Consider the following 70870-nt stretch of genomic DNA (forward strand, 5'->3'; position numbering starts at 1 on the left):
TGAATGAGGCGCCCATTACTTTCAATGGACTTTGGCTCAGGCCCTAGGGAATTTTCACTGGGGCACATTAATCCCTGGGGTCACTCCGCTTGGTACAATGCAATTCCACCAAGAATGACTTTAGCCCACAAAGCAAAATGCTGAGCTGAGTTATGCTGGTGATCTCTGCAGCAGCTCTGTTGGGGGGTCAATGGTGCTATTCTGGAGCAAATGAGATCAGCATCTGAGCGGGGTGCTGAGAGCCATTGAACCAAGCTGTAAATCCTGTACATAATGGAATCCACTTCAAGTCACAGGGTGCTGCCGCACCCCCCAGCACTCCCAGTTCCAGCACCTATGGCCTCCGACCCACTGAGTTTAAGGGAGCCTAAGCTGGTAAAACAAACTTGCCGCTGGACCAGAAGAGAGGCGAATAGCTGGGAAAGCAGGTGACAGGCAGCTGTCAGTCAAAGTAGCCCCCCGACCCCGACCTAGACACCATGCTGACTCCACCTCTCTTTGGCACGCTGCTCCCTGTCTCAACCACTCATAACTTCCCTATCCCCAGGGCACACATGGCCGCCTCCCCCTCCCTACCCCGTTAGGTATGGCTCTGAGGTGTTGCTCAGCATTGACTAAATGAGAGACTTTTCCTTGGCTACTCCCCACCCCTCCCCCAAACTAGCGCGTGCCCAAATGAACCGTCGCACAAGGCTGCCGTTACTATAAGTGCTTCCCTGCGAGATCTTAGCCAGTGCTGGATTCGAACCAGAGTCAACAGAACGTCCTGAGCCCCACCTGACAGTCAGTGATATTCCCAGCCACTGCCTACATTCTACAGTCCTCCTGGGCTCTGCCTGTGAGGGAGTGACCACCTGGCAGCAATCAGCCAATGGGTCAGACCAACTAGCTCAGGGTCCTGTCTTCACCATTGGTCAGGAACAGATGTTTCCGAGATAGGTGCAAGGAGCTTCCCAGTGGATAGAATATTCTTGCCATAGGGGAAATGTCTTCCTATCCTGCCCCCGCCCACTGGACCAGTTGGAAGTGGGCTAATGCCTGAAGCCTGCAGGTTTTGATCCCTTCTAAAAATTTAATTTTTATCCCCTCTCCTGAAATTGTGGCTGTTGGCACATCTGACTGTCAGATTCTCTTTTAAACCCTACGCTGCTCTGTGCCTGGATGTCCTGTGGTAGTGAGTTCCACAAGTTATTCTGTGCTGTGTGTAAGGAATCAGTTATAATCGGGTTCAGTTTCACAGAGTGCCCCCTTGTCCTTGTGTTGTGAAAGGGTAAATAAGAGCAGCTGATTTCCTTTCTCCATCCCATTATTTTGTATGCCTTCCTCATGCCCTCTCTTACTCATCTCCACTCTAAAGAGACCCAGCATTTCAATCTTTCCTGAACCCACTCTTCTGGCCTTCAAACAACCCTCCAAACCTGCAAACCTCATCCACAAAAGCAAGACATCAACTCAAAGCAGCACCAGACTTTGCCAGAACAACAGATGTGAAACCTGCAGACATCTCTCCGCTGCTACAATGACCAGCACTCTCCCCACTGAACCTGCCTTTCAAGACACATGGGCCCTACATGTGCCTATCACAACATGTGATGTACATGACCCATTACAGCAAATGCCCCAACAATAACTATGTGAGTGAAACCAGACTGTCGAATGAACTCACACAGCAAAATGATGAGACCAAAACACCCCATCACCATGGGCGAACACTTCTCACAATACGATTGCTCTGTATCGTCTCTCTCACTCCCGCTCCTCAAAGGAAACCTTCATGATGCCTTCAAAAGACGAGCCTGGGAACTTAAACTGAGAACGTTGCTAGACACCAAAAAGCATGGTCCTGGTTTTATGGTGCGTTACAATTTGTAACCTACTAACCAGCCTTTGTCCTATGAGTGCGGAGGTGTTAATTTCCCACTTTACTGTAACTGGTCTCTGGCAACATGTGTTACCCCCTTATGCTTAACAACCTGTCCCAGCTTGCACTGAGCTGTGACCCCCTGAGTACCAGCCCCAGACCTGGAGAAGAGCTCTGTGGAGTTCAAAAGCTTGGCTCTTCCACCCCCATAAAGGCTATTCCCTCACCCAGCTTGTCGCTCTCATATTCTGGGACCAACACAGCCACAACATTGCAAACACCAGTATCAGCAGGCCTCGGGGTACCCAGAATAGGCGTGGAGAATATATCAGGTGGAGCGCACTCACCCTGGGTTCTCTGGGGGTTGACAGGAGAAGATGGTTTCTCATGCGCCCAGAAGATCCCGCATGAATGCAGCTCACCACAACAGAACTTCATCCCAAGAGGCATCTTTCCTCTAACCCAGCTCTCAAATCATTTAGACAGTTAAATAATCCTCGAGGGCAGAGGAAGAGAGGGGAGCAAAGATGGACCAAATCTAGCCCTGAGGGAAGCCCAAAGAAGTCACTGGAGTTGCACCAGGGATGATTTTTGTCCATTGTGTGGAAAGGAGAGAGAAAATCAATAGTGGGCAGCAGGAGCTGCAGAACAGGTTCCTTCAGTACAGAGCATGGAGATGGAGGTTGTCTGAGTCCTCAGTCTCCTAACAGGCCCAAGTGTGTGTGTGTGATATACATGCAGTCCTGGCACAGAAGATACAAACGTTACGGGTTTCCAAGACTCGACGATACTTTGGCTTCAAAATGTTATCTTCAGTCACAGGATCAGCCTTGTCCAATCCCATTGGCCCTGCAAATCAAACACCACTGACCTCTCCAGGATTTTTTTCTCCTGCATTCCTAGGGTCAGGCGTGTGCGCGGCCGTGGAGCTGATGGGGGCCCAAAGCAGAATTTACCTCCAACAGAATAAATGCAAACACCAAATGTGCAGCTCACCACCCTGTTCCAGCCACTCTGTGGGGACTCGTCCTACAGGCCAAACCCAGCCAAAACTCATACAGGCTGCAGAGCGTTTTGCCTCGGCATGGCCTCCAGGATTGGTCCCTTACGACTCAAACAACCTCGTCCATAGCCTTTATGGAGGAACTAGAAAGGCAAACCCTAGTAGGCAGTTATCTCCTAATGCCTCACCCTAGGACCATTCCCTTGCTCCCGCGATGGAAGGGACTTGGACTAGCATCCTGCCTGTTTCTCTCGTCACGCCTAGGCCCGGAAATTGCCACTCACACCTTCCTCCCTTAACCCGAGGGATCCCAGCGCTTCACAGCCCCCCAGCCACATGCCAGGCCTGTGGGGTAGGGAACAGCATGGGACAGCGCACGGCCTGGTCTACGCACAGCCGTGCGCTCCGGCTGGCGGGAGAGCAGGTGGCTGTGTTCACAGTGAGGCACGTGTGTCCCTGTGTTAACGGATTGAGCAGTCGCCATAGACTATCAGCCTGACTGACTGATTCCTGCCTCCTGTAGCTGGCCCCTCTCAGCTGCCACAGAACCTCTCACCGCCTGGCAATGTCCAAATGCAGCCGGTCCCGTCCTTAAAGAGCAACTGTGCCACTTTGCCAGGCTGAGGCTGGGCCGGCTGGTGCCCACTGCCTCCCATGCGCCAGCAGGCATCGGAACTCACTCGGAACGGCTGCAGCTTGCAATCATGAGCAGCCCAAGTCCATGGCACGGCACGCAAGGTGCAGAATGGGAGACAGACAGCAGATCCCAGAGCAGCGGTTCCCCAACCCTACGGTCTCCACCCTGGGAGCCAGCACTCTCAGCACATGTGTCTGAACTGCTGGTGACTGTCTCTCTCTCCGATGACAGACACAAAAGCCGTTTCCCGTCATCCCTCCTCTAAACACGCCGGACTAGGGGGACAGTGTGTTGCAGAAGAAACTAAGATACTGGGGTCGATCCCCTAGCGATCCCTTTCTCCTGACTCTGTAGGAGCTGAGTGGAACTGGCAGGGATCACGTAAGGGGATGCTTCCCCAGGCAGGAACCCTTGTCCAGCCCTGCCTGCAGCTAACGGGGCTCTGCGCAGCCTCCCTGAGTGGCCAGCAGGAGCGCCCTGGCCCAGCCAGTCCTCCACCACTTCCTGCAAGACCCTATGTGGGGCTAGGATCCTGGTGCGGGTACAGGGGTCAAAGCAGGGCCAACATGGGACCCACACTGGGGAGTCTAGTTGCCCTCGAGCGAGGGAGATCCTTGCCATCAGCCAGCAAGATGAGGGACAGGGGCTGGGGACCAGCAGTGCTGAGGTTGGGGCGCGGGCTCTGTGCTAAGGGTCGGCAAGGCTCTTGGCCCAGATGGGCCGTGCACAGATCTGCAGGCTTTGCCAATAGGCTGTGAACCGCAGGGAGGGCGGGTCACAGCCCGGGACTCAGTGTGGTCAGCTGATCGGCGTCACAACTGTTCTCCAGCCAGGGTGTAGAATTGTGCCCACTTCATACACTGTCCCATCTGCAGTGAAAACAATTTGCCTAGAAAATAAACCCCTTTCACACGCGTTGTCCGCCCCACCCCTTCCTCCCACCCCCATAACAAAGATTTGTCTTGTCTGGATTATACAAAATGCATAAAAGATGCAGATCATACGAAAGGGCTGAGAGCAGCTGCTCCAGAGTGAAAACAGGGCCAGGGACTAGAGGGGGCCAAATCCTAAGGGGTGCTGAGCGTCGGTGACGCCTGATTGCTGCAACCCCCCTCGGGATCTGGCCCACCGCCCTGTGCTCGTTCTCGAGACAGCTGACAAGACTTCAGCCTAGGTAGCTAGATGCACGGTGATAAATATGGCACAGCTGTAAGGTTATAATTGCCGTCACCAGCTGGGTGATCCATAGGCTCCCGGTACATGTAGAAAAAAAAAATCATACAAAATATAAGAAGCCTAATGCAGAGGTGTTACTGGAAACAAACAAAACTGGTTAAAAGAATCCCGTTTATCTGTCGTTCAGCTGCGGCGAGTTTGTCCCCTCCTCGTCTTCCTCCTTGTCGTCTTTCATGCCCTTCAGTCTCTGTCGGGCGAAGTCTTCAAACACAATGTCGTCGTCACTGGCAGAAGACACAAGGAGAAGGTTACAGTGGAACGGGTGGGAGGCAACGGCATCCCCTGGTGCCCGTGCTGGCACCTTGCTTCACCACTAGGGGCAGGTGGGCTGGTTCTGGCCTCACCTGATCATGCAGGTTGGGAAGGCTCGTTTGGTCTCTGCTGTTATTGGGTTCGCTGTGGGGAAAAAGGGACCGAGGGAGCGGCGAGCAGAAGCAGCCACTGAGAAATGAGTGCCAGAGGGAGCAGAGAGGGGGAGACGCAGTATATATAGGGCATCCTGTGGGACCAGCTGAGTTTAGGGGTATGGGGATCCTATCCTCACAACAGCAGAAACTCCCCTTGAGCTAAAGAAACATCTAGTCACAGTGATGTTTTGTAAGGGGTGGGGAGTGGGGATCAGATGTCAGTTACAGGGGCAAAGGGTTTGAAAGGCGCCTTCTGCCATGATCAGAACCTCAGAGGCCGTTGCTGCTCAGTACAGGCTCTGCGAGGGCCGGTCCTGCCAGGCACCAAGTGAGACATCACAGCTGGAAACAACCTCACGCCATCGTATCGTGCAAGGGACCAGGACCTGAGAGCGGGGTTGACATCAAAGCCACAAACAGAGGTCTAGTCACCTCTTGGTTCTCCCAGTGAGCCCGGAGTGATTTTTAGTGGGGGTGTTACCCTAGGCACAGCAGGAGGAGATATTGGCACCAGCCAACTAACCATAGTCTGAACCCGCAGTGTTTGAGTTTCAAATAACTCCCAAAGTTTGGAGTTGTTTGGGCCCAGGGTTTTGATCTCTGCTCCCAGATCACCCCCTAAACCCGTTTAATCCTCTGGGCTTTTTTCACCCTCATAACCAAGGGCTGAAGAGGAACGAAGGGTCTTTTCATCAGGAACTGTGTGGCACGTAGAGAGGGCCTGGGGGCGAAGGAATACGGGTGATGCAAGATGGCGCTTGCTATAAAAATAATCAGGGCTGAGTTGCTAGGCAGAGCGTTAGCTTTCCTCGTGTTAGGCAAATTAAGCCTGTTTAAAGGGGGTTGTTTTTGTGTTAACACACACAAATCGATGGAGCTAGCGGCCTCCGCTCTCTGCAGCCGCTGCGAGAGGATGTGTCCGAGACAGGCGGACGCAAACCACTGACCGACGCACATGGGTACAGAATCTAAACGGGGGATTTGTGCATCACACCCTAGCTCAGAAGGTGCACTGGACACCCAAGACCAGGGGACACCTGGATGATGCGGTGGGTCCTCCTTCCAGCTCTACTGTGTTGCTTAGTCTTAGGGAAGCATTAACATAGTAGGGGTTTATAGTGACATTGAGCACAGCGTACAAGATGTGGTTAAAAAGCCCATCAGCCTTTGGGGAATAAAGGTACTTCCAGTGAATTGTCGACTCAAAACCTTACTGCTGGAACCGGATCCCAAAATTCCAGCGGGGTCGGGGGGTCCAAGTACCGGAACAGGGGTGGATAGAAGCAAATCCCTACAGAGTGACGCAGACTCGGTATCATCAATACAGCTGCTTTGGCTTCCAAGCTACCAATTTGCTAGCTAGGGTGGAAGGGCCGTGGAATATGCAATAAGGCACAGGGAAGGCAGAAAGAACTAGGAAGCGTTTCCAGCAGACAGGTACCAGACACATTCTGATGAAGAGAGCCCTGAATTTCCATTCCGCATGGAGAATTTACCAGCTCACGACACAGCTGGGAAATGGCTTTGATCTAATCCCCAAATTAAACACATTTTCACTCTGAGGCGGGCAGCACAGTGGAATTCTGTTAAAAGGAGTGATGGGGGCAGCGAGCTCCCTGGATCACATTGTACGGAGAAGCCAGATTTCCACAGTGCCATGACTGGGTTTCTAACAGGCATCTTCGTACCAAGGCAGGTCAGCCAGATTATTACACACTCTATAATTCTCTCTAACATTCAGTACTGGAGATTTTGGGGGGGCCCTCAGAAAGGCGCGAGAGCCTTTCTCGACTTGGACAACATCACAGAAAACCATTTCCACTCTGACCCTGTCGGCCCAAATCCCCACTCATATTTCTAGGCAAGGGGTAAACGCGTTAGGATCCAGGGACTATGGAGTTTGGAAATCTGGCTGGCACTCAGGGTGCCCACCCACAGGCACCCATGGGTGGGATTTTCCAAAGCCTCTAAGTTTTAGGAGCTTTTCAAATCCCAGCAACCATATTTCAGCACCTCAATTAGCAGCCTGGTTTTCAGAGGTGCCCTATGATGCCCTGCAGCCCAAAATCTCAATCAACCACTGATCTGGGCCCCCCCCCCCAATTTCTAGGCCCAACTTGAAAACCCGAGGGCCTGGTTTTCAGCAGCACCAAGTGCCCATGGCTCCCACTGAAGGCAACAAGAGCTGCATGTGCCTCTCTGAGGAGCCAGGGGCTTGGTGGTGCCACGTCACATTACCCCAAAATTTGAGGCACCCAAAATCAGTGGCCACTTCTGAAAATTTGTCCGTTAGAGCCTGACTTGTGCCTGGGGTGCCTGCGACAGCAGGGGCTGGACTCCGTGAAGTCCATGAGAGCTGCTGTAGATGCTCAGCCCCTCTGAAAAATCAGGCCACCCTTAACATTAGGTGACTAAATATGGATTCGGCTTTAGGCACTCAAGGGTGGCCTATGATTTGATCCATAGAACTTAACGTCTCCCACCAGCGACACTCACTAAAACCAGATTCCACAGTGTGAAGTCCGGCTGTGACAACACAATGATATGGATGCAACAGAGCAAAATACAACTCAGAGACAGAGAAGGTGGTTTCTTACTGTGCTTTTCCTGTTGCAAAACACATGCAAGATGGTTATCATGCCAAAAAGAAAGAAAAGAAACCCCATGCATTAAAAGTTACGTGCACATGAGTTAATCATTGACTGTTACATGGAAATGATATTGACCGAATTACGTCTAGATGAGTTAGCTGGTTATTGAGTTACATGCAAATGAGTTGATCACTGATTGAGTTCATATGCAAATGATTCAACATTCCCATATAGGCCCTGGGATGATTTTAGCTTACTTTGTATCAAGCTCTATGAGATTTGTATCTATGGGAGCTTCATTCTCTGGAACTAAACACAGGGAATTATTGCACATGGTTAGTTACTTGACAAAATAATAAATAACCGTTACACAGCTTCTTTCATCCCACAGCACCACAAGCTCTGGGCACAATCCTGCCATCCTTGCTTGCACAAAACTCCTTTTGGAAATCAATGGGAATGGGATTTGGCCTCAAATGCACCAGACCAGGACTGAAATGCAGCCATCTCTGGGGTGGAGAGTGGCAATCAACCCATACATGGCCTGGGATAATACTTAGTCCTGCCATGAGTGCAGGGGACTGGACTAGCTGACTTCTCGAGGTCCCTTCCAGGCCTATGGATTCTGTGGCAGCACTGGGGAGAGGATACTTTAGCCATAACGCTGGAATCAACACCCCGACTCATGTAACGAGAACCACGGATCTTTACCACCCACATGGAGCAGCCAGCTAGTTCTTCTATGGCAAGCCACATGGAGGTCAATGTATCTGCCTCACAAGGATGAAGCATCTACTGCACCATTTACACAGGCAAAGGGGCATTTGCAACTGTGTGTCCGCACATGCAACGTGGTCTCTAGGCGAGTCCAGGATCTGCAGGACCAGCAGGAGCCCACACACTATGGGACTTTCAGCTGCTACTAATCTGACACCTCCCCCCCAACCCCCCGAGTATTCTGCTTGTTAGTGTTTACGCAGACTCCTTTTCGAACACAAGAGGTGTCTGAAACCTCAATTCCGGCACAGGCCAGTTCTGTATCTAACAAACCCACCCAACCAGCGACACCCCCGCCCACCAGGCTTGGTTCAGACCAGCAGAGCAAGTCCCGAAGCCAAGAGGGGACTAGAAGAGGGGTAAACTCACCATCCCGGTGCAAGGGCTCTTCCTTGGGCTTGGGGTGCATCAGTGTGAAAGGCAGCTCCACAGCAACATCACTGAAACAGACCCGGAGACCCGGATGAGAAGCGATGGATTAGGGCATTAGGGCGACCAGGCCTGCGGGGGCTTTGATAGCTGGCTCCAGAATGACACTGCAGCGATTTTAATTAAATACTCTCTCCTGCCCTGGGAAGAGCCAGATTCCTGCCCCCAACTGACCTTCTGCCACTGACGCCCACAGAGCAGGCTCCGGCCCTGAAGCATGCTGGATAGACTGAGCATTGCAGTGTGTCTACATGACACTGCTGCCTAGAGCCGGCTTTGAAAGCAGCTCTCTAGCGCCACCTGCTGGCGGATTTGAGTATTTTGGTGGCCCTAACAGATTGAAGTGTTTTTCCAATTGCAAAAGAAGCATGTCATCTGGAGTGGAGGCCAGATTCTGCTCCCTGTGACATCAGTATAAATCCTGTGCACATTGACCCTGGATTTATAGTCGCCATTTCGATTCTCCTCTCACACCCGTGTTTCACTAGGAGGGTGGTGAAGCACTGGAACGGGTTACCTAGGGAGGTGGTGGAATCTCCTTCCTTAGAGGTTTTTAAGGCCCGGCTTGACAAAGCCCTGGCTGGGATGATTTAGTTGGGGTTGGTCCTGCTTTGAGCAGGGGGTTGGACTAGATACCTGCGGAGGTCCCTTCCAACCCTGATATTCTATGATTCTAAGGCAGGTGGGACTCCATTGAAGTCAGTGGAGCACCTATCACTGTAGTAGCTACGCTCCGGGCGACACTAAGCCACATGCTGACACGTGGACACTGATGTCAATGGAGTCTCAAAGAGTAAAGTTGGAGCTAATGAGACCAGCATTATACCCCTGCAATGATAGTGTCTCCTCGCTACCCTTCCTCTAGCAGGCTCAGTCGCCTTGTCTGTTATAACAGCCTGAGAGCCCTACTCCTGGACTCGAATTGTCAGTCATCTCCCTAGAAGCATGTGGGGGCAGAAGGGGGAGAGACTCGGAAAGCTGAGCTCTGCATTTCTACTTAAGGAACTTCTGCATTTGGCTAGAGTCAGAGAAGCTCCCTGTAGCCAGTTTACTCTGAGATTAGCTGCAGGGCTGCTGCCCCTCTAGACCCTGTGAAAACAAGGATGGCTCAGTCAGTCTGGTTTTCAGTGCTGGTGCAAGGAGCTGGCCTTGCCACCTGACATCTGGCTTAGCCACAGCATAAATATGGGATCAGCAGAGCCTGGGCGGGTTTCCCCCACACTGCCCACCTCTACGAGTGAGAGGGGAGATCAGGCTCAAGGACCCATTCAATCCGTGGCCTCTCCACCAAAGGCTGCCAACAATGAGCCAAATGTGAGAACAGCTTTGTGGCTACCTGTCTCTGATGGAGTGGACTGAGGCCACCTGCTGCCTACCCCTGGCCAACGCACAGCTGTCAGGTGGTAGCAGCTCTTGACCACTGCTAAATCTGAATTGGCAGCCACAAGACGCCAGGTGCTTTCTCTGTTACCAACCCGAGCAGCCATCCATTCCCCATCATGAAATAACAGGAGAGAAGCCGGTTTCAATGGTGGAGAGGGAGATTGTCTGAGAAGGGGACATAATTCAAACCCTCCATCTCAGAAACACGTCCAGCGCGTAGTTAAACGCATGCGTTGCAGCTGGTCTACCTAGAGTGCCTCTCGCTGCAGCATTGAGCCTCTGAGCCACACTAAGCCATACCCTGAGGCATGAGCACAGTGATCACAGGCTACTGAGCGAGGTGGAAAAATCACATATACACTGACAAGCAGCGATCAGTCGTGGCACACGTCAGCCCAGGCAGTCGGTCTGCGCTCAGCCTGGGAACATATGTTTTTGGCAGCTTACCCAGCAGGAGGGAAACGCCGGATTTAGTTGTGATTTCTATCTCTCATTTAAAGGACGCTGGGTCCGGACATGCTGTAGATGGCACAAAGCTCCCCTCACTGCCCTACGTAGTGTGTGTGAGGCAGAGTTTAATAAGTGATAAAGCCATCACGCTGCGTGACATACACATTTCTGAATGGAAAGGCGCGATTCATGCCCTTGCATAGTCCCCATAATTAGCACCAGTTATTCTCCGCCTCAGTAAAGCCGATTCCTCCCAGCCAGCACAGGTACACAAGTCAGGGCATGCAGAACGTGCAATGTACCAGACCAGGCGGCGATTGACAGGGAGGCCAGGAAAGGAGGACAGAGAAAAGGATACAACAGGAAGGCTGCACAAAACTTTTAGTTCTGCGCTGCACTGACAAGCTCTGCAGTTTAGCCTTTGGATGTCTGGGACATTTGCAAAACGGACTCTAATTAGTTGCAAATTGAACAACCAGCTGGAAACCATCTTCCTCCAGCCTTAGGTAGAGAGACGAATTGGAAGCCATGGCTTGGGATGAAAGGGAATTCCAGCCCCGCCGGCTGACCAGCATTTGTTTATTCTCACTGAAAGATCGGTTTCCATTCTTGGTGGCTCAGCACCACTGAGCTGGCAGCACATCAGTTCCACTTGGCTCCCTCCCTCTTCTCCTTTCACCTCCCTTCCCTGGGCTCCAAACAGCTTTGTGGTTCGTCACTTGCTGAGACTGACTCTGTGGAAAGACTTTCATGCCACAGCAGCAGCAAATCTTTCTCGGTGGCCTATTGGCAGAGAACAATTTATTGGCTAAATCCTGCCCTGCTCACAGAGTCTCCACTGCCGCGGTAGCACTTTTGTGAAGATGCTACTACGCCCATGGGAGAGTTTCTCCCATCGGTCAGTCAGTCCATCTCCACAAGAGGCGGTGGGTATGTTGACAGAAGAAGCTCTCCCTTCGCCAGCGCTGTCTACGCGAGGGGGCAGGTCGCTGGACCTGCGTCGCTCAGGGCTGTGGGTTTTTCACCCCCCTGAGCGACGTCGTTTTACCGATGTACGTTTGTGGTGCAGACCTGGCCAGAGACGTACTGTTTTTAAATGAGAGAAACAAGGCAGGTGAGGTAATATTTTTTACTGGACCATCGCCTGTCGGTGAAAGAGACAAGCTTTTTACACAAAGCTCTGAGGCGCTCGGAAGCTGGTCTCTTTCACCAACAGAAGTTTGTCCAATAAAAGTAATTACTCACCCACCCTGTGTCTCTCATCTCCTGGGACTGACAGGGCTGCAGCACCACTGAAAACAACAATGGAGGAGAGATTTTAAATGACAGCAGAGACACTGAGGAACAAGACAGCAGCTCAGAGACCTGCTGGTTTGCCATACGAGCACATAGCGAGTGTCTCTGAGCTCTTCCCCTCACTCGCTCAGAGCCAACCTGCCCTGGGCCAGCAGGAGAGTGCTGGAGCCACCCCGGCTCGCCTCACTCTGCAACCCCTAGGCACGGCTGCTACTGGTGCAGAGCATCGAACATCACCTGGGTGACAAACACAATATGTCCCGACTGGTCAATTAAATTCTTACAACGATCCTGCAGTTATATGGCCAACGCCCTGAACCAACAGAGGGCAGCACCTTCCCAGTCTAGGGATTGATAAAGGCGGCAAATAAGGAATTGAATGAATGGTTTATCTGCAGAGTTTGTCATCTTCCTCCAGTTGGGAAGCCGGGAAGACATGCCGGGGTTTGGGTGGAGAAGGAATAGAAGGCAAAAGCAAAGACGAAGTGGGCGAATGAAAAGCTGGCGAGGGGTGACCAGGATGAGGAGAACCACGGAGGGGTCTGAAATATCCCGAATGAAAAAGCTGGGCGGCTGGCGTCCGCGTGGCACCGCCAGAGCGGGCAGAGCTGGAAAGCGTTACCTGGATGCAAGGTCTCCCAGCAGGCTGGCACAGGTCAAAGGAGACAAGAGGATTAGTCACCAGTTTCAAAAAAGAAAAAGCACAGCCAGCCCACGGGTCTGAACGCAGGCACAAGGCCCGAGATCAACTCCCGGCTCCACAGCCCCCGGCTTGATCGGATCACCCTGAGCTCCATGTGAACGTGGGTGTCTAGCCCAGGTCCTGCTGGGGTCCCACATTACACCACTCTCAAGCGGGCCTCTCTGTGACATGTGCCGCTTCCTGCCGTGTCTGTGGGAACTAGCAGAGCAGTTTATGGGGTGCTCCAGGGCCCGAGGGGGCTAGAGACAGGACATAACAACCAGCCTTCCCCACCAGGCAGCTGGCAGAATCATAGAAATGCAGGACTGGAAAGGACCTCGAGAGGTCACCTAGACCCGCCCCCTGCACCTGCCCATCAAAGGCTCCTGACCTGTGACTTGCCAGGACCCGCAAGCAGGATGTCAGCAGATAACGTCAGGGGAAGGCTGCACAACAGATAAGTGAGGCCTCCCCCCTACAAGCCGAGATACCTCACGCCTCTACCTGGGAAGGAGCCATCGCCCTGGGATCTCACCTGAGTTGGCCCCTCCCGGTCAGGTCCTCCCCACAGGTGGGAAGGGATGGATTTGGGACAGAGATGACGGATGTCCGTCTCCGACACTAGGGCTGCGAATCTGAGCATTCAGCCTGGCACGGAGACAGAGGCAGGGCACAGGCGATGCGCACAGCGCGGCATTAGAGCCCAGGCTGCCAAGGGCAGAGTTAGCCGGAAACGGGCTCAAACCTGAGTCTAGATCAGAGCCCGCAAGGAGGGGCAGGGCTCAAGTAAGTGGGATGGGGGGTCAGAGCAGAGCTGGGAGCTGGTTTAGTAAAAGGAGCAACAGACTAGTTCCAGATCAGAAGGCAAAGCTCCAGCCAAGGAGCCTGTCTCCCATTGGAGAAAACAGCAGCATGGGCCAACCCATCAGGAGCCCACACCCAGCTAGTGACTGAGACCAGCAAGTACCTAGCATCCCATCAGTCCCACTGGTGAGAGCTCCAGATCCAGGGGCTGCCAAGGAGGATGGGGGGTTGGAGTCAGGTCTCCTCCACTGGGCAGCTCCCTGGAGCCACGTCCCTCCCAGCACGCGTCCCCGGTGGCTGCTCTGTTGTGCCGTCCTGTAGTGGCTAAGCATCTCCCCCGGCTGTCGTTTGCTGAGCCCGCCTCTCTGCGGGCTCTAATCAGCACCAACAAGGCCACATCACAGCACTTCCCCACAGCTGCTAGTCTTGCGACTCCCCATACTGAGGGGAGAGGGTCCTTATAATCTCGCCCCCTTTCCCAGCAGGCCTTGCTCTTAGCCTATAGTTCTAAAGCTCCCTGGGAACTACAAGTCCCAGATTTCAGAGTAGCAGCCGTGTTAGTCTGTATCCGCAAAAAGAGCAGGAGTACTTGTGGCACCTTAGAGACTAACAAATTTATTTGAGCATCAGCTTTCGTGGGCTACAGCCCACTTCTTCGGATGCATAGAATGGAACATATATTGAGGAGATATATATACACACACATACAGAGAGCATGAACAGGTGGGAGTTGTCTTACCAACTCTGAGAGGCCAATTAAGTAAGAGAAAAAAAACGTTTGAAGTGATAATCAAGATAGCCCAGTACAGACAGGTTGATAAGAAGTGTGAGAGTACTTACATGGGGAGATAGATTCAATGTTTGTAATGGCTCAGCCATTCCCAGTCTTTATTCAAACCTAAATTGATTGTGTCTAATTTGCATATCAATTCGAGCTCAGCAGTTTCTCCTTGGAGTCTGTTTTTGAAGTTTTTCTGTTGTAAAATAGCCACTCGCAGGTCTGTCATTGAATGACCAGACAGGTTAAAGTGTTCTCCCACTGGTTTTTGAGTATTATGATTCCTGATGTCAGATTTGTGTCCATTAATTCTTTTGCGTAGAGACTGTCCGGTTTGGCCAATGTACATGGCAGAGGGGCATTGCTGGCACATGATGGCATATATCACATTGGTAGATGTGCAGGTGAACGAGCCCCTGATGATATGGCTGATGTGATTAGGTCCTATGATGATGTCATTTGAATAGATATGTGGACAGAGTTGGCATCGGGCTTTGTTGCAAGGATTAGTGGGTTAGTGTTTTTGTTCAGTGATGTGTGGTTGCTGGTGAGTATTTGCTTCAGGTTGGGGGGCTAAGGAAGCGTTGTTCTAAGTCAGCCATAAAAATGTTGGCATACTGTGGGGCCATGCGGGTACCCATAGCAGTGCCGCTGACTTGAAGGTATATATTGTCCCCAAATGTGAAATAGTTGTGGGCACGCCCTCCAGCACATGGCCACGCCCCCATGATCACACTCTTACTTAATTGGCCTCTCAGAGTTGGTAAGACAACTCCCACCTGTTCATGCTCTCTGTATGTATGTGTATATACTCAGATTCTTCACCACAACACAGCAGGCCTGTGCTGAGCCTCCAGCCTGCCTTTAAGGAGCCTGCACCAAACCCTCTTCCACTGACATATCTGAAAAAATCATTACAGTCCTCACCCCTTCCCCCTGGCCCTCCCACTCGGAGCGACTGACAGGAGCTTTCACCCGGTGGGCGAAGTGACTGGCTAACCGATGCCTCTCTGTAGGCTGGCTAGCAGAAAGTACTAAGACTGCATGAAGCTTTTGCCATGTGCCACTCCCTGCCAGCAAAGTTTGCTGGCAAAGCTAAGTCTTCTTGCCCGGTGGCAGGATGTTTTGGGGCTTTGCCAGTCTAGGCTGCAGAATGCTTAACTCAGCCATAAACAAAGTCTCCTGCCTCCAAAACCTTCTTCCCAGCTGCAGTCAGCGTCAAGGGGGTCATTGTCCCCTGACTCAATTCAAGGCTCAGCCAAACAGCAGCAGCAGAGCGCACACACCAAACTAAGGGAAGAGGAGTTGTTGACGAGAAATTGGGACTCTTAATTTCCATATCTGGCTCTGCCACTGATTCACTGCATGGCCCTGGGCAAGCTGCTCAGAGGAGTGTTGGGAGAATTAACCAGTGCTTGTAAAGTGCTTTGAGATCCGCAGAGGAAAGGCACTGAGGGTTTGAGCCAAAGCTCACCGAAGTCACTAGGAGCAAACACTGCCACCCATTCAGAATTCACCTGCACTAGAGCTGGACCTGCTCCAGCCAGGAGAGTGAGGTTTAGAGCAACACAAGCACAAATGAAGGGACCGTACACTCAGAGCATGTATTGGGCGGCCATACAAAGAGTTAACCAGCACATGCTGTTGGGCCAAAGCAAGAAGCCGATAGCCCAGCCCTGTGAACATTATCCCGATTCAGGGCCAGACAAAAGAAGATTCAACAAACCCTCAATGTAAAAAACACTGCAAAAGTTTCTTCCTTTGTGAGTGTTTGAAAGCTCCATGCAGCTTCTTTCTCAAACTTCGGGGGCGTGGCCATGTGCTGGGGGCTGTGGCCATGTGCACATTGCCATGTGCGGGAGGGTGTGGCCACAGGGGCGTGGCCATGTGATGGAGGGCATGGCCATGTGGCGTGGCCATGTGCTGGAGAGTGTGCTCATGGGGGCGTGGCCATGTGCTGGAGGGCGTGCCCATGGGGCGTGGCCATGTGCTGGAGAGTGTGGTCATGAGGGCGTGGCCATGTGCTGGAGGGCGTGGTCATGGGGCGTGGCCATGTACTGGAGGGCGTGGTCATGGGAGTGTGGCCATGTGCTGGAGGGCGTGGTCATGGGGCATGGCCATGTGCTGGAGGGCGTGGTCATGGGAGTGTGGCCATGTGCTGGAGGGCGTGGTCATGGGAGTGTGGCCATGTGCTGGAGGGCGTGGTCATGGGGCATGGCCATGTGCTGGAGGGCGTGGTCATGGGAGTGTGGCCATGTGCTGGAGGGCGTGGTCATTGGGCGTGGCCATGTGCTGGAGGGCGTGGTCATGGGAGTGTGGCCATGTGCTGGAGGGCGTGGTCTATGAGGGTAGAGATTTAAGTGACTGGATAAATTTGCATCGAGTCACCCTTGCCTTCGTTTGGGGCAGAGGAAAGGCTGGTTTGATTTTTCTTGGCTGTGATTGGCCGCAGAAGTAAGAAGATACTCACCCTCCCCGAGACACCACCAGCTTTACTTTCACTTTATACGAGACAATAATTCCCAGGATCTCCTTATTGGCTCCATCTCTTAGTCTAGAAGCAAGAACAGAGGAGGGATTTGTAAGGAAACGACTGCCAGGAATTTCTATTAGAACCGGGTGAAAATAGTAGCTCCCCTTCCCCGCAAAGTACCCCAAACACAGACTCACAATACCGGGCCGTCTCCCAACTCCCCGAACCTCACCACATTTTTGCAAAATGGCAGTTTCCCCAGGGAATCAGGCGACATTTTGAAATTTCACATATTTAAAAGGGAAAAGTGACTAACTGGGAAGGGATGTCAAATTTGGAAAATTACACCCTTTTCACCCGCAACAAATAGGTGAAGTGAAAATCAGCCAAACCGTTTTGGGACTGAAAATGGGCTCCTCGCTCTAAAAAGCCCAGAGGCTCTCTCAGGCTCTCCTCTGAGAACGGATGGAGAGAGACACGCACAAAGGAAAATCAATAGGAAGTGAAAGCCAGGGGGGTTAGGCACCTAAATACCTTTGTGAATCCCACCCAGAGTGACTAGCTAAGGACTTTGGCTGAAGTTTTCAAACCTGGGTGCGCAGGCTCCTCAATCCTAGAGTGGCATTTTGGGGGGTCTACCTTTAAGCAGCCAGGTATGAAAGTTTTGGCCATCATCTTTTTAGAATCCCAGAAATTAGCAATAGAAAGCGCTACCATTAGGTCTCCCGTGTCATCCCTTGAAAGGCAGGCAGTATAGTACTGCCCCCTACAGGGTATCCTACAGGGCCCTGGCCAGGGCACTTTTAAATGTCTCACTTCTACGACATCTGATCCTGGTACCAACACTGAGGTTCCAACCCCGATGCAGCAAAGCACTTGAGCACATGTTTAAGCCCACGGGTAGCCCCACTGAAGCCAACTGGTATTGACATCAACAAGGCTACTCATGTACTTAGAGTTAAGGCCAAGTGATCTGCAGGACTGGGGCCTCGGCTGGTGTTTGTAGCACAGGAATTCTTCACGACAGTCATTCTTTAGGTGGCCCATCCGCATTGCTGGGAGAAACAAACCACTCAGACATGCAGGGCAGGGAGGAAGGAGCTCTCACAGCGTGCTGGAAGCCAGATTGGTGTCTTCGTGTTTAAGCTTCCCGTCCAGGGCCAGGCCCCGCTTCTCCCGGTTGTTGGCGAGAAAGGGGGTCAGCGTGTAGACTTTGCAGAACGTCGAACTCGGAGCCACCACGTCACTGAGGACAACAACGTGGGAGAATGAAACTGATGTAACTTATGGGACCGAACCAACAGCCGCACCTCCCCATCGGGGCCCAGAGCTCCCATCTCTGTAGGAGAAAGGAAAACATCTGAAGCACAATGCAACGGCAAATCCCACTGGGGATCATGTGAATGCCTGACACCATCACAGTGGTTCCTGTTGTGGAGCTGGGAAGTGGCTTCCTCTCTGTGACACAGAGAAATCCTAATGCAAGAACTACCCGTGGGGCTCTGAACACGCCCACCTCACTCTTTGCGGGACAATCGCAAGATATGGTGTTCGCTGCAGATTCCTGACAACACCCGAAAGCCTAAATTCATCTATGACCCCCCATCTCTCAGGGGAACTCGGAGCAAGTTGCCAGCTAACCAAGAGAGTTCAGGCAGGAGCCATGTAACGCTCAGTGGTTTTGATTGCGTTTCACTCTGAGTTTTGAGATGTGATCAAAAGCCAGTCCGAACAAGGTTGCCATGGTCCCAAGCAGAGCAGAATCGCTCTGTTGTGTGCAGCACCGACGCTGCGTTACAACGTTTGCAGCTGTCCACGGTGATGAAGAGTCATCACATATTGATGCCACCTCATCTGGGGTGATGGAATATCACAACGCTGAGCCGTGTCATGACATGGCGATGCAACAGCACTATATGCATCCAGCGCTATTTAAAGGGACGTTCAAAAAATACCATTGTGGGGCCTCCCTGTTTGTTGTCTCAAGGACTCCAGATCACAAGTCAAGAGATATTTCTCCACCAAACTCAGCCTGGGCCCTACAAGTCAAGCTGGGGTCTTTATACACCCGCAACAATAAAGATCCTGGACTCAGAACATGGCCGACGGAGTGAAAAGCAGTAAAGCCATGGCAGATCAGCGGGCCCAAGTTCAGAGGGGGTTAGCGGAAAAGAAACGGTACCAACATTTCCTTTTAAACAAAACCAAAAACCAAAAGAACAGTGGATCCCTTTCCATCCCATCCCATCACTCCACTTACCCAGTCAAAGTTCTTCCTATGCCTCATAACAGGCCTTCCTCCCCAGCCCCACAGCTCTGACTCCCTACCTGGGAGGAAGCCAGAGGATTTATAGAGGGCTTCCTGACCCAGAACCCTTTGCGCTAAAGAGAAATCCCGCCTGTCTCTCTGGTTGATTGGCAGTTTGTCTAGCCAATCAGTTCTTTCCCTCCTGGTTCCAGAGGGGCTTCACCCCATCACATAAGCCTTATTTAAGTAAGTAAACTCAGCTGCTCTGACTCTGGCGCACACACGGGGGGCAGGGCTGTGAGTCAGAAGAGACCAGTTTTGCATAATCCTGGAGATCGGTTCTTTAATGGTCCTCGATCTTGTAGGAAGCAGACGAGAGCCATGAAAATCCGAGCTCTCCTGCTAAGCTTGGGCTCGGTGGGGAGCCCCAGCGCGGCGAGATGTGGTCTGGTCTCTGGAGACGAGCCACAGCCATGATACCACCAAAGGAAGCGAATGGGCATACTCACTCCACCTCTTCCACAGCCACGGGGCACTTGTACTGAGCAGTGTTGAATAGGCAGATGTCCGCGTACTGGCGCACTGGGGATGAGACAGACAGACAGGGAAGGCCAAGATTAGAGTGTGCTTCAGTGCAGCAGAGGTGAGAGCCCCTGCCAGCCTGTGCCGTGTTGTTAGGCAGTCAGGGACACGTGGTGGCACCACAGGCAGTGGCGGCTGGTCTCAGCACCACTTCTGGGGATAGTGAGACATAAGGGATCAACACCCTCCACCCTCACCCCCAACCCCATTCCTGGTACCGCAGCCCAGCAGTGATACGGGAGAATGGGGACAGGAATAGATACCTGGACATTTAGTCCATAGTATCTTATACAGAGTTTAAGGCCAGAAGGTACTTTTAGATCCTCTAGTCTGCCCTCCTGTCTATCACACGCCATTACACTTTACCCAGTTACCTCCCTACTGAGCCCGGTAACTTGTGTTTGAGCAAAGTTAAACTTGTGTTTGGCGAAGGCACGTCTCCCAGAAAGGCAGCCAGTCTGGATCTGAACACATCAAGAGATGGAGAATCCACCACGTCCCTTGGGAGCTGGTTTCAGTGGCTAATCACCTGCACCATTAAACATTTGAGTCTTATTTCTAATTTGAATGCGTCTGGATTCAGCCTCCAGCCACTGGTTCTTGGTCTGCCTTTGTCAGCTAGATCAGTGGTTCTCAAACTTTTTGTATTGGCGACCCCTGTCAGACAGCAAGCCTCTTAGGGCGACCCCCCCCCTTATACATTAAAAACAACAGTTTTTATATTTAACACTATTTTAAATGCTAAATTTATAATCCTATTGTTTAAAAAGAATTGACCTTTTCTCACCGCTTTGAAATTACGACTAAAACACATTTTTATCGAATTATCGTTATAAGCAGAAAAGTTCTCTCTTTAATAGTTACTGTTTAATACTGGGGGGGGAGGACACGTGAAGAAACTTTGTCAATATCACTTTTCGCAACAGACTTAGTGCCCCATTGCCCCCCTTCCTGGTGTGCTGCTGCTGGCAGCAGCGCTGCCTTCAGAGCTGGGCAGCAGCAGTGCAGAAGTAAGGGGGGCAATGGGGCACCAAGTCTGCTGTGGAAAGTTATCGTTGTATGTTTGTTAATATCACTTTTCACAGCAGACTTGCTAGCTAGCTGGGAGGCTGTGGAAAGTGATATTAACAAATATACAGAGATGACTTTTCACAGCAGGCTTATTAGCTAGCGGGTCTGCTGTGAAATGTGATCTTTGTATGTTTGTTAATATCGGCCCTCTCATGTTGCCTCAGTCTCATCTTTTTAGTCTCAAGACCACAAACCTGCACAACACAATACTACAGTCCTCAGAGTCCAATTTCTTTCATGTGGTGATAATCCAAACGTATATATTGTTGAGGAACAACGATCCCTGCATGAGATGTTTATAATACTTTTTGAAGTAAATGCACTACATTGCAAGGGAAAGGTGTGTGTAATTTTCTAAAACGCTTTCGATTTAAATTAGATATTTTATAGCAGTTGCTCTCTGTTTCGTGCATGTACTCCCGACCCCCATGTAATAACCTCAGGGGGTTCCGACCCACAGTTTGAGAACCCCTGAGCTAGATCAAAGAGCCCGTTCGCACCCATTATTTTCTCCCCATTAAAGTACTTATACCCTGTCATCAAGTCATCTCGCAACCTTCTTTTTGCTAAACCAAACGAACGGAGCTCTTTGTGTCTCATCTAAAGCATTTTCTCCAGCCCTCGGATCGCTTTGTGGCTCTGCACCCTCTCCGGTTTTTCAACACCCTTTTCAAATTTGGACACCAGATCTAGACACGATATTCCAGTCCTGGTCTCACTAACGCTGTATACAGAGGTAAAATCGCCTCCCTCCTCACTACGCCCTGGTTTATACATACAAGGATCGCATTAATCCTTGTTGCTCCAGCATCGCCCCGCCTCTTCCCACCCCACCTGTGCCCTGCCCCGTTCTGCCCCCTCCCCCTGCCTCTTCCTGCCCCCGCACCTCACCCTCCCTCCCAGCACCTCCTGCACACCATAGAACAGCTGATCACGGATAGGGTGACCAGACAGCAAGTGTGACAAATCGGGATGGGGGGGAGGGCGGGGAATAGGAGCTATATAAGAAAAAGACCCAAAAATCAGGACTGTCCCTATAAAATTGGGACATCTGGTCACCCTAATCATGGAGGGCGGGAGGCACTGGGAGGGAGGGAGGCACTGGGAGAGAGGGGGAGGAGCTGATCCACAGGGCCCACTGGTGGGTGGGAGGCGCTGGGGGGAGGGGTAGGAGCTGATCTGCAGGGCTACCAGTGGGTACTGAGCACCCGCTATTTTTTTCTGTGGGTGCTCAGACCCACGGCTGGCCCGGGTCAGTTGACTCAGGCTGTGGGGCTGTAACACTGAAGTGGAGATATTTGGGCTCGGGCTGGCGCTTGGGTTCTGAGACTCCATGTGGGGGGGGGGAGGGTCTCAGAACCTGGACTCCAGCCCGAGCATCGACACTGCAATTTTACAGCCCCCCAGCCCCAGCCCGAGCCAGCTGATCCGGGCACTGAGTGTGGCCATGCCCTGGGTGTTGCTCCTCAGTCCTTACTGGCGTTGGCCATTCCGCCCCATTTACGGGCCCGTGGGAACAAGAAGAGCACCCTGACCTCACTCATCAGCCACAGCTCTCAGGTGTCTTTCCCCTACACGCCCCTCCTCCATTGCTGAGCAGGGTGATGGGCTCATCTCCCGTTCTCAGAGCTCGCCTTTCCAGCCCCCTTTCCTTGCTAGCCTGCGGCTGCATCTTTCTGTAATCGTCTGGCTCAAGGGCCCCCTGGGAAAACACCTCTGTCAGCACCATATGGTCCAGCTGGCCCCTGGAGTGGGAGGAACGTCCTTTCCTGTGCTCTGGGAATGCAGCGCTGGTGGAAGGAGCTGGGGTGATAGTCCTGGGGACCAAAGTGTTCCATGTATCGGGAGAGATGGTCCCTTGGAATCCAGGCTGGGCCTCAGAGGGGTGAAGTGACTCAGCCCGGGGCCACCCAGGGTATCTGTGACACAGCTGGGAATAGAGGCGGTCTCGGCTCCCTGGCCCACCACTGCTCTCATCCCTGTGACGGTCACCCAGCCAGACTCTGCCCTTAGGCAGACAGCTAGATGCTCCCAGAGCATGCCAGGGGAGTCGGGTGGGAGCAGATCTCGGGGGGTGCAGGAAAAGAGCCAGCCAGGGGGCGAGGCAGGTTGGGAGAAGATGTCTGGGGATGGATAAGGGAGGAAGGGCTTCATCAGGGGTTGGATGGGGGAGGGGATGCTGGAAGTCGGGCAGTTGAGGGCGTGGGAAGGGGATTCAGCATGTGAGGGAGGGTCAGGGCAGCTGCTGGGGGTCAGGGAAGGCTGGGGAGAGGGTTTAAAGGGACTCCAATGGAAGGAGGGGGTGGCCCAGCTGCAACAGCCTGTGACGGTCCCCTCCTGCCACTGTGCACGGCCGATACAGGGATCGCGGGCGCCCCCTTTACCTGAGATTTTAATCTTCTTCACCGTCTTGTTTGTGTTGTTTGTCACATGGACGTTGACGTTGATTGGCTCGCCATGGTAGTAAATCTGCAGGAACAAGGGCCCCGGCCTGTGTCAGCAGGAGGCAGGTGCGAGGGGGCTTCCTGCCTGTGCAGGTCAGGGCACCCCCCCCAATCAGGGGATGGCTCGGGGGGGGGGTACCCTCACACCAATGTTTATTAACAACGCCCAGAAGGTCTCCCCCCCCGGTGAGAGCTGTGCGGGGATCAAACAGCCAGGATCTCTGCCAACCCTTTGCGGTGTCAGTTCACCAGGTCCCCAGCCCTGGGCTGCACTCGGCGCTGAGTTAAGTGGTGGGGCTGGAGGCCGTCCATGGCGTGGAACCCGTTTGCACCTGCTGTGAATTTGGGCACCAGGATATTTCCCGGGGATTTCCCTTGGGACCTGCTCCTCGCTCTACGGGCTCAGGGCAGCCATTAGGCACCGGCGTGAGGGCCCCATGCTGCCGAGAGACACAGCAGCCCCAGGGAGAAGTGGGGTGTGTCGTACCTCCTTGTCCAGGGACGCCTCCAGATGCAGTGGCTTGTCGGACATCAGGAACTGCCTGGTGGTCTCCGCCATGGGCTGGGGGCCCGGTCTCTCCGGCGCGTACTGCACTTTGCGGATCACCAGGCGCACAGAATTCCTGCCGGCACATGTGGAGGCAGAGGCTGAGCCCGAGCCGGTGGGGATCTGCCCCAGGGTGCCAGCAGGCTTCCCTGGCACCCCAAACTCAGACAGACCAATTAACCCTGCCATCCCCCCTCAGGGGTGGGGGGCGTTTTAACCACCTCTTCCTGTGACCCAGAGCCAGGGGTGGGATCAGAATGACGCGGGACCTGATCCAGTCCTGCCCTGGCACTAACAAATCAAAGGGGCCCCCCATCTCCCTCGCCTGCTCCCCTTTTTCCTGGTAGCGCTTCAGGGCTCCACGAGCCCCTTCCCAGCCCAGGCCGGCTCCTTGGATCCTGCCTTTAGCCAGCCGCAGGGAGAGAGGTGAAGTGACTTTTTAGAGGCAGCGCTAAGGACAGGACCCTGGCTCCCACACTCAGCTCTAACCACTAGGTGACTCAGTCACTTGACTTGTCTCAGGTCAAATCCCCGCGTCAGTCACGCTCCACTGTCACAACATGTCAGGACGCTTGCTCGGGGTGAATGAAATACAAGGTTCCCTGTCACCTCCTGACGGCACAGGCCCAGAAACACCAAGACGGTCCCATCGAAAAGGGCCAGCAGCAACTCCCCCGTTGTAGGCTCAGGTAAGCCAGGCTGGAGCCTCCGAGGGCTGCGTGCGAGTCACTCCGCCTTTGTCCACAAGATGGTGCACCTGGCTTGCTCACCCAGGGCCAAGCCTGTGTGGAGTCAGCGAATGCACCGTTTCCTTCCCGCTGTCAGGCACATTGTCAGGCTGCTGGAAGCCCCTAGGAGCCAGGTTCAGCGTTGGCTCTAGTGAGGCTCAGTTCATCCAGACTTCCCCTGGACCTGTCACAGCAGATAACCTTGACCCAACCTCACCGACAGCCAGTCATAGTGAGCCCCACACACAAAGTGTCATAGACCCACACATGCGGGGGGATGAAACAGTGGGGTGGGAGAGGAAGGGGCCTGTGTCTTTGCTCTTCACACATTAACAGCTGGCTTGGAAGGTTTTGATTTTTATATGTCGATTTCACTGTAAACACGCAAACGAACACAAAACGATTTCCAGGCGGCAATAATCAAAACCTACAGCTAGGCAAAGGAAGAAAAGGCCGCTGGAGACACGATTTGGGTTTTAATGTGCCTAAAGCTTGAACGTTTTGGAATCTCCACATCGCTTGGCGTTACATAACTATTGTCAGATCCCCCAGAATTTCCTGTTACTGTGAGAATTTAAATAGAGCAAAATCGGGAAAAATGCTTGGAAAGAAACACCAGTAATATCCATCCAAATGAGAAAAAATTAAAAATCGAATTCTGCCAAGCCTAATTAAGAGCATGAGGAAAGCACAGGGGCACCGCGGGCTTTCAGCTCAGCCTGTTAATGAACGTACAAACACCCAAACTAGCTACCTCGCCATTGGCTCTGGGGCCCACTAGAGGGCGCTCAAAATATTTAAAGGGTTAGTACCCAATTCCTACGCACTACAGTGGGGTTGGCCCCCACTACTACTGACACATGTGCCACAAGTGCTAACCCATCCCCCACCCCTCCCTGGGTAACCGGCTTCCTTGGTCTGGTCATTTACCCTCTTGGTACCTCAGTTTCCCCTATATAACAAGGAGGATAATACTGATCTGTCTGGCAGCGTAACCATGCCACAAGTGGGGACCAGAGCCTAGAACCTCCGGAGAGAGAGGCCTGGATAGTTACTACCTGAGCTTAATGACTCTGTGACACGGGGGGGCTGTGAACCCAGTCATGTTTCCGAGGGGGAAACAGCTTCCGTGCCGCTCAGTGGGTTGCCAGCGCTGAAGCTCACCTGCTGTTCTCCCTCAGCGCATCTGCTCCGTCCCCACCGTACCCCTAACAGGAGCTCTCTGACTAGCACTTCCACGACCCACCCCCAGCGGGACCCAAACGCTGTGCTCCCTGTCAGTGGGGGAAATCTCCGGCCTAGCGATCCACTGGGCGATCCAACAAGGGCTGCGAGGGGTTAGTACAGGGCCCTGCCCCCGCCTGCATGGAGACCTCGGAGGGGCTAGATGCTACCCCGGAGCAGGACACGCCCAGAGGCCCTCTGTGCTGTCTGCGGGCTGGGGAGCTGCACAAGCTGCAGTCAAAGGGCACTGCTCCTGCCTGTTGCTGGGCTGGGTGACAAGCTGCTCGAGGGGATGATGCTGTTCTGGGGAGAGGGCGAACGTTCCCAGTCCCTTCCCACTCGCGAGCACTGCAGACAAACGGGAACCAACCACCCCAGCGTGACAGACCAGGGGCTGGCGTAGGGGACGCTACCAGCCTAGCGCAGCTGGAGCTCATGCGGGCGGTTGGGATCCAGACCTCAGCTCCCGGAGAGGCAGGCCAGGCTGGAGTTGGAACTTGGCTCTTCGCCCCAGCTGGGGGAAACCGCTGGCCCCGTGAGCGAGTGGAAGGAAGCGAGCGGCAGGCTAGGGATCAGAACAAGGCGTGTGGAAGGCCCACAAAGGCCACCGATGGCTGTGGAGGATGGGGTGTATAGGGCAAGCCGCTGTTATTTCCAGCTAACACCGACCAGCTGCTGTGGAGCTGCCGTTACGGGACTGAGCAACAGCTCTGCTCCATGTGCAGCCTGCGGTGTCAGCATCCTCGACTCCGTCAGGGCAGCGGCACCGGCTTCCCCAAGAGCTGATCTCTGAGGCCTGTTCACAGCTGGCTGAACCGTTCCGTCCCCTGGCTCTGTGTTCTCTCCCCAGTGCCGCCGGGCGGCATCAATACAAACATCGGGCCCGTTTACCTCTTGTGGATTTTCTCCTCCAGGTTCTCTGCACAGAAAGCTTTCACCTCGTAGTCAACGCCACAGGCCTACAAAGCAGAACAAAGTGGGGTAGGAAGCTGGGAAATCATTTCTCCTGGCCCTTCCTTATCTCCCCAGCAGGGGTCTAACAGCTTTGACATGTCCAAACACGGTAAAGTGCCAGCTGGAGCGTGTGTGCACGCCACTCTGCACTCCTAGACCGGCTGCGTGCACCACTATCCTCTATTTGAAGGCCTCAGAAATGCTCAACTTTATCATAGCCCCCGTACTGCTAATGGAGATTCTCCTTTAGCTCATGTGGCAGGGGTCTGGGCCTTTCAAACAAAAGGATTTGAGTTCTAGTCCGAGTATTACCACCAAGTTCCAAGCGGCTAGCCTGGTTATGAATCCTAGGTATTACAACGTCTACATTTGAGCTGTGGTCTCGTAGCAATCGCTAAGACCAAGTAACCAATTCCCGTTTCCACATGCTCCTACCCTTCCACAAAGCTCCTCTTCTGGGCTGACATGTTCAGGATCTGGTCTCAGTGCAAAGGGTCATTTTTCGGGAGGGAAGAATGTGGGGGAGTTGGAGCAGAATCCCCGTAGCAGGTTTGGAATGGTGAGCGAGTGGAGAAAACCCGACTTTTCCCCTGGGCAGAAGTTTTCCACCTGCCCTGGAGGGTGGCAGGCAAGAAGCACCTGAAAATCAGGCTGGTGGAGGGTGAAAACTGGGGTACAGACAATGGGGCAAATGCTACCATGCTAAGTTTAATGGAGTTTATTACTATGGGAGCATTAATATTCATACAGAGACAGGACAAGCTTGGGTTGTAAGGGGCTGTTCTTGTAGAAATTGCCCTTCCTTGCTCAGCAGATCTGCCTATTGTGTGTGTCAGAGCCAGAGCTGCTGGCTTTAGTGACCACAAGTCTGGGCCCCCTTTAGCCTTTCAGAGCAAGCAGGGCTCTGGGTGAGGAAGCTGGAGTCTGTTTTTTTGGGGGCATCAACGGAATTGTTCACGGTGCTCCATTGACAGGGCCATTCTGCAAGTCCATGGAAAACCCAACGTGACCCCCTTGCTATTAAGGATGTCATTTGGCCTGTGGACCATTTATTTGGTTATGAAGCATAAGAAGGGAGGAACCCAGCTTGACTCTCAGCTCCCGGGGGAGCCGGCAGTACTGGGGATCTCTGTACTGCGTAGTGACTTCGACGTCATTCCACCAGCACAGCTGGGCCAGGGTGATAATCCCAGTACTGAGAATCCCGTAGCAGAAATCCTTTTGTTTGAAGCTGGTCTGGAAAGGACTGAGACACAATAAATAAGGAGCCCCCCACCTTGCCGTTGGCTTATAGTCCCTTTTCAGAGGAGAGCCACCTCTTTAAGGCCACCTCATCATCCCCTGGAAGCTGCATGGAATTCGCTCCAGGATCCTCAGACACCCGAAGAGCTCCGAGTAGCGCGAGACAGCGTCATCGGTCCGAGACGCTGCCACCCATTGCTGGGGCACTCAGAACGTCTGAGCCAGCCCAGGCCTTCTGGAGCGACCCCCGGGATTGGCGGAGTCTGGCTGAGCGATCGCCATGCCTCTGCGGAGCAGGGGAGAAGCTGGGAGCTACTGACCGACAGAGAGGACACAAACGAAGTTACCTTCCCCGTGTCCTCCGGTCCAGGCTGCAGCGTGACGGAGCACGGCAGGTTGGGAGGGATCTGAAACAGAAATGAAGGGCAGGATTGGATTGTAACCAGGGGTAGCCCACGGAAGAGCCCAAGTACCCACCTGCTGCACACACACTCGCTCTACTGCAGCATGGGACGCTAGTGACCTATCTTGGAAGGATGAAGGGCTCAGCCGGCCTCCTGTGGATTTGAACCCGCACTTCCAGGGTGTCTCAGCGTCCCAGGTTTGAGCAGGGTTGAATTTGGGGGCCCAAAGGGTGAGTTACACCAGGGGGGAATTTGGCCCCGGTGCTGAGTGGCCCAATCCTGCAAGGAGCTGAGGCCTCCGGCAGGATGTTGTGCGCTCCCGGCCCCTGGCCGAGGGCAGGTGCTTGGCATCTCGCTGGAGCTAGCCAGCCCCTTGGAGCACTGGAGTCAAAAGCAAGAGACAACCCGGCCTGCATCCATGTCCCGGCTACTGAGGGTTGCTGCAGCCGGCCCGGCAAGCCGGGGTCAGACGGCTCCTTAGAGAGCTCTGGCATCTCCTGAATGTCCCCCAGTCCCACACGCATACCCGTGGGCTGCTTTCTGCCCTGCTGCTCTCCCCAATGACCTGCATGGACTCTCCCTGCACCTCAGTGTGCAAACAGCTCTCTGGCTAAGCCGGGGTGATGGGCGAGCAGGGAGTGTGAGCCAGAGACCTCTTGGTGCCAGCTAGCGAAGGCTCAGGGGGCACAGAGAGTTTTACAGGGTTCTCTGGCTCAGACAGATGCAGGATAATTCACTAAAGGGTGGCTTGTGACGTCTCCCCCAAGGCCCAGAAAGCCACGGGTCACGGTAATCACTGTGAAATGTGCGTATTTAGAAGTTATGTGTCTCCAGTGAAAATTCTATTCTTAAGGCAGGAAACCAGGAAGTAACAGCCGCGTCTCTCTCTGTCTGGTCGCACGTGTATTGGGCAGTGCACGTCTCACAACGGACACCTGTTTACAGACTGCGCCAAGCGCTAGTGAACAGACTGTGAACTCTTCGAGGCGGGGAATTTACAGGGAGAACAACCAGCAGGAGGGGATCCTGTTCAGGAGTAAAGCCATTGGATGGCTGGGGTATTTCATTGAGGAGGGCTTGTCTCAGGAATGGGAGATCACAGCTGAAGAGCTGTGAAAGGCTGGAAGGACCTCAGGCGAGCATTGATCTAGTTAAGTCTAGGCTCTAGGAGGAGTGTTGTGATTTGATTGTATATGTAACAATGTGCTTCCAAGACTCCTACTGGCGGTTACTTGAGTCTCTATACTGGTAAATAAACTTTTCCTTGTTTTCACTATAAACTTATCTAAGAGCTGGGTGGTAGCGGAGCAGTGACCTGAGGAGGAACTGGTAAGCTGGGGTGTCCTGCTTCTTTGGAATCAGCATATCAGGGGCTGGATGAAGGACTCGGGGATTGGGATGCACCTGTCACTGCGTAGGCCTAGAGGGGAGGGCTTGGGTTGCCCGTGGGGCTGAGGAGCTGACCCCTGACAGGCACAGACAGGCTTCCTCATGCTAACGGCCGGTGGCAGCGACCCCGGGAAGCATCACAGTGAACATTCTGCATGAGACGGAGACCCTGGGGCCGCAGCTTCAAATCCCCGGTGCCCAGCTCTCGCTCGCCCCTAGGGGCTGTTAATGAAATGGCATCACAGCAACCGCAGTTAAACTGCACAGCCCCTTTAACGAGCGTGCTGGGCGATGCCAGCAGAAGGGCGACAGACGCAGGCGCGGCAGGCCCCTCTCCGTTTGCGATGGCTGTCCCGGGGAGGAGCTGTTCCTTGCTCCAGCTGAGATGTGTGGACAAGGCACTGTGACCTACAGCAGCAGTTCCAACAGTCAGCCACTAGGGGGCACAATTATCCACAATTTAACAACAGCAGGCCAGATCCCCCGTGGGCATCAGTCACAGTAGCTGTATGGAAGTAAATGGAGATTCTGGCCCAGTAGTTTCCCCTTCCATCCAAGGCTCTCACAACTCTAATTCTTAGATTATCCCCATGAGCAAGCTGTAGGATACATAGCAGTCTCATAGGCTCATAGACTTTAAGGCCAGATGGGACCATCATGATCATCTAGTCCAGCGGTTCTCGTACTCTGGGTCGGGACTCCTCATTTTAATGGGGTCACCAGGGCAGGCTTAGATTTGCTGGGGCCCAGGGCTTCAGCCCTGTGTGGCGGGGCTCAGGTTAAAGGCCCTTGGGCTTCAGCTTTGGCCCCCTCGCCCGGAGCGGCAGGGCTCGGAGGAGGCTCAGGCTTCCGTCCCCCCTCCTGGGGTCGTGGAGTCATTTTTGTTGTCAGAAGAGGATCACGGTGAAATAAAGTTTGAGAAACCCTGATCTAGTCTGATCTCCTGCACATCGCAGGCCACAGAACCCCACCCACCCACTCCTGCAATAGACCCCGAACCTCTGGCTGAGTCACTGACACCCTCAGGTCATGGTTTAAAGACTTTGAGTTACAGAGAATCCACCATTTATACTAGTTTAAACCTGCCCCATGCTGCGGAGGAAAGCGAAACCCCCTCCAATCTGACTCGGGGGGAAATTCTTTCCCAACCCCAATTATGGGGATCAGTTAGACCCTGAGCATGTGAGCGAGTCCCACCAGCCAGACTCCTGAGAGAGAATCTCACCCACCACTGAAATGCAGCCACCTCGGAGGGGGAACACAGCACATGTGTAACAGCTGAGTGAAGAATGCTGTATCCAATTAAAAGCACAGAGGGGAGAGGGGGGAATGTACACAGGCAGAACAGAATGACCTGAGTAGACGTTATCCAGGGTGTTGGATCCAAATCTCTTACAAAATGTGCCATGTGATATTTAATGAGCACGAATAGCAAGACCTCAGTGCCCGGGCTCATCTGATAGAACTTCCAAAGCATGGCGCCCCCTAGTGCCACACTAGGGCACTGGTCCTGCCATGACTCAGAGGGAAGAGCACCCCCTACTGACTCACCAGCACCACCCTGGATGTTCCTCACAGACCTGCCCTCCGAGTACTGATCTACCTCACGCCTGCTTAGCTGAGCGTAAATCAGGCCCTGGGCAACCAGAGACACCCCTGCATAAAGGCCACTTTTGAAACTGTCCCTAAGTGATCAAGGTCACCCAGGATATCGGTGCAGCACCAGGAGCAGAACCCAGGAGTCCTGCCTCCCATTCCAGCCCAGCGCACACACGGCACAGAACGAGCGGCTGCACCGACAGTCCCAACAAAGCTACTTCGCCAGGCCCCAGGGCCCTGCTGTCAGATCAGTGCACCGCGTTACAAAACCTCCCTGAACAAAGGTTTGCTGGCGAGAGGTGGCACCGCCTCCAGAGGAGACGATGGCGGCTGGATTGTCAGCCCTTCCCGGGACCTGCAGGTGCTAGTCTTCCCTTTCCATTTGATTTCAGTCTCCAAGAGGAAGTCACCACAACGTCCTCCTTCAAATCTCACCTCCGCCGCGATTCCTACAAAACTCTCAACCAGCAGCCATTCAGCTGGTGTGCTGTGCCTGACGATTATACTGAGCATAACGGTCTCTGTTCCCTGGCGCGCCCCGGTCTTTCTGTGGTCAGCTCTTCTCGCTGGTCTTATTATTACTGTTTGTCGTCTGCACGCGCCTGGGGGGCTAGTCAACGGGCCAGGACCCCCGTTGTGCCAGGCACTGCACAAACCCAGAACCAAAGGAAAGTCTCTGCCCAAAGAGCTTTCAGTCAGAGTGTGTGTGTGTGTACAGCACCCAGCACACTGAGGCCTCGATTGGGCCTCCAGGCGCTAGCATAATATAAATAATTATCTGGTGTCTCTCTTCACAAGGACAGCCTTTCGTGGGTGCAGGGACGAGTCCTGCAGGGGCTGCTAAGATGCCAGTAAGCGGGTGAGGGACAGAAAGAAGGGTGGCTCTTGGTTGGTTGGAACTTACACCTCTCTGCTCGGTTCCAGCTCATTTCTACCTCGTTTTATGTCCCGTTGGCACATCCTGCTGTGCTACGGCTCAGTCCACACCCCGCGTCTTTTCATGTCATGGTCTGTGTTGCGTTCTGGGCCACCTCTCGGTCCCCAGCCTGTCGCCTGCCTACAATCCCTCATGCCACCCCCTTCCGCCATGCAGCCCTCATGCCACAGGACACTGACGCATCCCAGGAGTCTTCGTTTGGGGCTGCTGATTACAAGTCCCTTGTATAAGAATGAAGCTGAGCCATCCCTGAAGAGATGCAGTGAAATGTGCTTCCCGCAGCCTCTCCCACGAGTCTGACAACAAACCCACTTCTCTAGATACAATTTCATGGGACTCGAAAGTCACAGTGGCTAAGGCTGAACCAAAACAAAATTACCAGTGGCAAAAGCTGAAAGAACTGACCTCCCCAACCAGGTCGAGGCAGCCTTCTCTCTGTAGCATGCACAGTCCTGAAATCACAGCGACTGCCTCACCCTAACCTCCTCCTGTCCTCAGTTCTTGCATGGCCCCATCACCCTCGTGTCTGAGCACCTGACAATCATTAATGTCTTTATCCTCACTCACTCCCCTGGGAGGCAGGGCAGGGCCGGTGTCCCCATTGTACAGATGGTAAACTGAGGCACAGAGAAGCTAAGGGACTGGCCCAAGGTCACACAGGAAGTCTGTGGCAGAGCAGGGACTTGAATCTAAGTCCAGCACTCTAACCACTGGGCTGTCCTTCCGATCCTTGCTCAGTAATTCCATAGCTTATTGGAGTAGAAACTGTCTTATATAGATACAGGGTAACATTTTCTAAGGGTCCTACGTGACTAAGGAGCACAAGTCCTGTTGACTGTCAATAGCATTTAGGCTCCTAAATCCCTTGGACACTTTTGAAACTGTTACCCAAAACGCCCAGCACAATGGGGACATTATTCCTACTGGGGCTCTGGGCCTCACTGTAACTAACTCATCCTCATGACAATTAGTCAATTTCTAGTCAGTTTCACTTACTGGTTTTCAGGCACTAGAGTACCCAATGGGAAACTGTCAGGTTTAAATGGGGGGTGAGAACCATTTTCACTGAAATGAAGAAACCATCAAAAACTTTCTGTTCAGATTAGGCTTTGCAACCCTCCCTACTTTTAAAAAGAAACACCCCCCCACACACAATTCAGGATCTAGTTTAAAGCGAGTGGCCCTTTAAATATCCCAAACCCAAGAGGTTATCAAATGTATAAACACATTTTTAATCTGTGGGATTCGGAGGAATTAAAGTTGCTTTACAAGGACATGGGAGTGTTTACAAATCTGGTGACCCCGGGGGCTTAGCTGACGCATGGGAAATATTGCTGCTTTGCTTTTCTGCTCTGCTGTGGTGGAGTCCAATGTGCCTGTGCTCGCTGGCTGGGCACAGCCTGCGATCTTAAACCACTCCCTCATTGTCCTCCTCAACACTCTGCCAGGAGGCCTACCACAGTCAGGCTGCTGGTGTGCAGAGACCACGGCTTGTCCTGCCGACCAATACGGTCTCATTGTTTCCTGACACTCCCCTGACAATCTGCCTGTCTCCCTCTCTTATCTTATACTTAGATTGTAAACTGCTTGGGGCAGGAATCAGCTTGTTCTCGGTTTGAACAGCGCCTGGCACAATGGGGTCCTGGTCCTGGGTGGCCAGTCACCGGGCCGCCCGGGGAGGCTAACCCCCGGGCCCTCCCCTTGTGCCCGAGACCCCTCCCCTCCCCTTCTACCCCCCCTTCTACCTCCCCCCCCCCCCCGCGCAGGAGCCCAAAGCACCCCCATCGTGGCTCCCTGGCCCCAGCGCTGGATGGCCGAGGGCGAGGCCCCAGCAGCCCCGGTGCGCCACAGCCTCAGCGCTCACAGCCCCGGGTGGCCCCCAGCCCCAGGGCTCCGGGTGTCTGGGCAATGCGGTCGCCGTGCCCCCGGCGGCCCCCAGTCCTGGTGTTCGGGCAGCCAGCCCCAGAGCACCGGGCAGGCAGCCGAGCCCAGCACCAGCCGTCCTGGCAGCCCCCAGTCCCTGCAGAAGGCAGGCTGGCCTGGGGGCGGGGCCACAGTAGGCAATTTGGGGAGGCACAGCCTCCCCTTGCCTACGGTACCCGCCGCCCATAGTGCTGATCCATGACTGGGTCTCCTTGGCACTACGGTAATACAAATAATAACTCACCCTTAGACCAAGCCCTTTCTCTAGCCAACTATAGATTTTTACGCAGTGTATATCACTGGTACTTAAGCACTGCTTTCTCGCCACTTCCACCGGCCAGTACAATCTGTGGCATGTAGTGCAGGGCAGCGGGGTCTGGGGCTTGCCCCGCTCCGGAGCTCCAGCCGGGGCACAGGGTCAAGGGCGGCACCACACGGCTCCTGGAAGCAGCGGCATGGCCCTGCTCAGGCTCCTACACACTCCAATGGCCCCCTCTGGCACTCCAAAAGAAGGGACATGCCGCTGCTTCTGAAAGCCGCTTGAGGTAAGCGCCGCCCGGAGCCGGCACCCCTGAGCCTCTCCCTGCGCCCCAAACCCTGCCCTAGCTCCGATCCCCCTTCCGCCCTCCAAACCCCTCAGTCCCAGCCCAGATCACCCTCCTGCACCCCTCATCCCCAGCCCCACCCCAGAGCCTGCACCCCCAACCGGGGCCTGCACCCTTCCCCCCCAATCCCCAGCCCTGATCCCCCTCCCGCCCTCCGAACTCCTCGGTCCCAGCCCAGAGCACCCTCCTGCACCCCTAACCCCTCATCCCCAGCCTCACCCCAGAGCCCGCACCCCCAGCCGGAACCCTCACCCCCCCACCCGACTCCCCCAACCCAGCCCGGAGCCCCCTCCCGCACCCTGAACGCCTCATTTCTGGCCCCGCCCCGGAGCCCGCACCCCCTCCCACACCCCAACCCCAATTTTGTGAGCGTTCATGGCCCGCCATACAATTTCTATTCCCAGATGTGGCCCTCGGGCCAAAAAGTTTGCCCACCCCTGATTTAGCGGCACTCAACAGCCTCCTTATCCCCTGGATCAGGGAGCAGAAGAGGTTGCTGGTTATATTAAAGTTTCCCTGATTGCCTCTCCTCTGTTGTGTCTGCAGGATGCTCGCACCAGGGCATGTTCTAGCGGCTCTAATGGGATGTCTGTCTGGTTACTGGAAGCTGTGAGATCTATTTGATTGTGGAATAGTTTCCCCATGGAAGAGGCAGAAACCTCACCAACGGAGTAATTCTGAGCTAAACTGAACATAGCACTGGAGAATATGCTTCAGGAAACACTCTTGGGCCAGACTAGATGTATTGAGCCAATGTGAGGCAGTACCCCACTGCTGCAGGGTATTTTTAAGGTCCCATCAGTGTCTGCAGAATTAAAAATGTTATGTTACAAACAGTTCCTAGCTCTAAGGGTTGCAAAGAAAGCTTTCCCTATGCGGCCCACTGCAGCGCTGCCTTCCTGAATCTGCAGAGAGCCTGCAACAGCAGCTCTGACGACTGGCACAAACTATAATGGGGCATTTGCTCTGATGCAAAATGAGCATAATATCAACACTGTTAACTATCTCACTGTATATGTGCAGCTCCTAGCACATTGCGTGTGATACTTGTGGTCCCATTTTTGTTTTCCAGCACTGCTGGTAAAGCAGAAATGTGCCGCTATTCTGGGATGGTGGGCGGAGCATCAGTTTGTGGGTGGGGCTTTAATAGAGCACGACGTTTATTTATTTATTTATTTTTGTCCCTAGTCTGATGCCTGGGACTTGCTCCAGTTGAACGCTGTTCAGTTTGGCCTATTCGCACATGGGCTGGTCAAAGGGTAGAGGGGAAAACAGAGTATATAAGCCCAGAAACAGAGAAGCATGAGAAATCTAGGAGATTTGCGGCCTTGCGTGGATTTATGCCTGATTGTCTTGTCAAATCCGCGAGTGAGAGCGCTTAAAGAACCGTTTCATTCTGGATGACTTGTGGGTGGGGTATTTAGCTGTAATCTGTAATTGCCCTGTGCACGGCCCTGGGCTCTGTGTAACGTTTATAACTGGGCAGTATTGCCGAAACACTGTTCTAGAGTGATTCTTTATCAAAAGACCTAAGTCAGAAAAAAGAACAGGAGAACTTGTGGCACCTTAGAGACTAACAAATTTATTAGCGCATAAGCTTTCGTGGGCTACAGGCTCTTCTGGGTGTGATTTCAACCTGACTCAAACCAGGAATGACCAGGGAGCTCCAGGAAAAGACAAAATCTGGGCCCCATTGTGCTAAATGCTGTATATACATGTCGTGAGAGATACGCCCTGCCCCAAAGAGCTGTCTAAATAGGCAAAGGATGGGAGGGGAAACCGAGGCACAGAGGGGCGATGTGACATGCTCGTGGTCACCCAGCAGGTCAGCGGTAGAGGCAGGAATAGAGACAGATCTTGTGACTCCCAGATCAGTACAGCAAAGTGCCTGCCCAGGATCAGGGGAGGTAGCGGATGCAACGGGAGCAGATGTTAGACCACTCCATTATAATTGGATATTTTTCTTTTCGTCGGTTACTTTTAATCAGTATGGGAGGTCGCAGGACAGGCCTCTTTGCTTCTCTACATTTTAGACAACATTTTCCAACCACCCAGCAAGCCGCTCCTTTTTGCATTCCAGACACCAGGGAGAGCTCATTTAGCTCAGAGCAATTACAACTCGGTGCAGAGGAACTGTTTGAACTTGCTGAGCTGATAATAACGATGGACATTTAGAGAGTGGCTCTCAGCCAAGCGCTCCACAAACTTAGATTAAAAATTCTGCATTATCAAGGGATCACTTCACACCATCATCAAAATGCAGGCACCTCCGGGGTGGAAAGCAACAGTCTTTAAACAGCAAGCAGCAACCTTGCCCAGCAGCTTGGGGCAAGAAGGGGAAATGAATCCTGTATCCAACTGAAACTATTGGGAGAATTTAAGGTCCAAAATGTAAATATAGATTCATAGAGTCCAAGGCCAGAAGGGACCATTGTGATCATCTAGTCTGACCTCCTGCAGACCCCAGGCCAGAGACCTGTATGGGCTCAATAGAAGCCGTTGTTCTTAGACTGCACGAGCAGCTCTTAATGGACAGGTTCAGGACCCATTGTTGCTGGATCAGGCCCTTTGATCGTAGGAGTTTGCACCTTCCCTGTATATGTGCAGCTCCTAGCACATTGCGGGTGATACTTGTGGTCCCATTTTTTTTTCCAGCACAGATGGCAAAGCGCCACCTACCATGTTGCCAGGACCATTTCGTGCCGTGATCTGGCATTTCTCATCCAAGTTCCGATCTGGTCCAGCCCTGCCTTGGCTTGGGACGAAGGCACCACCCAAGGGGCATGAGAGACGAAGGGGGACAAAGGAGAATGAAATGGGAAAAACTCCTACCTCAAAAGTGAAGGGGTAGGCATGCTCGCCGAGCTTCTTAATCAGCCGCTCCTGGAGTCGTGTCAGGGGTTTCTTCTCCTCAGGGACCGGGGGGAAGGCCTGGATGTTGGCCACAAACAGGTCCTTCCGAAAGGTCAATCCCAGCACGTCCAGATCCTCCCGTCCGTAGCGGAAGGCGCACGTCAGCGTGACAAAGACTGCGGGGGACAGAAGGTATCAAATGGGACAGATCAGCAACAACCCTCTCACCAGCGCTAGCATCAGTGACAGGCGACTGGCAGACAAGTTGCTCTGCCCAAGTGCCCACAGGCAACATGTGGCACAACTGGGATTGGAGCCTACATCTCCTGCCGCCTACTTGACTGGCCTACCCACAAGAGCGGGCCCATAAATGAGGATGGTTCTCCTGATTCCCACGGGTGTAACAGAGGAGGGTCAGGGCCACGGGCAGCTGCTAGCATGGCACGTTTGCATGGGTTTGATGAAAGATTTGGGTGCAGACGTGCTTTCATGTGTGTGTGGGGGTGGGGGGGATGAGGAGGGGAACAGACAGAGCTGGCAGTCGAGACACGAGGGTGGGAGCCTGGATTTAATTCCACGAGTCGAGGGGCGTTTGCATCTGTCGCCTTATATGTCTCGCAGTACCACAGCCACACACAGACAATGACACGATCACACCAAGCACTCAGGAAAAATGACTCAGACTAGGGAGAGGGGACCCAGCCGCTACGCTCCAAATCCGGGCGGCTGTCTCCAGTCTCACCGGCCCTGCCGCCTGCAGCAAGGCCCGAAGGCCTAAATAACAGACTCTCCTGCCGCCCTGTCCCCCGCCGGAGTGCGGGTGACGGTGGGAGGCAGGAGGGTTCGGAATGAGTTCGACCCCTTAGATCAGTCTCTTCCCCAGTCAAACATGTCACTGGCAAAGCTGGGCCAACATCACCTTGTTCATTAGCTTGGACATTAGATCCCCACCCTTCTGCTGCTCTTGTCTCTCGTAGATTGCAGAGCAGGGACTGTCTCTAGCTGCGTGCTCGGTATCTCTGCTCCAGCACAATTAGTGTTTCCGTTACAGTCATGGCTAGAGAGCCCAAGACGGAGGGTGCTGCGTCGGCCTTGCCTTTGGCCCACAAAAGCCCCGAGCCCAGCTGCCATGCAATACAAAACGGACCCCGCACAAGCCGGGAACACGAAGGGCGAAAGAACAAACCCCAGGTGCTAGTCAGTGCGCTCAGATACTCTGGAGATGGGCGCGCTGTGTGAGAACCTGAAGAGACCAGACTAGTGCTAGGCACTGTACGCACGTCGTAAGAGACAGTCCCTACTGCAGACAGCTTGCAAGCTAAGAAGACACGTAAAAGGGGGTTAAAAGGAAATACCCTCCCTTGTCCTGTAGCACCCCCTGCTGGCTGAAGGTGGTGCTGCAGGCACTCCCTGCCTCAGTTTCCTCCTCCGCAAGGCTTTCTGGCTCTCCTGTGGGGTTCATAGGGCTCAGCTCTCCAAGTTCAGTTCCCTTTTGGGGAGCAAAAGTCCAAACAAACAAGAAGGTCTTTTGATCCACTTGGGTTCGTCAGCCCCTCCCTCTGGGCTCAGCTCCCAGCCCGTTCTGAGCTACCTTTGTGTTTCTGTGCTCTGGGACAGAGTGCTGACTCCCTGGCTGCTTCCCTTGAGTCCAACCCCCACCCCCCGACCCTGTTTCAGGGCCTTCCACGGGCACCCAACGTGCTGCCTGCGGTTCCTCCTTTACATGGAGTTTTCTTAGCCCTTTTAAAGAAATTGCCCCGCTTGGGAGGAGAGGGGGTGCCAGCCAACCTGTGATACCCTGTCGCAGGCTGGCAGGTCCTTGAAGGCAAGCCTGGCCTATGACCAAGCAGCTACCCATCAGCCTTGCCCCCAGTCTAGGGCAGTTCGTGATGGAGGTAGAGTGACTGACCCCAGCCGCAGAGCACTCCTCAGACACCGCTGAGGGGAGACGACCCAGGAGAGAGGGGGCGGAGAGCTCCCTCTCTGGGACAGGCCTGGGGCAGGCAGACCGAGGCAGGCTGCAGGGACAGAATTAATCCTGTGGCAGCAAGATCCAGGCAGAGACAGCAAACAAGGCAGGACGCTCCTACATAAAGAAAGCCCAGGGAGCAGGGTAGGCTGCTGTGGGAGGGAGCTCTGAGCCAGGGTTGGGGGGTGGACACAGAACTACTTCCACAGCCCCAAGGGGTGGAAGGATCATTCGGATTTGCCGGGACTTTCATTTGGATCTTTTGGTTACCCTGAACTTTGTGACTTGGCCGGAGGGCCGAGCCCCAGAAGACCCAGTGAGAGGCAGGCAGCCTGTAGGAGGCGCTAGGGCCAAGGACACCAGTGACATTACACACACACAGACACAAGGGGGCGCTCCAAGGATGAGTGTGCCCCGTCGCACACCCCCGTTTCACAGACAGGAAAGTGAGAGGTTGAGTAACTTGTCCAGGAGCACATGGGAAGTCCCTGGCAGACCTGGGACTCAAACCCAGTTCTCCCCTGAGTTCTAGTCAAGTGCCTTAACAACCAAACCAGCCTCCTTCTTTGTGACCCAGGGCGCAGTTTTCCAGCTGAAAGAAATGCTTTGTACTCGCCAGTCTTCACAATCAAGACCCCCTAAGAGAACAGAATTCTAGTCTTGAGGTTTCCTCCCGGGTGCTCTCCTTGCTCTCAGGAGATCCCTGGTTCCTGCTTTGGCGCAGCAGATAACTGACCGACCTGCACCCCCCAGCGATATTTAGGAGCCGTGTCTGTGTTTTCCTGTTGCCATTTAAAGCAAGCACGTTTTCAATGGGGCTCCTGCTCCTTGCTGGTCAGTGTAACCTGCGAGCTTGGGGACTGGAAAAGCGCATTAGGATGCCCTGGCAGAACAGGGGAGAGGCTGTTTTCCCCATGTGGGTTTTGAAGCCCCAGTTAAACACTGCAGAGTCAGCTGGAACCAAAGGGCTAAGCAGTTACCTTTCCTTTCTTTTAAGTACTCTGGATCAACCAACACGACGCCATCTGAAAGAGAAGACACGCAGAATTAGGAGGGCCACTCAGAGCACGAACTGGTCTCCCTTGCATTGGGGCAGGAGATATCTCAGGTGTGTCCCGTAAACACAATTCCCTGGTGTCCCACAACAGCTCGTCCTACAGATTATGAAAGGATGGGTCTGCCTGTTCCCCACCGGCCTCACGCACCATCTCCATCCATCTCTGTCATGCCCCCTCTCTCCCACATGGGCCCCGTCTCTGATCCAGCTCATTCCCCTTCGGTCCAACTCTCTCCACCCCACCAGAACCAGATCTAGTGATCCACAAGGACTTTACAAGCATTAGGCCTCACAGGCTGTGAGGACGGGCAGTATTATTCTCACTTTGCAGATTGGGAAACTGAGGCACAGGGAGATTTTTTTTAAGGCCCAGATCTTCAGTGGTATTTAGGTGCCTAACTCCCATTGATTTCTTTGGGAGTTAGGAGCCTAAATACTTTTGAGGATGTGGGCTTCAGTGACTTGCCAGAGGTCTCAAAAGTCAGAGCTGGGATTAGAACCAAGGAGCCTTTGACACCCAGCCCTGTACTCACTGGCGAGTGCCTCGAGAGGCGTTTCTCTGCAGTAGCTCGTCTAGGAGACTATGGCCCACCTCTTTCTTGGCTGTGGATTCAAGCCCGTTTCTTTGGGCCATGGACTGGCTGCTACCTACCAAACGGAGGATGGCTGCTCTCCAGAGGCAGCTCCCATTGTGAGTTGTACCAGGGCTGCTTCTTGAGCTTCCCAGGGTTCTGCCAATTCTACCATTGTGCGAGGCTCCTTGAACCAGCCGGCTGGACAGCCCGTGACGGAGGCACCGCGATTTACATGCCCAACCCCCTTTATAGCGAATACTCCAGGAAAAACGTCCCTCTACATGACCCTCATGAGCTCGAGGGCGTTTACCCTCTCCTTGCTCTCACTAACTTTACTGATGGTTAAACACACACCAGGCCAGGCCTCAGGGCCGTAGCAACAAAGAACGTGGCCCCCTCCGAACGGTGGCCCCCTCCGAACATATGTCCGGGCGGGGCCCCTTACAATGCAGAAACTGGAATGCGGTATTTATTTTGCCACTTTTAGGGGCCCCCTTCCTTGCGGGGCCCCCTCCGGTCGGAGGGTACGGAGGGCGCTCGCTACGCCTCTGCCAGGCCTTGGGGGTCTGAAGCAGGCCAGAGTTACCACGGAAACCCAAGAGAGCTTGCACCAACCATCATCTTGGTCATCATCAAGGACTGAACTTGGGACTTCCCGAGCGAGAACCATGAGAGGCTAATGCTTGAGCCAAAGGACTGTAAGCCCTTGGGAGGGACCCGTAGCAGTGTCAGACCCTCTGTGGACCAAGCCGCAAGGGGGACATGTAACACACACTGAACAGTGGGGTGCATAAGGACTAAGCAGGAAAGCCCAGATCCCCAAAGGTATTTAGGTGCCCACCTCCCATTGATATCAGTGGCAGCGAGGTGCCTAAATATCTTGAGGATCTGGACCAAAGTGAATAAAGGGGCGGCTCCGGAGTAGAGAAAAGGTTCCTCTCTGCCAATGGGCATTAGGAAGCCGGGTGACAAATGATGTCTTGAGCAAGCTTTGTGTACTGAGCTTCTGCTCCGCAGCCGGGGGGGACAACACGGAGAGCTGCGAGCGCTTGGCCCAAAGAGAATCGAGTCCCGTTGGCGAATGAACCCACTGAGGCCACCCACCAGACAGCTGCTCTCCTCCCAGCAGCAGAGATGAGCCAACTGCCCTCACAGCTCTGCAGAATGCAGGGTTGCGGGGGGAAGGGTTGGCCATAGCAGAACAAGAGCCCATCCAGGCCTGGTGTCCCTTCTGCAGGCCTGGTCTAAAGGGAGGAAACACTCCTGCTGGCCTCAGCGGGCTTTGGATCAGGCCCTGGGACAACAGTCCTAGATATGCACTAGCTACACAACACCGCACAGGTGCAACGGGAAGGCTTTCTCCCTGAGCCCTGCAGCTGATCCGTTTGTGCCCTCCTCATTTTGACCCCGGCTAACTTAGAACACTGTCAAATCATCGTCCACCAATCCCAAGGCCAGACGGACCATTAGATCCTCTCGTCTGACCGCCTGCGGAACACAGGCCAGAGAATTTCACCCAGTTCCCTCTGCCTTGGGCCCAGTCACTTGGGCTGGACTAAAGCAGCTCCCAGACAGGCAGCCAGTCTGGATCTGAAGGCGTCAAGAGACGGAGAATCCAGCCCTTCCCTTGGGGATTTGCTCCAGTGGTTAATCGCTGTTAAACAGTCGCACCCTCTTTGCTAGACTAGAGAGCCAGCCCTAGAGAACCCAGGATCCATGCAGGCTGTTTGGCTCCTACGATTGTCTCATTAGTACTCTGCGGCAGCAGGTTCCCCGGGTTAACACGCTGCACCCAAACCCTGCCTTGTCTCCTCTGTAAATCGGTTGCCCCTTCCTTAATTCACTCCTAACAAAGCACTGCTGGGGATGAAGGCGGGGGCAGGACACTAAAGGAGGGCAGGAGCCTGGGAAGAAACCCAGTGTGAGATGTAGGCAGGACCGATCTGTGCCATGCCAGGATGGTGAGGACAAGCAGGCTGGCTTGGGAGGAGGGCTTAGGGACACAACCCAGAGAGACCTTCCCCTCCAGTTCTGGGACAGATTCCCAGCGTGACGGCGTCTGCTTGCTGGTTGTGGTTTGGGGAAGGTGGTGGTGTCCTCAGAACATCCCCAGCTGGGGGTTTGGCCCTGTCCCTCTCTGCGCTTGTCATTCCTCCCTCGAAACCTCTCCTGAGCCACACAGCTAGCCAAGCTCGTCTCCTCTGCGCCTCTTCCCGCGAAAGCTGGAATCGCAGAACCCACCAGGGTCACTTGTCACCAGCCCTTGGTGTGCCTTATCTCCACACGGGGCCCAAGCCTACGAGCCGAAAGTGCAGGGGAGCTTGGGCCACGGCCCTGCACTGGGACTCAGGAGAGCATTCCCAGCTCTGCCACAAACTCCCTGGGTGAGACCCTGAGCAGGCCCCTTCATCGCTCTGTGCCTCAGTTTCCCAGCTGTAAACCAGCGACCGGGATCCTTCTTTTCTCCCACCCTCTGTCCATTTTGTCTGCCTAGCCGGCAAGCTCCATGGGAACAGGGGCGGTCTCCCACTCGGTATCTGTGCAGTGCCCAGTTCAAAGGGGCCCTGATCTCAGCTGGAGCTAGGGCTGACCACGACATTCCATTGTACCTTTTTGGCTGGCAAACTGGGCTTGCCTTGCGCAGGGAGCGCCTGTTTTCTTTCCTAGAGGTTTGATTTTTTATCAAACCACCAACCACCGGAGTGTTTTCGGGTTTTCGATGAAAAGTCCATTTTTTCTGCTGAACAGTTTGATGAAAACTATTCCTGCCCCCCTCCCTTCCCCATTTTCATCAGAAATCTCAGCCATAGGGCTTGCTGCTTCGAGCAGCTTCACCCAGGTGTGCTAAGCACTTTACCCAGCAGGATGGCAAACTCCTTGGGGCAGGATCATAGCCTGGCCTGTCTGTAAAGTCCTATGTGTGTTTATGGTGCTGACGAAGGAGGTGACGATGGACACGGCAGGGAACGGCTGATGCCCACCGCCAGGAGATGCTGTGGAGTACCTCCGGGCTATCAATCTGGCACTGCCCATTCTAGGAAAGTGTTGCAACGCACACGAATAAAAGCAAACAAATATGTCAGTCTGCGAAGACCCTGTGCTCCGATCTGTGACTAATAAGGACAGCCATGTGCTGAAATTAATTAGTTTGCTGGGGGGAAGGGTAGGGGGAAGCTACATGAAACCAAAGCAGAAGAATCTGTATCAGCAAACATTAAATTGGATTAAGCTATGTTAGATTCAACGCGTGGATGAGTCAGGTTTACGACTTCCCAAGGAGGAGAAATTAGCAATTTGAAAAGGGTTTTTTTCCCCTAGCTAAAGTAATCAAAGGCAGGACTGTAATTAAATATTTTAAAAGCCACCATGTGCAAGAGGAGAGAAAATGGAGAAGCAATGCTCTCTGCTACTCTGTGTAATTAATCCGGGGAAGCTAAATGCATAATAAAAATAATAACGATAATTAGAAATTGACTCTAGTGCATGTTCCCGGGTATTGGTGACGGGACGGGAAGCGTCTCAAGACAAACGGTGTAACTTGACTCTGACTTTACTGTGTAAAGAGCTATGTATCTATCCTGAAAACACATGTTTAGAGTCTGTATCAAAGTATTAGTCACTAGCACAGGTGAAAAAACGGTTTCCTCCAGAAATGTCTCTCTCTTGGCCGGGATTTAAAATAAGCACAGTGGGCATAGTGTTTTTAGTGGATGCCTGTTTAGATACAAAGTCAAATGTTAACAAAGAGATGTGAAGTCCACAGGGAAGGAGCACAAAGAAAAAGAAACGAGCCACGTGAGGTTATCCTGTGTCTGAGTAAAGACAATGAACTTGGGGGGTATTTCTAGAAGGCAAAGAGGACACCCCTTGATCCAGCACCTCGGAAGTAAAGGCACGGTGCGTTTGCATTCATGAAACCCGTCTCAGCCAGCCTTGGTTGAAAACGCCAAAGAGGACTCTTGAGGAGCAAATGTCTTTCGACGGGAGGGTAACCGGCTAGTTAAGTTTAGTCTCTAGAAAGCATGTTTTTCTTTGAGATGTAACCATTGGTTTCCAACATCCTCATACACTAGCGCCTGAACCTCCGGTCTTTGACAATAAACTTATTCTTGTTTTCACTCTGCATCTAGCTCAGGGCTGTGGTGTGGAGCAAAGAGCTGGTCCCAGGTTGAATCTGACAAGCTGGCATGTCCTGTTCCTTTGGGAACAGCCGGCCTGGCAGCTCTGTGAGTGTCCAGTGAGAAGGGGCTGGGCACTGCAGGGAACGCTCCGAGGCCGCGGGCGTTGGCGTGTGCCATTCGTTGCCCGGTTCAGGGAGGGCGAGGCCTGCGGGGGCCTGGCAGGCAGGGCTTGTGCTGCCAGAGGCTGGTGGCTTCAGGGAGCTGACCCACGGCAGGCACAGAAAAGACGCCTTCGCGCTAAGGGCAGGGAGTGGTGAGGAGCGTCACACAAAGGTTTTGCCTGATATTCAGCCACAATCTTCCCTTTCTAAAGATGCAGCAACCCACTTAAGCGTGTGCCTGACTTTAAGCATGTGCTTTAAGTCCCATTTATTTCAAGCAGGTGTCTAAGTGCTTTGCTGAACCTGGGCCTTAATTTCACCCTGCTCCGCTTAGTTCTACCTCCAGGTACCACCCTCAGTCATTCTCCCCTCTTCCTGCTGTTCGCGGGCTTCAAGTCTTTGGACACTTGTGCTTCCCCACCTTAGCAGTCACTTTGCCAACCTGCACATTTCCAGCTCTTTTAATCTGTCCTCCCGTGGCCGGGCAGCCACCTGCCGAGCACCCCCTTGTGGCCTAGGGTGGCTCTGCAGCAGCCTGCCTCAGTTTCCCCATCACTAGGGTGCTCCATCTCTCAGGGATTCATGCGGCTCACCCCACCAGCTGGACAGCTCCGAGTCCAGTCCCCTTTCGGGGTAACCGAAGTCCGAACAAACAATAAGGTCTTTTGCCCACTTGGGCTCCTCTTCCGCTTGTCTTCTGGGCTCCCTTAAGTCTTTCTGCTCAGGTGTTTTACAGGCTGTCATCAGACCCTATTAGTCCTGCCCGCTTAAGCTGGGAGGCCACTAATTATGGGACAGGTAGGGCTGGCCCCATTTCCCCTTCAAGGGGCCAGTCACCCTATGGCACTTCCTTATAAATGGAGACCTCCTTTCTCCTGATCCTTTCTGTTGCTCTTCTCTGCACGCCCACCTGTTTGGCAATATAGTTCTGCCAACCTGGTACCAGGGTCCAAACACGATATTCCAGGCCCTGTTGCACCTCAGCCACATAGCAAGAGACCACTGCTCCCGGCTCTCTGCCTACTCAGCCCTCAGTCAGGCCAATTCCAAACTGTTGCCTATTATTTCCTTGATGGAAATATTCCCTCGGTGGTCGCTCTAGTTCAGACTCTCTGAACCACCCCATCCTGTACCACTATGGGCTGGGTTTTGTAATGCAAAATTCTTATGACGGAGAATTACGAAATTCCACAGTCAACCTGTGGAACTCTGTGCCAGAGGATGTTGTGAAAGCCAAGACACTAACAGGGTTCAAAAAAGAACTAGATAAGTTCATGGAGGGTAGGTCCATCAATGGCTATTAGCCAGGATGGGCAGGGATGGTGTCCCTGGCCTCTGTTTGCCAGAAGCTGGGAATGGGCGATAGGGGATGGATCACTGGATGATTCCCTATTCTGTTCATTACCTCTGGGGCACCTGGCATTGGCCACTGTGGGAAGACAGGATACTGGGCTGGATGGACCTTTGGTCTGACCCAGTCTGGCTGTTATGTTCTCAATTGCCCTCAGACAGTAACAGTTTTTGGTTACTGCTGAGATGAGCCGGATTTGCAATCCCAAGCCAGCCACTCCTCCCTGACTGGCACTTTTACAGTTAGTCTCTCCATTGCTGCCTCCCATTCTCAGAGAGCCCGAAGCCCAGTGAAGGGAGTGGAAAGGCTCCCAGGGACGTCAGTGGGGTTTGGATCAGGCCCAGACAGAGACAAATGAGAGAGAGCAGCAGCAGGGGGAATATTTTCAAAAGTGACTATGTGGTCTTTCAAAAGATGTAGGTGCCTAAATCACTGCTCAAAATGTTACCCAGGGGCATGAGAAGGAATGCTGGACTTGTAGCATCAGCTCAGGGGAGGCGGGTTCAATCGCCGGCTGTCACAAACTCCCTGTGTGATCTTGGGCAAGTCCCTGGATCTGTCTGCGCTCAGTCCCCAAGCTGGGAACTGGAGAGGATAACAGGGCTGGGGTCTGGTTCAATTTTAAGTTCTTTGGGGCACGGGCTGTCTTATTACGTGCGCGTCTAGTGCTTAGCAGAATGCGTCTCCAATCTCCAACCTGGGGATTTCAGTGGGTGAGAAGCTGGGTATGAGTCAGCAGTGTGCCCTTGTTGCCAAGAAGGCCAATGGCATATTCGGCTGCATTAGTAGGAGCATTGCCAGCAGATCGAGGGACATGATTATTCCCCTCTCTTCGGCACTGGTGAGGCCACATCTGGAGTACAGTTTTGGGCCCCCCGCTATAGAAGGGATGTGGACAAATTGGAGAGAGTCCAGCGGAGGGCAATGAAAATGATTAGGGGGCTGGGGCACATGACTTATGAGGAGAGGCTGAGGGAACTGGGGTTATTTAGTCTGCAGAAGAGAAGAGTGAGGGGGGATATGATAGCAGCCTTCAACTCCCTGAAGGGGGGTTCCAAAGAGGAGGGAGCTAGGCTGTTCTCAGTGGTGGCAGATGACAGAGCAAGGAGCAATGGTCTCAAGTTGCAGTGGGGGAGGTTTAGGTTGGATATTAGGAAACACTATTTCACTAGGAGGGTGGTGAAGCACTGGAATGGGTTACCTAGGGAGGTGGTGGAATCTCCTTCCTTAGAGGTTTTTAAGGCCTGGCTTGACAAAGCCCTGGCTGGGATGATTTAGTTGGGATTGGTCCTGCTGAGGTCTCTTCCAACCCTGATATTCTCTGATTCTATGATTCAGCTGGGGCTTCTGGGTGCAACTTCACTACAAATAATAAATACTATGAAGTAAAATCCTGGGAAATGATCTCCCAGTGTAACCCGGGACCTCGGCTGGGAACGGAGCTGGACTAGTTCCCTCTCCACAAATCAGAATCCCAGTGTGTCAAACCCTCCCAGGAGTTCATTTCAGCCCTGGGGGCTGTGTGCTGTGTGCTGTGTTGTAATCCCGACGGTGCGCCGCATGCACGTGAGCTGCACGCACGACAAGCCCTCAGGGGGATCCTCCTAAAAAATAGTCACTGCACCCAAACCGTTGTTGTTGTTTTCCAAAGGGGACACTAGGCTGCAGGGCATGTACAGCCAGAACTCCTCTTATTAAATCAAAAACCGCGTTCGGAATTTCACGCCTGAAACAAAAATAAACCTCCCCCCCGAGCTAGTGCGACTGTTATCCTGGCACATGCATGGCCTAGACACACAGAAACCAGCTCATTCCCAACCGGAGGGGAGTTCAAAAGGAAGCGTTCGCCAAACCGGGGTGTCTCTGCCTGCCGAGTTTGGGTCAGAAGCACACTTTGGCACTGGCCGATGGCCCAGTCCTGCAGACACCACAGTAATGGGGAGTTTTGCCACCGATTTTGACAAGCGAGAGCACGCCTGGTCACTGGGGGCTTGTGTGCAGCCTGAGCGGCCACAACAATACAGCCACAGCGACGGAAACCCAGGCCGCTGATACGCTGACGCGGGGTCAAAGGGGACGTATACTCCATGAGCTGCAGGTCCCTCTTTATGCGGGCACTGCATGTCCACACTAGGGGTCTGCATCGTTATGGCTAGAACTAGTCCTGTCTCCTTCCAAACCCCTCTGAAGACCCTCTTGTGAAGCCTCTAGCCAGCTGGGATTGCTCCTATCTACTGTATTGTTTTATGGATCTTATTATTTATGGCAATCCAAGTGTTTAATAATAGTACTTAATCGACCTGACACTATGCCTGGCCAGCACGTTCTTATTAACCTGACCCTGATCCCCCTTCCAGTACCTACACCCACTTGCATCTGGCCTTTACATCATAATGTGAGTTCTCTGAGGCATGAACTGTCTGCTACCATCCTGCCCAATGGGGCCATTATCCTGAGCCCCTGGGTGCTATCGTAACAATACGGCTAGATCTCAGGAGCGTAGAATCCAGTCATTTAGCAGTTAGAGGAGAGAACATTCTCTCCTCATGCTTAAAATTGGCATTGGAACAAACCCCATTAGCAGCAGAGGGAACATGCTCCTGTGGAAAACCTCTAAATCCAATGTCTAATTGGAACGTACAGCAAACCTGTTACGAAAGAACAAAGTTCTGGACGTGCTGTACTTGGAGTTAATACAAAGCAAAAGTACCTTCTACCAGCACGCAGCGTTTTCTAGTAACATCATGTCTGCCCTGCGAATTCAACCAAGTTCCTGTTACATTGCACTAAGCCAAACCGAACGCTGACTTACCAACAGGATCCACAACATCTATGTGGTCGACAAAGTCCCTCTTCCCAAGGTAGACGGTGAGCTGGTAGGAGAAGAGACAAACACAAAGGGAATGAGAGGCAGGACAAAGCATTGTCGTAATTTCACCTTTCCTCAACACTGCTTGTGTTTAAGAGAGGCCAAAATACAAAGGCAGTGGCTCCCAGGCTGACGACATGGGGTACAAGGCCTTTTATTTTCAGTGTGGTTTCAGTTCACTTCCAGTTAAAACCTCTAGGAATGTTTGCTTTTTATTGGTGAATTTAGACTACTCTTAAAGTGTTAAAAATGCTCACCTTTGGATTCAGGGAATCAGTGCTATAATTCCACCAAAGCAGAATATCTAAAGTCTCCAGGATGGTGGCACTCCAAGACTGTAACCACTGCATTGGTAACATGGGCCGTAGTCTCTGGGTTTTAGGGTGGTGGGATGGGGCCTTCTCTGATGGATGAGACATATTCTCTGGGATGGCACAAAAGGATATGATCTCTGCCCATGGTTTCTGGGGCGGGGGGAAGGAACATGGTCTGTGGGGTGGTGGGTTGGGATGTGATTTCTGGGATAGCTGTCTCTGGGTCATGGGTCAGGACATGTACTGTGCGGTGATGAGATGTGATCTCTGGCGTCGCCGGGCAGAGGGGCGGGACATAGTATCCAGTTTTAGGAGCAGCACTTTGGTAACAATTCTTTAATAGATTTTAGCCTCTTTGGCCATCAGTGATCATTCACTGCCCCGTTTGTCATGGATGCTTTAGAATGACCAACAAGGAGCATAGCTAATGAAGCCACTGTGCCCCTCTAGCTCTGGAGGTGGACACAGCAAGACCCACAATTTACTCTATATCTCTACACCCCTCTGCAGCTTGTCCTGGAACCCACAAGGGGGGAGGTAATTCTTGATTTAGTCCTGTGTGGAGCAAAGAATCTGGTCCAAGTGGTGAATTTATCTGAGCCACTCGATAATAGCGACCATAATGTAATTAAATTTAACGTTCTTGTATGTGGGAAATGCATAACAAACCCACTCCAGTAGCATTTAACGTCAAAACAAAGAGGAAACTAATTAAATGGAAATTAGAATGAAAAGGAACAGTCATAAGGGTGAAACGCTTGCAAACTGCATGAAGACTATTTAATAACTCCACAATAGAGGCTCAAATTAAAGGTATATTCCAAATTAAAAACAAAACAAACAAATGAAAATCAGCAAGAGGACCAAAAAATGCCACCATGACTAACCAGTAGAGAAAAAGAGGCAGTTAAAGGCAAAAATGCAGCCTTTAAAAATGTGAAGTCAAATCCTACTGAGGAAAATAGAAAGGAGCATAAACTTTGGCAAGTAAAAGTCTAATAAGACAGGCCAAGAAAGAACCTGAGGAGCAACTAGCAAAGGACACAAAAACTAACAGAAATTTAAAAAATGTAAGTACATCAGAAGCAGGACGGTGGCCAGACAGTCAGTGGGGCCACTGGATGATCGAGGTTCTAAAGGAGCACTCAAGGACGATAAGGCCATTGCGGAGAAGCTAAATTAATTCTTTCCATCTGTCTTCACTGCAAAGGATGTGAGGGGGATTCCCATAGCTGAGCCATTCCTTTTAGGTGACAAATCTGAGGAACTGTCCCAGATTGAGGTGTCTCTAGAGGAGGTTTGGGAACAAATTGATAAATTAAACAGTAATAAGTCACAAGGACCAGATGGGATTCACCCAAGAGTCCTGAAAGAACTCAGATATGAAATTGTGGAACTATTAACTGTGGTATGTAACCTATCACTTAAATCTGCATCTGTACCAGATGATTGAAGGATAGTTAATGTGACACTGATTTTATAAAAAGGCTCCAGAGGCAATCCAGAGGCAATTACAGGCTGGTAAGTCTAACTTCAGTAGTGGGCAAATTGGTTGAAACTATCGTAAAGAACAAAATTATAAGACATAGATAAACGTGATTTGTTGGGGAAGAGTCAATAGGACTTTTGAAAAGGGAAATCATGCCTCACCAATCTATTAGAATTCTTTGAGGGGGTCAAACATGTGGCCAAAGGTGATCTGGTGGATACAGTCCTATTCAACATATTCAGAAATTATCTGGAAAAAGGGGTAAAGAGTGAAATGGCAACATTTGCAGATGATACAAAATTACTCAAGATATTTAAGTCCAAAGCTGCCTGAGAAGAGTTAAAAACGGATCTCACAAAACTGGGTGACTGGGCAACAAAATAGCAGATGAAATTCAGTGTTGGTAAATGCAAAGTAATGCACACTGGAAAACATAATCCCAACTATACATACAAAATTATGGGGTCTAAATGAGCTGTTACCACTCAAGAAAGAGATCTTGGAGTCATTGTGGAAAGTTCTCTGTAAACATCCACTCAATGTGCAGCTGCAGTCAAAAAAAGCTAACAATGTTAGGACCCATTAGGAAAAGGATAGATAATAAGACAGAAAATATAATGCCACTATATAAATCCATGGTTCGCCCACACCTTGAATATTGCATGTAGTTCTGGCCGCCCCATCTCAAAAAAGACATTGTAATTAGAAGAGGTGCAAAGACAGGCACACAAAAAAAGTGATTAGTGATGAGATGAAATAGTTTCCATACAATGAGAGATTAAAAAGACTGGGTTTCTTCAGCTTAGAAAAAAGACAACTAAGCGGGGATATTATAGAGGTCTATAAAATTTTGACTGGTGTGGAGAAAGTGAATAAGGAAGTGTTATTTGCTCCTTTGCATAACACAAGAACCAGGAGACACCCAATGAAATTTAGAGGCAGCAGGTTTAACACAAATAAAAGGAAGTATTTCTTCACACAACACACAGTCAACCTATGGAACTCATTGCTACAGGATGTTGTGAAGGCCAAAAGTGTAACTGGGTTCAAAAAAGAATTAGCTAAGTTCATGGAGGACAGGTCTATCAATGGCTATTAGCCAAGATGGTCAGGGATGCAATCTCATGCTGTGGGTTTCCATAAACCTCCAACTGCCAGAAGCTGGGATAGGATGACAGGGGAAGGGTGACTTGAAATTGCCCTGTTCTGTTCATTCCATCTGAAGCATCTGGCACCAGCCACCATCAAAAGGCAGGATACTGGGCTAGATGGACCATTGGTCTGACCCAGTATGGACATTCTTATGGTCTAATCCAGGTCTAAACAGTCAACCCCAGGTCTCCGATTTGGCTGGATTGGCCAAGAATGAGCCATTAAAACCACTGGGTTTGCCAAATTTTAAACATTAGGGTCCTTAAGTAGGACAAGAATTAATATTATAAAGAAAATCCTCAGTGCTTTGTGAAGAGGTAAAGGACCCTATTCTGGGGAAAGTCTCTCCCAATGCTCCTCCTGGTTATTTATTGAATGATTTTCTTTTAATATACAGGATAGCCCCATTAAACATGATAGCTTGTTTACGTGTTCGTGCCTGAGTCTTGTTTCCATTATGGTGCCTGCTTTCGGCTGCTGTGTATATCTGTTCCATGGGACAGTCCCTAAGTGCAGTTGAATCGTCCAGCTCTCGCCTGGTAGGATAGCTAGAATACTCCATGTTCAGTTACCCTCTGCTCAGTCCCGTTCCCACCAGCGGATGGTGGATGCTCTCTGGATCAGAGAGCTGTATCTGTTTCCATCATGTTGGGTCTCCTGATCATTTCCTAAAGGGGAGACCCGGATGCAATACAAACCTGAAACTCAAGCTTCATTGGATGAAAGGTTTTCTGATGCTATGGCAACCCGCAAATCAGTGTTTGTTATGAATTCCCCCTCCTTTGCCCGCCCCCCCCTACACGCCTGGTCTGCGCAGGCTGTGAAGCTGCCACAACTCCCAGCTAAGGACTTTGTTCTTCAGCTCAAGCTGTAGAGGCAGATTTGCGTAGCTCTGGAGTTCTCAGGGTCAATCTCTGGTGATGACCAAGATGGCAGTCGTTACATTACCAAGCCTTTGCTGAATGCAGCGTAAGTATCAAGCAAATCAATAGAACACTCTGGGCCGGCACCGAGTTAGGTTTTGGGAGCAAGAGATGAAACTCATGGTTTCAAGCAGGAAACATCTGAAAGGCTCTGCGTCCATCATGCTTTCACCCCAGAACTAGGAAAAACGTGGCCATTTGGGCTGACTGTTGCCTTGATTTGGGGTTTATTCGGCGTTTAGCTAGGCAGATACTCTCCTCTCACGAGCTCGCATTTCCAAGGGCAATGATCGTCAACGTACGGTTTTCTAGACAGTAACCAGTCAGGTGCATCCAGAAACCCTGTTCGAGTTAATCTGCTTATTTTAAATGCGTTAACAAGCTTGAGAAAATCCTCTGTTTGGCACAGCCGACTTGGTTAGCTGAGGCATCAGGCTGGATTCCTCTTGTCTTCATTTGCCTGTGTTACATAGTTCCAGTTCCCCCTGTGGCCGAAGGAACGTCCCGCGGGAAGTCAGTTAGTCACCCCAGTATCTGCATGGGTGGGGGCTCTCTGGCTCCATCTCCAAAAGAAACCCGTAAGCAGGCAAAGCAGAAGGGCGAAGATTGGAATCAGTGTAATATGGCTGTCCAAGGGACCCTCTGAGACGAGCGATTAGATGTACATGCTGCCAACAGATGGTATCAGATAGCTTACAAGGTCGTTTAGATGATCTGGAATAGTGCAGCACAACTTTGTATACATCACATCCATCTGACATGGCTTTAAAATAAGATTTGCAAAGCCCCTAATAAATCCAGTGGTTTATACTTGATTTGTCGGCATCCGATTTTATCACGGTTTGGCCCCTAAGTCCTGCCTGGAAGACAATCATCTGCTTAAATGAGAAGTTCTGAAAGCCTAATTCCCCACACAGCACTGAAGAAAGAAATATGAGTCACCAGCGTTTGTGTCACAGGCTATGGTATCTTTCACCCATTGTCCGTCTACATGAGAAGGACAAGGACACAGCAAACAGCTAGTAAGCCAGGCACCTAGCAGTGCCCTAACCCTAACCCTAAGTGCCCCCCCCCCGGACTCCCCTCACTGCATCCCTCCCTGTCCCAACCCCCCGCACCTCCATCCCCCTCACTGCATCCCTCCCCGTCACATCCCCCCGCACCCCATCCCCCTCACTGCATCCCTCCCCATCACATCCCCCCGCACCCCCATTCCCCTCACTGCATCCCTCCCCGTCCCAATCCCTGCACCCCCGCACCCCCCTCACTGCATCCCTCCCCGTCCCAACCCCCCACACCCCCATTCCTCTCACTGCATCCCTCCCCGTCCCAACCCCCGCACCCCTATCCTCCTCACTGCATCCCTTCCCATCACAACCCCCCGCACCCGCCTCACTGCATCCCTCCCTGCCCCAACCCCCCGCACCCCATCCCCCTCACTGCATCCCTCCCCATCACATCCCCCTGCACCCCTATCCCCCTCACTGCATCCCTTCCCATCGCAACCCCCACACCCCCTCACTGCATCCCTCCCTGTCCCAATCCCCGCATCCCCCTGTCAATGCATCCCTCCCTGTCCCTTCCCGTCCTGCCCCCCCCGACCTACCCATCCCAGCCCTGTACCCCTTACAGTGCTCTCCCACCCAGGGCCGGCTCTAGGCACCAGCAAAACAAGCTGGTGCTTGGGGCGGCACATTTTTAGGGGCGGCATGGCCGGCGCCAGAATGCCGCCCCTAAAAATGTGCCCCAGCCGCCCTAGCTCACCTCCGCTGCTGCTGCCTGGGAGGGAGGGGGAGATCCCGAGCGGCCGCGGCGCGGGCGCCGCTTCTCCCCCTCCCTCCCTCCCTCCTAGGCTTGAGAGCCTGGGGGGAGGAGGCAGGGCTGGGGATTTGGGGAAGGGGCGGAGTTGAGGCGGGGCCGGGGGTGGGGTAATTAAAAAACGGGGGGGGGGGGGCGGCCAAAATTGTTCTTGCTTTGGGCGGCAAAAATCCTAGAGCCGGCCCTGCTCCCACCCATCCTCTCCACCTCCCAGAGCCGCCACCCCTGTGTCCCTCACCCCCCAGAGCCCTGCACCCCATTCACCTCCATACACTGCTGCACTCCCATTATGTCCCTATGCACCCCTGTGCCCCCCATCCTCATGCACCTGTAGCCTTCTGCCTCCCCCTGCATCCCCATCCGCCCCACATACCCCCCACACCCCCCTCCTCTCTCCTTCACTGCCCCCTCACCCCCACTCTACTCTCGTCCTTGGCCTCTTTCCCTCCCCATCGTCTCTTCTCCCCCGGCCTCTTTTCCCCTTCAGCCCACCCTCCTCCCTTCCCGGCTGAATGATTTAGGCAACCCCTGGAAGAGTGTATGAAAAAGTGTCTCTGTGTAGGCAAGTGTGTGCATGCATTGTATGTGTGTAAGAGTCTGTGTGTCTGTGTGTAGGGAGGTGCGTGTATTGCCGCGTGTGTATTCATTTCATAACAAGTTGTTAAAAGAGGCGGGCACTCTAAAAGCAATGTATTATTTCTTAAAAAGGGAATGTTGTTGACTAGTAATTGCAGAAGAGCCGATGGATCACACATTTCTCCCCACCTTTGTCTAGCGACATTATAAACTCTTTGTTGCCGACTCTCTCTTTTCATGTGTATGTCCAGCACCTAGCACCCTGGAACCCTGATCTTAGTTGGGGTCTCTAGGCACTAAATAACTATTGTAATATTAAATGATGTGGAAGTACGTGTGTTAGTGCATGTCAGACGTGTACACATGAATACATGTGTGTATCTGCATGTAGGAGTGGGAGTCAGTTTCTACAGATTTATTGGTATAGGTATCTGGACAGGCACATTTCTATGGTTGTGCTCTATGGATTTGTACTTGGGCTTCAGGAGTGGGCCTTTAATGGACCCATTGCAGCTGTGATAATGTGTGGTCCTAACGCAGGGAGGGGGATGGAGTGAGCGGGGGCGGGGCCTCAGGAAGGGGTGGGGCCTCAGGGCAAGGGCGGGTCAGGGGCGTTTGGTTTTCTGCAATTAGAAAGTTGGCAACCCTACCCCGGGCAAGCTTGACGCGGCCCCTCCTTCTCATTCCCTAGGTTTTCCTTTCCTGCGCGGCGCCCAGCCTCCAGGCAGCTGATCGGCAGCAAGCGCCCAGCTGTCGATCTCCCCGCTAACGAAACTGGCTGCGGCTCAGGACCAGCTGGCCACCCGGCTGCTTGCTTTGTGTTGTGCTGTAAACATTTCCTGGGTGCCAGCTCCCCAGATGTGCCCGTGCCAAAGCGCACCGAGATTGCTTGTGTGGCAGGATCCCCTAGGGGAGCCGTTCTCTAACCAGATGGCCCGGCTATGTGCCAGCCAAGCAGTTACTTGCTGTGCACCACAAGGGATGGACTAAGAGACCCAGAGCTGGGCTTAAACCCTGAAGCTGCACTAGTCCCTAGGAGCGGGGGATGGGAAGGCGCAAGGCCGTGGTGCTGCCCCCTGCAGGAAGGGAAGGTGTCGACACGGCTGTCTCAGCTCTGGGCATGGGATTCGGGGGCCGCAAGGGGACTTGGTCTCAGGCGCCAGGCTGATGCCGCTGTGCCGCTCTTCTGGCTCCCGTCCTTTGACTCAGCTGCTGGGCCGCGTCTGCTCCTCTCTGGGGGGCAGTTAAACGCTCATTATAATTAATAAAAAATGACTGCGCTGTAACGTGCTCCAGCCGGTCGGCAGCAGCACATGCAGCATCACAGCTGAACCCACCACCCCCGGGAGAGACCCCGGGGGACTCCACCCATGAAAGCACAGCAGGGACGGGCAGCTTAGCTGGGCAGGGGCTTGTCGCGGGTACTTGTCTGCAACTTGCTGTGCACACATGCTAAGCATCTCCGTTAACGGCAGTGAGGATAGCAGCGACTAATACGGAGGCATCCAAACCTGAATGGGAAAGGGCACGACCATCTTTGGCTGGAAGGGTGTAGTGCTCAGAGCACTCTGCACAGGGGGGTGAGCAGCATTATACCCTCATGGTCCCAATGGGGAAACTGAGGCACAGAGCAGAGACGTGACTGGCCCCAGGGCCCAAAGGGAGACAGTGATAGAGCCATGAATATAACCGAGGCTCTCTTAACCAGTCTCCTTCCCTGGTGCTACTAGGTGGGGCTGGAAATAGGTCACGGAGCCTTTGCCCTTCCCTGGCCGGAAGGGGCCATAGACACAGAGCTCCTGTCCCCACCCAGAAGTCGTCACTCCAGCTCAGGGCGAAGGTGCAACAGCACAACAGCCTGGTGAGGAACACACAGAAGCCACTGCTCTCCAGAGCTCTCAGTGCAGCACCAGCCCCCAGCGTGTCTAACACACAACTATTCCTGGCTCTCCTCCTCCTCCGACCCGGCGGCCTTGACTCCTGCACGCCGCCCGGCTTCTCCCCTGGTCTATTCCAACAAGCGGCGCTGGCTCCCTCCTCTCACATCGCTCCTCCCTCCAGATTCCTTCACTGCCTCCTCCGGCCTTCCCCATCCAGCCCCAATACCGTCCCCTTCAGGCCTCTGCCCCCTCCTCCGGCCTTCCCTGTCCAGCCCCAACACCGCTCCCTCCAGGCCTCCGCCCCCTCCTCCGGCCTTCCCTGTCCAGCCCCAACACCGCCCCCTCCAGGCCTCCGCCCCCTCCTCCGGCCTTCCCTGTCCAGCCCCAACACCGCCCCCTCCAGGCCTCCGCCCCCTCCTCTGGCCTTCCCCAGCCAGCCCCAACACCGCCCCTCCAGGCCTCTGCCCCCTCCTCCGGCCTTCCCTGTCCAGCCCCAACACCGCTCCCTCCAGGCCTCCGCCCCCTCCTCCGGCCTTCCCTGTCCAGCCCCAACACCGCCCCCTCCAGGCCTCCGCCCCCTCCTCCGGCCTTCCCTGTCCAGCCCCAACACCGCCCCCTCCAGGCCTCCGCCCCCTCCTCTGGCCTTCCCCAGCCAGCCCCAACACTGCCCCCTCCAGGCCTCCGCCCCCTCCTCCGGCCTTCCCCAGCCAGCCCCAACACTGCCCCCTCTAGGCCTCCGCCCCCTCCTCCGGTCTTCCCTGTCCAGCCCCAACACCGCCCCCTCTAGGCCTCCGCCCCCTCCTCCGGCCTTCCCCAGCCAGCCCCAACACCGCCCCCTCCAGGCTTCCGCCCCCTCCTCCGGCCTTCCCCAGCCAGCCCCAACACCGCCCCCTCCAGGCCTCCGCCCCCTCCTCCGGCCTTCCCCAGCCAGCCCCAACACCGCCCCCTCCAGGCCTCTGCCCCCTCCTCCGTCCCTGCTACCCCGTCCCTTCTCCTGCTCTCACCCCCTCGCCTGCCCCTGGTGCCTGGAATTTCATCCCGCACTAAAGCCATCCCCCTCTTTCTGCAGTCAACTCCCTCCCCTCCAAGCTCAAGTCTTCCCAACAGAGACCAGTGCCCGCTTAGCCCCCCGGCCCCGGCCCTAGGACCACGCTGCCCCAGGGATACCGGGGAGCGAGCCGTACAGCGGGACAGTCCAAGGGCCAGCCCAGGGCTCTGTGGGGAGAGGCTGTGTGCGTGGTTCCTGAGAGTCAGACCCTGCAGCAGGGGGTTAATCCAAACAGCCCCAGAAGGGCATCAGGGGCGAGGACAATGAGATTGAAAGGAAGGGAGCAGCCTGGCCTGGGAAGATATGGTCTCCTGGCTAATTCCATTTGCCTTCAGAGCCCTGGCCGCGCATGGGCCCACTTGTCAGCCGCACTTGGAAGGAGAGGGTTGTAGAAACACATGCGATCGTTAGCGGCCCATAAAACGAGCCGTGTGACCGCGACGGGAGGTGCCAGGAGGCCTGTGCCCAGCTCTGCGGTACAGAATAAGGTCACCTACGCACGCTCCCAGCGCACAATCCACCGGCTCTCTGCTCCGCGGGGAGAGGAAACGGGAAGGGCGTCCTACTGCCATGCGGAGTAACAGGCAGGGCTGATGAACTGAGGCATGGCACAGGCATATGTGCTTGGCAAAGGCTGGATGACTACAGCCCAGTGGATTGCGAGCTTAAGATTGTGGAAGCACCTGAGAACCGCAGGCGGGGGTCCGGGCCCCGCTGTGGTAGGTGCTGCTCACACACATCCTGGCCCCACAGAGCTGACTGTCTCCATGTCAGACGAACCGGGAAGGCGGCAGTGAAACCACGAGTAGGTACTGCTGGGATTCAAACCCCCCACTGCAGACACTGCAAATCCCACTGGGAGGGAGGCACCTAAATACCACTGAGGGTCCGCGCTGTTGTCTTTTGGTGCCTCAGTTTCCCCTTAGTAAAATGAGGGTAGCGGTCCCTTTCTTACAGCCGTTGTCGTTTCGCCTGTTTCAGGCAGGGGCAGGCTCTTGCTAAGTGTCTGCTCAGCACCTTGAGCAAGGGAGCTCCGATTCCGTTAGGGACTCCAGCAAATGCAAAGAAATGACCCTGACACAGCGAACGAGCAGCGTCGGCAGTGTGCAAGTTCAGGCGGTGCTGCGTTCAACTCCCACCAAGGGTTTGATTCTGTCACCCATCACCATAGCAGCTGAGCACCTTCCCCGTAAAATCAGTAGCAATAACAAAGAGCCTAGTGGCTTTCCAGGAGTCTCTGGCATCTGCCATGCCTCAGTTTCCCCTTGTAACACAATGCTGGGGAGGGAGACAGTGAAGCAAGCCTGCTCAGGTTAATGAGCAGCAGCAGCCACGTGCCCCCTGCTTAGCCATGTGGGGGCGACAAGCCCATGTTAGGACGGCTCTTGAGCCCTGCTTGGGCTGACGTAGTGTGGGCCAGTGGCTAGGACACTGGACAGGACTCAGGAGAGCTGAGTTCTATTCCCAGCTCAGCCTCTGCCCGGCCGTGTGATTCTGGACAAGTCACTTCCCCTCTGTTCACCTTCACGTTGTCATCTGTCTTGTCTATATAGACTGTAAGCTCCTCTGGGCAGGGACTCCCACCCTGTGCATGTACAGAGCCTAGTCCAATGGGGCCCTGATCATGGCGGGGGCCTCTGTCAGCTACCGTAAGACCGAGAACAGGAGAACAGGCTTCGTCTGGCAGCGCCTGGACGTTCCCGGGCAGGGTCAGTGTGGAATCACTGCCAGAAGAACCTGGAACATGGCCCCCGGGGCCCTTCACAGACCTCAGCATGGGTCTGGGGTGGGTGACAGTTTGAGTCACGTCCTAGTTTACCTGGACAGGCTGGCTGTTGACCTGACTCCAAAAGGCTAGGCTCGCCCTCCTGTTCCCAGAGCCATCTGCGCGCCCCACATCATCTCCCCCCGGTGGGAAGGGAGCAGAGAGGATGCACTGTGCATGCCCCGGGGAACTGATGCACACGGTTCCCGCTGCGCTGCAGACGCTGCCGCGATGAGTCACGCCCCCCCCCCCCCCCACACACTTCATGAGCTGTTGAAATTCAGATCAGGCTTCCTGCGGCTGGCAGGACCAGCCTGCTCTGCTCTGCCCTCTGGATAAGTGGAAGCAGGCAGGAGGGAGAGAGACAAGCTGTTCAGCTGGAGACAGGGGAAGGGAGGAAGAAAACAGAGCTGGTTTCAATTCTAATGGTCTCCCAGCAGAACTGTGTGAACTGGGGAATTGCTTTGGTGCTGCCCCAGCTCGCTTTGCATAAACAGATCATTGGCCTGCGCTCGGAACTGGATTACAGGCTCTTCCTTAGCAGCCGGCTCCACACGACTCTGCCATGAGAGAAGAGGACTGATGTTCGCTGCCAGCGTGGCTCCAATTAAAGCTGTGCCCTCAAGCGGCCTTCCGCTAGTCTCTGAGCTGCACTTTATCCCCGGCTGCGTCTTGCTGTCGGCAGCAGGTAGCCAGCTGCCTGGCGCTGGCGGGATGGAGCATCTCCACCAGCTGCCTTGGGACCCATTGCCCTGCACTGGCAGCAGTGGCCGGGGAGGCTGTAGGGCTGGCGGGGAGATCTGCAGAGGCTGACGGCCAGCTCCCAGCAGAGTCCAGCTTCACTCACGTATTTGCCCAGCGGGACCCAGCTAGGCCTCAGCCGTGCAGATAGCACACAGAGTGCCCTGCTCTGCTCTCCGCTGGAGTGAGCCAGGCTGAGAGCCGTGCCTGCTGCCCAGCTGGCAAAGACTACGGAACAAACTCCACGCTGGTGGGCAAGCCCGAGAGACAGCAGTGCCCCGAGCTGTCCCGCTGCCGGTTCTGTGGGTCAAGCGACAGTATTCGGAGAGAGAATTATGGCCCTGATTTAAGGAAGTTCCTAGGAGTCTTTCCACTGACTTCAGTGGGCATTGTATCCCTGGTTCAACAGCCACCTGGGCAAAGGATCTCCTTCCCTGTTCAGGTCATAGGTCTCCATCCAACCGTGCTAAATGCTACCAGGCTTTTCTGTAAGGGCAGACGTAGCGCGGCGTCTTTGAGCACTGCTGATCCAGCTGATGTCCACTGGGGGCGCTGCAGCTACACGGCCTCATTCTCTCCCCCACGGAGCTCTGCGTGGCAGGATGGGGGGTAGATGAGTGGATGGGGGATACATTTCCCAGGAGATGGACAGCTGAGATTCAGTGTTACTATTATGTGCAGGATAGTAGCACCTTGATCAAGAGCACTGTACATACACAGCAAGAGATGGTCTCTGCCTTACAGACCCGGCAGAGGAAGGATCAGTCGGTATCCCCATTTCACAGATGGGAAACGGCCCCAGAAAAATTGAGTGACTTGCTCAAGGCAGAGCCAGGAACTGACTCCAGCGTAGCTCCTGAGCCACAAACTGGCTCAGGCCCAGCTCCCGTGCGGGAAGGAGACCTTGAGCCGTTCGGAATTGACACGTGATGGGAGGAGAAGCAGCGGAATTAGCTCTGATTCGGACACACCTGGTATTCCCTCAGTAGGAGGCAACAACTAGTGACAGAGCCCTGCAGACCGCCTGGGGCTACGTCTATACTTCAGAAGGGCCAGTTGCAATGTGGACACTCCTCACAGTGAGGGGAGGGGGTCTCTGTAGTTACTCCACTGCCCCAAGTGGTAGCTAGGCTGACAGAAGAACTCGTCTGCCGACCTAGCGCTGCCGACACCGGGGGATTAGGTCACTTAACTACATCACACACACATCCCCAAAGTCAGGGCGACATCCCATGGCACGGCCTTCCAAGCGTACAGAGGATCCAAAGCCAACAGGAGCAGTTTACAGACCCACGTCATACCCCCAGCTCTTCACTGTAGCGCCCGACAGAGCTCTCAAAGCCACCGCAGCAGTGGGCAAGTATCAGCAGTCCCATTGTACAGCTGGGGAAACTGAGGCACTTGGCCAAGGTCCCAGAGTGGGGTCAGGGGCAGAACTGAGATCTCCCAGTACGACACCCTAGCCACAAGCCCACGCTGCCTTTCCAGGCACTCCCGTTCCTGCTTTAGCTGAGAAAATACCGACGTTATGACTCAGCAGCTCAGAGGTTCATAAAGAGGCTAAAAGCTGGCTCCATCTGCAGCCAACCCGAGGTATCTAGGCCCCAAGATGCATCTAATTCTCCCCATGTAGCCCCCCTAAAACATTTGTTCCTGTCTGCAGCAGCGTCCGCGTATGGGACATTCTGTAGCAAAGCACCCATTAAATCACTCGGTTAAGTCTGTCTTTGAGCCTTGCAGCATCCTTGTTTCCAAGGCTTACAGCTGGCGTGCGCTCATGCTCCCTGCAGTTGTAAAGTCAGTTCCAGCTAAGCCCTGGGTTACACCAATTCCAGCAACACAGCTCCAATCGTATTTCACACTGATTGCACACGCTTTAAGCGTGTGCTTTCTCTGTGAAGGCGGGGGGGGGGAGCAGGAAATCAAACTGCCTTTCCTCGGGGCTGATAAAGGTACCACATCCTTGCTCTGTGCCAATCCAAGCACCATATTTGATGACCACTACCTCATTGCAATAGGAACTCATAGAATACCAGGGTTGGAAGGAACCTCAGGAGGTCATCTAGTCCAACCCCCTGCTCAAAGAAGGCCCAATCCCCAGACAAATTTCTGCCCAAGATTCCTAAATGGCCCCCTTAAGGATTGAACTCATAACCCTGGGTTTAGTAGGCCAAGGCTCAAACCACTGAGCTATCCCTCACCCAAATCTCAGCTGAGATCAGGGCCCCATGGTGCTAAGCACTGGGCCTACACATAGTAAGGTAGTGTCAACTCTCCAGGGGAGGGAGTAGCTAAATAGACAAGACGATGCAGGGGGAAATTGAGGCACAGAAAGGGGAAGTCACGGGGAGCACAGTAGGTCAGAACCAGGACTAGACCCTGGCTCTCCAGACTCCCAGCCCTGTGCCCTCATGACTAGACTGTGCTGTTTCATAGTCACTCCCCTCTGTTGGGCAGCACAGTCAGGGCCGTCCTTACCCATAGGCAAAGTACGCAGCTGCAGCCCCTGTTCCAGCTCTTCCCCAGGGCCCTCGCCCCGCCCCCACTCCCCTGAGGACTCCAGAAGGGGTCGGGCCTGCATTCACCGGTTCCCCCCTCCCCCCAAGCCTGGGAGCCAGGGGAGCGGAGCAGGCTGGGGCCGGGACACTTCCCGCAGGAAGTGGACAGCCCCACTCCCCCCCATTCCCCACAGAGGCCTGAGGCCAGAGGCCATCCCCCCCCCCGCTCCCTCCTGCAGAGGCCTGGGGCTGTGTAGGGCACCAAAATAGCTAGGGATGGCCCTGAGCACAGTTGCCAACTTTCACGCGGTAAATAAGCACCCGACTTTCACAATAAGCCAAAAATCAGGCTAATCCCATTTCAAAACAAGCCAATCCCTAAGAACCCCAACACTCGATGTGACTAGATCCCCCGGCGTGCAGTCTGGGACTGTGGTGGGTCCGCTGTGCACCCCGACTCTCTCCCCCCCTTGTCCCCCATTGCCGGGAGCCGATCAAAAAAAAGAAGCAACGAGTTACAAGCCAAAAACTAGCCCACAAGCAACTCACAAGCCAATTAAGCCAAAAACAAGCCCAATTTCTGCATTTTTTCCGCGGGTTTGGCATGTCTGGCGGGCAGTGCATTTGGGCCCCCTGGTGGTGAGAAGGGTGCGGTGCATCCTGAACAGTAACTCCTCTAAGGCGCCGCTGCATTAACGTACATCTTTTTCCAGCTCCTTGGTGAGCAAGCTGCGGCAGCTAGGCCTTCCTCGCCTGTGGGTGCCGGTAGGTATAAGGGAGTCTGAAGGGGCGTAAGAAGGAGCTGTGACTGACAGGGGTCTCAGGATCACACAGCGATTAGTCGATAGATACGGCGTGGATGGTACGGTTGCGCACACACGCAAGGAGCGTACATAACAGAAGCGGTTTCTGAGTAGAAGCGGTTTCTGCTGCTCCTGTAACTCAAGCACTCAAGGCACTTGGAGTGCTGGAGGTCCTGGGTTCGAATCCTGCTGTCAGCCCAAGAGGGGGTTGCTTACGCTGGTAAAATAATAAATAAAGCAACAATATAGGGCCAAATTCTCCACTAGAGTAAGTCCACATAGCTCTGCTGAAGTCAAAGTGCTGCTCGTTTGGGAGACAGACGCACAGGAGGCATGTGACCCAGCCAGAGGAAAGGCCTGCGTGGCATGACCTGCGGTGAGGGGCAAGGGCAAACAAAGGCCCTTCAGGGGAAATTCAGAGGCCCCTGATCAAACAGCCGAAGAGGCTGCAGGACGTCAGCCTTCGGTTTATTGAACTGAGTTGGTTTAATGAACTAGTGCCTGGAAGTAGGGGTGTTGGCTGTTCCCCAGCGTCTGGAACAGACCCCAGGAGTGGGGCCAGCGAGACAGGGCAGGGGCTGACCCTGGGTGAAGTAGGCTGTAGGCTTTGCCTGCTCTGTAGATACAGACGACTTCATCCTTCAAGGCTGTTGATGTGGTATCTTCCACCTGCCGGGAATTAACTCGAAACGCCGCTGTTTATCTGGAGGCCTTGCCAAAGTACCTCTTGTGCCGTGCTTATCTCCAGCCGAGCCTGGTGGAACCAGGAACAAAGAGAGCAATCTCTCCCAGAGCACTGCTCAAGCGACACATCTGATGCCCTGCACAGGGCGAGATAAACAAGCAAGCCGGGGGCTTTGTCCTCCACCGAGCAAAAATGAGCCCCGGCTGTTATATGCCTGCCGGAGGTACCAGCAGAGCCATTGTCTGGTAAGCAAAGAGGATGCCGCTTGGCGGAGAGACGCACCGAGGTGCTGAGAGCTGCAGGCAATTAAACACCACTGGATTCTGTGTGGAGAAAGCAAACCAGCAGGGTTCCCAGCAGCCGGTATTCAGCGCTGTAATGAACGTCATCCATTATGGAGGGAATAAAGGCTGCTGTGTCCTGGCTTCCATCTCGAGTCCCCGGATTTGCAGATGTCAGTATTTCAAAGGCCTTGCTTTCCCCCCCAGCGTATTCAGGATCAGACCCAAGCCAGTGGAGGGTCCCCGTCCACTCCCGGTACAGCTCCAAGGGCTAGCGACCCAGCACTGGGGCAGAAACAGCCTGGGGAAAGCGTTTCGCTGTCCAGCGAAGGAAAGGGCTTTTCCAGGAGCTAGTCAAACAGCCAGGAGGAGTCAGCTCCACAACCTGCAGATGCACCGCACAGGCCTCTGCCACCTGAGCTACAGGAGCGTTTCCTTTCGCTAGTAGCAGCAGTAGGCTGTTCTCTCCTAGCGGACTGGCCACTCGAGGGAGAATTGATGCACACCGTGATACTATGTTACACTAGTAAAGGGTAGCCACAATGGCCGTGCTGTTGTCCCTTTAAGAGACCCCAGGCTGGCTGTATTGAGTCAGGATTGTGTGGCAGGCAGAGAAGCGAAGCTGCCGGGCTCTGAGCTGGTGTAACAGCATCCACAGCCACACCAAGAACTGTGGTCGCACCTTATGCTCCGCACCAAACCTGCAATGAACTGCAAGACTTTCTGCTCCAAAACTACAGCCCGCCGAGGAACGGAGGCAGATTTCAATCTGCAGCAAGTGTATTAAGCTGCGTCCACTAGAGGGCGACATGATCGCTCCCACATATTGTGCAGGTGAGCTGCTCTGATGCTTTGCCCTACAGAGGGCAGTGTGCTCCCACCAACGCCAGCCATTATACCGCAGTGCGCAGGTCAGAGCTAATCAATCCATTTGAAGTCCTCACCTTCTGGGAAATAATAAGGAGGGGGAAGAATTCTACAGGGGGACCCAAAGGGTCGTAACTAGGTGGGATGAAAACGAGCAAAGGAAAACTGGTTATAGAGCACGCCTCTTAGACAAGAAACCCCTTAGAGCAGGACTGTCATTTGATGTGTACGTGCAGCGCCTAGCACAACTGGGCCCTGAATCTGGGTGGTGCCTCTGGACACTACCCTGATAGAAACATCACTGAATAGTAGAGAGCAGGCCAGACTTTCATTTTTAAGGACTCGCCCAGTAAGACCCACCCATAGTAAACTGCACGGCGCTCCATTTATCTCCCTCACCAGGAGGAGGGGACCAAGATGTTGCTCTCTGGTTTTGAACCTGTGGGTTAAGGGAGTATGTAAGGCAGTTTTGATTTAGCAACATTGGCGCCAGACTAGCCCTGGAGAAGCTGATTAAGAATGTCCGGATTTGGCTCGGTAGCTGAACACCTTTGGGGGCCTTTAGGCTAAAGGAGGGTGTAGCAGGTAAAATCTTTGCTATTTTGGGGGATGAAGACAGTGTGGTCTAGTGGGACCTGGCCTAGGAGTCAGAAGACCTGGGTTCTATTCCTAGGTCTACTGCTGGATGGCCATGGGCAGCGGGGATTGTAGGACAGACTGTGGCCCCACCCATGCTCCACCCTGAGGCCCTGCCCTTACTCCCCCTCTCCCCTAAAGCCAGGGGGCTCAGGGTTTAGGCTGGTGTGACGTTATTGATATAATCTGGGACCATATACATCATTGTTGCAACCAAGGTCCTGTAGTGGCACCCAAATCTTGTATAAAGGGGGTCAAATGGGGTGTCTAAGACAAGGTTATGGTTTACTGGTTATGATTATGCTGTCTATATGTGTGTATCAGTTTTGTAGTTGAAGTTATGAATATTGGCTCTATACTGTCTGTATTTCAAACTTATGCTATGCTGCTGGGTGACATCCCAGACAAACTGGAGTTAGCTCTGCCTAGCCTGCTTGATGGCCCATTAAGGACCATCAGCTATACAATGGACCCATTGAGAGAAGGCCAATATGCCTTGAGACTCAGCAAAGTATGCAGGAACTGGCCCATGTGACTCCAGACTCCATTTTGCTGTAATTTTCCACAGTAAGGACAAAGAGGTGTTCTTACACCTGGAAAAGACTATATAAGGCTGATGCCTCATCTCCATCTTGTCTTCAATCCTGCTTCATATCTCTGGAGGAACTTTGCTACAAGCTGAAGCTTTGAACAAAGGACTGAGGACCCATCCCAGCTGGGGATGTACTCCAGAGACTTGATTTGAACCTGCAGTTTATTCTATCGCTGCTGCAAGCCTGAACCAAGAACTTTGCCATTACTGTATGTAATTGATTCCATTTAACCAATTCTAACTCTCATCTCTATCTTTTTCCTTTTATGAATAAACCTTTAGATTTTAGATTCTAAAGGATTGGCAACAGCGTGATTTGTGGGTAAGATCTGATTTGTATATTGACCTGGGTCTGGGGCTTGGTCCTTTGGGATCAGGAGAACCTTTTTCTTTTACTGGGGTATTGGTTTTCATAACCATTTGTCCCCATAACGAGTGGCACTGGTGGTGATACTGGGAAACTGGAGTGTCTAAGGAGATTGCTTGTGAGACTTGCGGTTAGCCAGTGGGGTGAGACCGAAGTCCTCTTAGTCTGGCTGGTTTGGTTTGCCTTAGAGGTGGAAAAAACCCCAGCCTTGGGCTGTAAGTGCCCTGTTTGAGCAATTTGTCCTGAGTTGGCACTCTCAGTTGGATCCCGCCAGAACCGCATTGTCACAGCTGGTCAATGGGCTGGGGCAGCCAGGGCAGCTTGGGGGGCAGGCTGAGTGGGTTCACCCACTTCCCATGTGGCTGACCTGATATTCATCCCTAAGTTTTAAAGCAGGATAAGCACCATTGTCCTCATTTTACAGGTAGGGAAACCGAGGCAATTTGAGGCTGTGATGTGGTACCCTCTCTTTAAAATCTATGGCTGAAAAGCACCGTAGAAGAGCCCGGTGTTATGCGTATGCAGGGTCTGCCGTCATTGTCCAGCAGCACAGACGCAGAGCCAGAGCAGAGTACAATGCCCAGAGCCAGTTATAGTCTTCCAATAACTACGAGAGCTCACGCCACGAACGCATTCAGAGAGCAACTCCATCTGATAAGTGTCATTTCTAAGCTTCAGCGTAACAGCCGATCCTGTCCTCGGATGACTGATGCTGGCTAGAGCCGTCAGTGCCAACGGATGCATCTGCCCATGGCCCGCTCTTCGTTCCCGGGGGGTTCGCAGGGCCTGTCAATCAGGACCCGCAAGAAACCAAAGCCAGTCCTTGCAGACACTTCCTCCGTGACAGCATGAGTTTAACGCACAGAGAATTTCTCCAGATGCTCCAGCTCTTGGGGAGGATGGAGCGGCAGGTGTGTGTGTTATATGCTGAAAGCAGCAATGCCGGCAGCTTTCCTATAGAAAAGCCGTAAAAATGCCTCTTCTAAAGACTGGGAGTGGTTGGGTCATTACAAAACCTAAACCTAATTTCCCCAATACTAATTTCTCCTACTGTTACTCACACCTTCTTGTCAGCTGTCTGTAATGGGCCACTCTCTTACCACTTCAATAGTTATTTTTCCTCCCTTGGTATCCTGCTGTTAATTGATTTATCTCGTTAGACTGACCTCACACTTGGTAAAGCACTCCCATCCTTTCATGTATTTATACCTGCTCCTATATTTTTCACTCCATGCATCTGATGAAGTGGGTTTTAGCCCACGAAAGCTTATGGCCAAAAAAATTTGTGAGTCTCTAAGGTGCCACAAGGACTCCTCGTTGTTTTTGCTGATACAGATTAACACGGTTACCACTCTGAAACCTGTCTTCTAAGAGCGTGCTCTAGACATTCACAGTGGCAGGTTGGAGATGGTTGCTGTGGTACAGACTAGTTAGGAAGGTCTTAAATGGTGCGTAGGCTTTGGGCTAGCCCTCTGCACAGGGTGCATTTCACCCTCTAGGGGGAGCCCTTACCAAATATTAATCTATGGCTAAACATAAATAAACTTTGGCCCTGAAATTCCCCGATCCCAGCTACTCTATGCCTGCAAATCTGGAGTGCCCTGCATGGATACAAAATCTGTATCCACATCCGACCTGCAACCCGTAAGCATGGTCTGCAGATATAAAGCAGATATCTGCAGATTTGCAGGGTTCTACAAATCCGTCCCCGTTCTCAGCAGTGCTGTGCACACACGCCACTCCCTCCAGTCCATCTCTGCCCCATCCTCATCGCCTCTTCCCGGCCGGTCCAGCTCCCCACGCCCCAGCACAGGCCAGACGCTCCCGCCACCTGCTTGTCTGAGCAGATGGGACAACCTCCATCTCAGCCAACACACGTGGCATCTAACGAGGCATCCCCAGAGCTGAAAGAATGAGCAAGTCTGCTGCTTGAGCTAAATAGCCAGGCTGCCGAGCTGGGTGCTGTATCTGACTCGTCTCCTCTGAGGGCTGGGCACAGAGGGGCATTCATAACACACTGGCCAGGGGGCGACACCAGGAAGCCCATCCCTGGCTCCAGATCTGCTGGCTTATTCATTTCAGGAGCTAGTTTGAAAAGGAACTCGTTGGCCATAGCTCGTCACTCACGGGAAGGGCTACATCCTCACCAGAGTGCACAGAACTTTCAGTGATGGGGGCTCTGGTGATAGGACAGACAATCCAGACACTTCACAGTGGGCTAAGGACCTTCATTGGCCACCCTGCTGGAAATCATTCTGCGTTTTATGGGGAGCGGGCTCCCTCCGTAGAACGACCGAGTGCAGGTTGACTGCTTTCATGGGTGCACTGCTTCAGCTGTGTCCAGGTGGCTTATTCCTGCCCCGGGGCTGCCTCATATAGTCGCGGTGCTACCAGTATATTAGTGACGTTATTTGCTTTTCTACGGCACCCTTAGCCCCAGGATCCCAGAGCGTTTTGCAAACATTAAATAAGCCCCACAACACCCCCCCCCCCCGGGAGGACATGCTGTCATCCACATGTTCCAGAAGGGAAACTGAGGCACAGAGTGGCTAAGTGACTTTACTAATATCAGCAATGGAGCTAGGAATAGAAGCCAGGAATCCCTTAGGCTTTTGCTCTAACTACCAGCCAACATTCCTCTGCATCTAACATATTAGATCTGTTAGGGGCCACTAGCCAGTGTGGGTCAAATGGTTCTCTCGTTTACACAGATGTAAATCTATGGCATCCCATTGGAAATCACTGGAGTTTCTTTGGTTTAACAGAGAAGAATCT

At 53.3% G+C, this 70870-nt stretch overlaps 1 protein-coding gene across 1 annotated transcript; it reads right to left on the reverse strand.

Annotated features, from left to right (window-relative positions):
* Positions 1–4849: 4849 nt before the first annotated feature.
* ARRB1 (arrestin beta 1) lies at positions 4850–50019 on the reverse strand. The gene is made up of 15 exons (XM_065397796.1): positions 49918–50019; positions 49604–49664; positions 40507–40551; positions 37537–37733; positions 28195–28254; positions 26543–26610; positions 23640–23775; positions 23093–23177; positions 19565–19637; positions 17916–18053; positions 16805–16888; positions 12693–12716; positions 8882–8952; positions 7993–8044; positions 4850–4961 (listed from the first exon to the last, which is right to left on the reverse strand). Exons 1-15 carry the CDS (start codon positions 50017–50019, stop codon positions 4850–4852), a joined length of 1308 nt encoding a protein of 435 aa, XP_065253868.1.
* Positions 50020–70870: the final 20851 nt, after the last annotated feature.

Source organism: Emys orbicularis, chromosome 1 (assembly GCF_028017835.1).
Source record: "Emys orbicularis isolate rEmyOrb1 chromosome 1, rEmyOrb1.hap1, whole genome shotgun sequence".
NCBI classification, from domain to species: Eukaryota; Metazoa; Chordata; order Testudines; family Emydidae; genus Emys; species Emys orbicularis.

Bases quoted from the DNA above. Each gene is read 5' to 3' on its own strand.
- ARRB1 (XM_065397796.1), bottom strand. From the start codon at position 50,019: ATGTTACCAATGCAGTGGTTACAGTCTTGGAGTGCCACCATCCTGGAG. The intron at 26,611-28,194 runs GTAACTTCGTTT...TCTGCTTTGTAG, and splicing joins GACCGGAGGACACGGGGAAG to GCCTGTGGCGTTGACTACGA. The intron at 23,178-23,639 runs GTACGACACACC...TTGTTCCTGCAG, and splicing joins AGGCGTCCCTGGACAAGGAG to ATTTACTACCATGGCGAGCC.